This window comes from Megascapheus bottae, chromosome 13, assembly GCF_031878675.1.
Source record: "Megascapheus bottae isolate mThoBot1 chromosome 13, mThoBot2.hap1, whole genome shotgun sequence".
Lineage (NCBI taxonomy): Eukaryota > Metazoa > Chordata > Mammalia > Rodentia > Geomyidae > Megascapheus > Megascapheus bottae.
In genome coordinates this window covers 14,524,137-14,596,225 of record NC_143521.1, presented here as the reverse complement: position 1 = coordinate 14,596,225, position 72,089 = coordinate 14,524,137, and the positions used below count along the sequence as shown (strand labels likewise).

The following is a 72,089-nucleotide window of genomic DNA, read 5'->3' as shown; positions in this document are numbered from 1 at the left end:
AGAGATTTTAAACTAGTCTCATTTTTGAAAATGATGAGCCATTCACTATAAAAAAAACTTGGGGTTATGAAGAAATATTAAATAAATAGGTATCTGCAAACTGTGGCTGTTCTTACGTGCTATGCTCTCAAGTTTGAATTTTGGAATACAGGCAATATGTTGTGCTGCTTATGAAAATATATATTATAACATTACTTAGAGACTAAACAATCTGTCAAGGCAGCATATAAGAGTACCATCTTGCAGATACTATTCATTCCAAATCTGTCTCACTTTTGATACACACAAATAACTATGCAGTAGGCTTTTATTTACACACTTTTATTGTACCTGCATCCAATAAATGGGGAAATTCGTTAGTCTTAATTACATGGAACAAAGCTCTGTCCTGGACTTTTGGAGTTTCAGATGTTTGTAGATTTTTTTTTTTTAGTAAATGATTTAATTTATTGAGCTAGGATGGAAATATCTGAAATTAACATTGTTCCTTGACAGATTACCTAGGGAAATAGAAAATTTTCCTAAACCAGACTCCATCCCTTTAAAACAGACAATTTAGAGGAGAATGAAACAATCTTGAAAATTAATGGCAATTTTGAAATAGAATATTTTGTCAAAATCAAATTCATTTCATTAAATGCTTGAGAAGAATGCAAGGAGTAAATGAGGTATGAATAACTGTAAGATGGGACAATTACCACCTCAGAAACAATATATTTGTAAAGTTAATCCCTCTTGAACATGAACAATCCCCTTACTCTTGACCCCTTTCTATTGCTTCTCCCATGCTTGAACTCTCCTTGAACTTTGAAGATCCATCTTGAGAGTATGATATGGCCATCTCTTTTGCATCTGGTTATTTTAGCTCCAATTTGCAGCCCTAAAATGGCAATTACGGTGATATATTGCTCAAGTCACCCGACATGGATTAGTATCGGGATCAGCACATTTATGCACAGAAGTAGTGAATGGAGACTGCAGCTATGATTTTAAATGACTTGATTAATTCTGAAACAACATTTCAGAGTCCATTAGGTCCAGCAGGTGTTGGGGTGCAGACTGTTTTTTCCCTACGCATCATATTTGATTAAAGTGCCAAAGAATTTTGGATTCATTCATTGCTTTCCCTAGAATAGTTCTTGTTCACTCTGTAAATTCCTGGAACACTCATCGTTTCTGAAAGAGAATCCCTCCTAGTTTTGCTTGCTACCCATTCAGCAGATTCACTTTGTCATTCTTGACTGCCAGCTTTGGAGGGGCAACTTAAACAGTGTGTTCTGTTCTTGCTCAAGAAGTAATTTGCATGACAGAACGCCAAAAACCCCACTGTTAAAAGCTCTGTAACTCAGGTCAAAATAAGGCCAAGTGCACAGTTTATCCTAAGGGCTATTCCATCAGTAAGTTGTGTCAGGGTTAGAAATGTGTCTTGTTACTGCCTTAGTTCATTGCTTTCTTTTACTACTACTACTACTACTACTACTACACACACACACACACACACACACACACACACACACACACGACATTATGCATCTCCCCTCTGCCCTCTATCCCATCTGGATGTCACTATTCTAATAAAAATGTGTAGGGTTAAGTTTTACATTTAAGTTCCTTGGGGCGTTATAAATCCAAGTTTCTTTGTTAATTTTTATGGATTCTAAGGTAACTTCCCATGGAAAAAATATCCTTATAATGGTCATTCATGCTTCATTCCTTCCAGTTCTTTACAATGTAAAGGACATTATAATGAGTCTATAGAAAGATATTTGTAGGGGGAAAACAAGATGAGGGGCAGGGGTGGGAGAAGGGAAATGGGGACCAAGACATGAGAAAGGGTATCAATGTTTGCGAAGTAATACACCTTCTGTCTGGTGAATATAATGTAACCCTTCTATTAATTACAATAAAAATATGAAAAAAATAAAGATATTTGTAGAAGAATCTAAAACTAGTGCTATGAATAATTCTGTTGTCTGTTTCCCTCATGTAATATATTTGTCTCTATTATAGTGCATATCAACATATGTTCTAGTTGTTTATATATTACTATGTCTATTTGCCTTAGGAGCCATATATTTTCTTCTGTCTTATAGATAATGAATGAGTGTCCATGAATCCATTCATCCACTTTTCCATTCACCTATCTAATTTATACATTTATAGCCTTTTATTACTGTTATTTTGATCATGTGTTAGAAGCTCAATATACATTTTCCATTATATGAATCATTATGCTTTTGTAAATTGGGCAAAGAGCATACCATATGGTTTTAGTCACTGCAGTGAATCCTGCCTTTATCAGTACATGATGTAATAGAACATAATAAATGTATAAATATTTGTACAAATAAGAGACAGAGCACTTGAATACAAAAACCATCTTTTTTTAACTATTGGTTGAATATCTTGAAGTTATATAATCTTTATGACTCCTTTTCAGCAATACATGGGTAAAACTATTTTTCCTACCAAAAATATAGAGTTGTTGAAAAGAATCATATAAAACAAAATGAGTGAAAATAATTTGAAAGCCCAAATAAGCATTGAGATGTTGATGAAGAAGAGGAGGGAGGGATAAAAGTATATTTATTATGGTTCAGATGCAATGTGCCTGGGAAAAATAATTGTTTATAGAGAGAGTATCTGTTACAGAAAAGAGAAACTGGCTCAACTAATGTATCTCAAGCTACAAATGATAAATTTATATTGACAATGTACTGATACATCTTTTCTTTGCAAGAAATAGATACATATTTTATCATTTTATAGCTCCAAATCTTTTTCTTTACTGACAAGAACATAGAATAAAATAGAATGAAAACTATTTTGATACTGTAATCTTAGACACTAAATTACTAATACTTTCATGTATTAGTTTTATTTTTTTCCAATTTTTTATTGTGATTAATAAAAGGGTTACATGATATTTGCCATATAGAAGGTGCATTAGTTCACATACATTGATACCCTTTCACATGTCTTGGTACCCTTTACCCTCCCCCCCACCGCCCCCCTCCCCATCTTGGTCATGTATTAGTTTTAAAATTTATAAAACTTTGTGGCTCATATTATAATTCATCAATGCAAGAACTTAAAAAGAGGCTCTGTTCTTTTTGTCTTTTTGAAAGTTTTGAAATAATCCAGTACACATGAACACAATAAATTGCAAATCATCATTACTCCTTGAAATTAGTGACTAACACCTCAGATTTATGTCCAACTAGGGTTTACTAATATAATACCTGCTTTTGATCTTTACTTTCTTCCCAAAATCACAGGCTCTCCTTTACAGTAGTGTGAACTGTGCTAAACTCCCACAGAGGAAAAGAAAACTTGCATCTTGCAGCGAAGACGGGGACATACAAGATGTTGTGCCAAATGTACTCAGTTACTTATCCTAGATTTATTAGTTTTATCAGTCTTGACATGAGAGTAGGGAGTTGAGAGAGGGTTCTGAGTACTACTTCTATATTCAGCTATTTGGAGAAGAGATGGGAATTCTCCTCTAGATATAGCATGAGAAATAGTTATGTCATTAGTCTTATTATTTGTTTCCCATTGGACAAAACTACCACAGCAGAAACTCAGACCATGCTACCGGAGGTAGTGATTTCTACAAACCTCTCTCAGAGATAAGGGCTTGCATTTTAGTGCCTCTCCTATAACCAGTGTTCATGTAGTAAATTATTAGTCACTTGGTAATTTGGAAGTATCAACCAATGCTCAGCTTTGCAGGAAAGGACAGATGCATAGTTTTAGGGCTCAAGAGGGGTGCAGACCCCCTGCTAATGTGTAACTTGACAAAATGAATTTCTCAGTGGGCAGCAAACACTGCTCATGGTTTTTCTTAATATTTAGTAGTACATTGGCACAAAGCACCCTGCAGATTTTATATGACCAAGTATACCTGAGACCTTATAACCCTTGTTGTGGGTCAAAGCTGGAAAGAATATTTCCACATAATTGAGGAAAAAAATTTCTCTGTGGAAACATGTTGAATTCAGGGCTTGATTTATTTAAGTTTTGTGACCGTGTTTTTAGTCATTGCACCAAAATTGTGAGAAAATAAGAAAAGAAAATTGAAGACAATGGAAAAATGAGAAATGGATCCATTTCTCATTCAATTGGAATTGTTCAGGAGTTGAAGTGCAAATACTAATTTGTATTCAGAAATGAATATTTAAAAGATCTTCAAGATACCAGACTTTGATTTGGATTGATTTGTCATTTGAAACTGCAAGTTTATTCAAATTTTAAAAATGTATATAAAAGGATTTCCTAAAAGTCTAATTTCAAGGGAAGAGGGACTACAAAAAGAAAGCGACTGTGTGTTCTGATGCTGTAGGGAAAGTACTTACGTAAAGCGTAGTAGAAGAATTATGTATTTAGTGGATTTTTGGGCAGGAGGAGGGCAGTGGTATAGGGGAGACTGCCTTAAGGTGACCATCTCCCACTAGAAATTCAGAAGTTCACACGTTTGCCAGATAAAATGAGGAACGAGAATGACCTTATGCCCTTCAGAGGATCCCTGTGTTCAAGTCCTATGGAACTCATCTAGGGCTTCCCCACTTTTCATTCCCAAACTCCAGTCCTTGTACGCACTAGTTTGACACTGGTTGTGTCTATAATGAATGAGGAGGAGGGAATACACCACGTACTCCCTCACAGTCATGAAAAGCTCCGTTGAAATCTTTCTTAAGAAGAATTTGACCTCAGGGACACAATCTTCTTTGTTCACATTTCTCTCTCTACTACCCACTGAAGGAGGTGCATGTTAACCCAAGATGCTCACGAAAGATGTACACAGTAGAGCACAGGAATATACAAACCCATATTTTATTATCATTATAAATTCTGCTTCCTCAGAATTTCTGATTTTTCTCTGCCTAGCAACATAAAGACAGTTAAAGAGACTTTTGGTGACATTCCCTTTGTTTAATGAAGCTTGGCGTTATGGGCAAGTGCCTTGAACTGCCGTTATTATCTGCATGAGTGAATAAGGGCCGAGGGTCCAGGTCTGTGCAAAGAGTTTTATTGCAAATAGGCACATTGATCATTCATAATCAGACCTACCAGGTCAGCAGTGCTGCAGTTCCAGCAGGCTCTGAAAAAGCTGACCAAGGGAGCAGGAGTGCTCGTAGATTAACACAATATTCAAGCAGAATAAGGCTTCTCTTTTCTTATATGGTCATCACTTTGCTCTCTTCTGACCAAGTGGGGGTGAAAGCAAAATACATTAGAATTATACATACAAACCAATCAGAGTCATCTCTGTACATATGAAAATTCTCTGTCTCAAGAACCTTACTTTGATATACACGTTTGTGCTTTGTATCTCTCATTGTCATACTGTTTAGAATATTATGAAGCTGCTTCATTGTCAAAATATGATATTGTCTTCATATTTACTAAGTGTCTCACGTCTGGAGCACTGACAAAATGTCACTGTTTGCAAGTTGGGAGTGAATATGAAACCAAATATTTCTTTCTTCATGATATGTCTGCCTAATAAGTTTTTTTTTTTTTTGGTTGGTCATGGGGCTTGAACTCTGGGCCTGGGCAGGCATAGTCCCTGAGCTCTTCAGCTCAAGTTTTGTGCTCTACCACTTGAGCCACAGCCCTGCTTTCTGGTTTTCTGGTACTTAATTGGAAATAAGAGTCTAACAGTCTTTCCTACCAGGTCTGGCTTTGAACCGCCATCCTCAGATCTTAGCCTCCTCAGTGGCTAGGATTGCAGGCATGAGCTACCAGTACTTAGAAGCCTAGCAAGTTTTGAGACATATTTTAATGCATCAATATCATGTTTAAAAAAACACAGCTTTGTGCACATTACTTGTGAAACCTGATGGACATAATCACGCCACTCAGGGAAACGTTTCTTTCTTAGCATTGTCTATGTGGATCATACCATAGCACAAGACCAATGAAAAGTGAGTACTTCTAGGTCATAAATTTGGAAGACTTGTAAATGCATACATTTTTAGATTTATGCTCCCAAATTCTTCCCTCAAGAGCAACAAGATTAAAGAAGTGTTAATCACCAAAATGCACAATAGTAAAATCTGGGAAGAGTATCAAGTCAAAGAAGATCTTGAGATTCAGAGCATATGCCAAGAGCACCAGAAATTTAATTTGATGTCTTATGTTCATACAGAAAAAAATGATGCTAGCCCACAACAAATTGTATGTGCTTTGTGAATTGTTCTTCTATTAGTGATGAATCTGCAATAACATATCCATACATAATTGTTTCTTTGACCTTGTGACCAATGGCCAGCACATGTCAGATTGTTGGCAAGAGTAAGTTTACTGACAGATGATTCCATGAACTTGGCAGGGTGAACCCACAACCAGCTATAATAATAAGCACAGCTAACAACAAGTAGTCAAAAAAGAAAATGTGAGCTCTGTGTTTAGCATTTCTTCAGATACTTGATTCTGGGAATTATTAGAATTCAACTGAAGCTCTGATTCATCTACCGAATGGGGAAATGACAAAAATTCTTATTATAAAAGAATTAAGTATAAATATACACATCTACATGTACTCATGGAAGGAATTTTTATCTTTTCTACATTGTCAAGCTTAAGGTCATCCTAAAAAATGGTAAATGATTTGTGCTTAGCTAAATACTTAATCAGTATTTAAGGTACTGAAGTGAACTATACAACTTGTGGATGGGGACAGGAGAGCAAAACTGAGAGAGAATGAGAGAAGGGATGACATTGGTTAAAAATAAATATACTCATTACCTGACTCATGTAACTGCACCTCTAGGTACATCACCTTTATATAGTAACAATAAAGATTAAAGTTACAGGCTCACGCCTGTAATCCTAGCTACTCAGGAGGCTGAGATCTGAGGATCCTGTTTCAAAGCCAGATAGAGCAGCAAAATCCATGCTGAGACCCTTATCTCCAGTCAAGCACCAACAAAACAAAACAAATCAAATAAAAAGAACAACAACAACAAATGACAAAACCAAAAAACAAATGGAGTCAAATTGTAGGTAGAGCTTTATCCTTTAGTAATCAAGTTCAGAGACAGTGCCCAGTCCCTGAGTTCAAGCCCTAGGAAAAGCATCAAAAAAATTAAATTTCTCAAATATTCGGAAAACTATAATATCCAGTTAGAGGGGGCTTTTAAAACTCCATAAAAATCAGAGAAATGGGCCAGGAGTTTGGCCTAGTGGTAAAGTGCTTGCCTAATATGCACAGAGACCAGGGTTCGAATCCTTGGTACCACATACATAGAAAAAGCCGGAAGTGGTGCTGTGGCACAAGTGGTAGAGCTCTAGCCTTGAGAAAGCCAAAGACTGCACAGGCCCTGAGTTCAAGCCCAGGACTGGCAAAAAAATCAGAAAAAATTGTTTTTTCTTTGTACAACACAATATGTCTTAAAAATAAATTTAGAATACCAAAACAACAGCAACAACATAGGTAGCTGTAAGTGAAAAGTACCAAATCTTGTACATAAGTAAATCCTTTAGGTAATAGCATAGTTCTCAATAGATACACTAAAAGCTTGGAAGTTATATATGGAATAATCTATTTCACGCTCTGAAAGATATGAATATTAACTTGCCTAAATAGATTAATGTATCCTTTGTAATTGAAAGAGAAATAAATATTTCCTATGACAACAAAATTACCAAAAGAATTAGAGGAATCCTACACACAGAGAAGGAAGAAATAGAAAACAATGAACTCTCACTAGAAAAGGAGATAAGCAAAGGAAGTGTAGGGTAGAAGCAAATGTTACAGTAATCAAAATGAAAGAATATACAATATGTCTTTCAATAATTACCTTGAATGTTAATATTCTCCAATTAAGGTACAAACTAGTATGTTGGATTAGGAAAAAGACCCAATCATTAGTTCTCTACAAGAACTAACTCAGTAGTGAAATTCACTAGACATTATGTTGGAAATGAATAACTTGGGTGGAGGCAAGCATGGAAGTCAGGAGGGCAAAAACTGGAAGAGAATGAGGGATGGGGTGACAGGAAATGTACTAATTACCTTACTTACATAACTAACCCTTTTGTACATCACCTTTATAGTAAAATTATTTTAAAAAATGAAGAAGTACAATTCTCTGGCAAGGACAAACACAGGTTATGAATGAAAGGATGGAAAAGATATTCGAAACATATGACTTCCAAAAGCAAGCCAAAGTTGCAAAAGCAAGTAGAAGTCCTACCTAACAAAGCAAACTTCAAGCTTAAATTAGAAAAGACAGAAAGATCACTTCATTTTGATAAAGGCAGCCATGTGTTGAAAGAATACAACATATAAACATAAATTTGAATGCTGATATGCAAATTTAATAAACAAGCCCTACTGGACATATAAGTTCAGATAAATTCCTTATATCACTAATAGGTCATTCAGACCAAAAATACATGGGGAAGTCGAGACTTGTATGACATTAAAGGTGAAATGGACTTAGAAGACACGGACAAAATCTTCAACTTAGGAACATAGAATACATATCTTCTGGTAGCCTGCACAACATTCTCCAACACAGATTCCTACACACTCCCATGTACAGCAACACATTACACCAGAACCAAGCAGTAGAATCAACCTAGGTAACCGTCAACAGGCAATTGATGTACTCAAGAAGAATCAAATTACATCCCTTGCAAGAAAATAAATGGGTGGGCCTGGTAGTGATCATGTTATGGAAAATAAGACTCAGAAAGACAAAAACATTTTTCATCACACATAAGGAATTTAAACATAAGAGAAGGAAAAAATAAAAAAACATGGTTGTAAAAAGGAGAACTGTTTGAGAGGGGTCAAGATGAACATACATGGGACAGGGGACAATGATGGTTAGGGGAACTTGATCAAACGAAATTATATGTATATTTGAAAATAGATGCTAACACTTAAATTTGTAAAAAATAAAAAAGTAAAGATAGAGATGAAATAAGTGAATGTAAAGCTGGAAATGAAATAAAAGTTTATTTAAATTTATTTAGGATAGTGTTGAGATGAAGTGGCAGATTTCTTATCTTGATTTCTTAGCTATATATAGACTGTCTTTTGTCTTTAAACATTCTTCTATAGTTGCTCTTTCTATTCTTTTTCTTTTTTTGCCCGGCTTGAACTCAGGGCCTGGGCACTGTCTTTGTGCTTTCTCAAGGCTAGAGCTCCACCACTTGAGCCATAGCACCACTCCTGGCTTTTTCTGCATACATAGTACCAAGGAATAGAACCCAGAGCTTTGTGCCTGGTAGGCAAGCACTCTACCACTAAGCCACACTTCTTCCTCTTTTCTTTTTCTATATTTACAAAGCCAGCATTCTTGGTTTTATCTGCAGATCTTACTTATCTGCTTACTTGCCTTCACTTTGCATCCCCAGAGCAATAAATAGAGGCCTTTGATGAAGCTGATTAAAAGTCGGTATTTCCTTTGCCATTTTGTCCATGTCTCTTAAATCTATTTCATCTATAATGTCATAAAAGTCTCAACTTCCCTGTGTATTTTTTTGTCTATAACTGTAATGGATGAAGGAGGTGCATTCACTTAAAATTCCTAAATCTAAGCACTCTATCTTGATCTAAATATTACTAAGACTGCATTAAAAGTCATATACATTTCATTTTTCTGCTAGTTGTCTAGGTATTTAATTTTTTATTCCATATTTTATCTTTGTTGTTTTGGAGTAAAATTAAACATTTTCTCCTGAATGCTTTCCTTTTAACATATGATATCTTTAAAATATCTTTTGTTATCATTTTGTTGAATTTCAAAATACTTTTTGAAAAGGATTTTTATGAATTTTGAGTTTTCTTTTTGTTTTCTTTTTTTCCAGTCCTGCGACTTGAGCTCAGAGCCTGAACACTATCCTTGAGCTTTTCTCAATGCTAGTGCTCTACCACTTGACTCACAGCACAACTTCCAGCTTTTCCTGTCTATGTGATATTGAGGATTCAAACCTGGGTCTTTGTGCATGCTAGGAAAGTACTCTGCCACCAGGCTGAACTCCTGGCCTAATTTTGAGTATTTTTATTTGAGTGTGGAATGTCATTTTGATGTGATTCATTGCCTTTTGCTTCAGTAGTTCAAGGAAGTAAACAATTTACTGGTGCAGGGAGTTTGGCCTAATGGTAGAATGCTTGCCTAACATGCATGAAGACTGGGTTCAATTCCTTAGTACTACATACACAGAAAAATCCACAGTGGTGCTGTGGTTCAAGTGGTAGAGCTCTAGCCTTGAGAAATCCCAAGGACAGTGCTCAGGAACTGAGTTCAAGCCCCAGGACTGGCAAAAAAAATAAAAAAACAACAACAACAACACAAAAAATGGCAAACAACAACAAAAAATAATTTACTATGATAACACTTGTAAAAGTGACATAGAAATTTGAGATTACTCATTTTATCACTTGCAGAAATAGGTAAGAGATATATACAAGGAATTACTACCTGTAAAGTATTTTATTTATGAAGTACTAAAGAATATGACTATTAACATGTAATTAAGTAGCTGATTGAATGCTATGTAAACAGTAATCTATTATTTGAATGCTTGCTAAGTGATTAGCATTTGAAATAATTAAATAGAAATAATCCCACTTCATCATTGTTCCCAAATTTATTTGATAGATTTCATTATTACATATTGACTCTTATTATGTTTTAGTCATGGCTGTAAGGCATATTAGTGATTTTTGAAAATCATGTAGTTTCGATCCTTGTTTCAACCTTTTTATTTGATTTGTCAATTCTAGTTATTAATGTAAGAATCTTACACTGAATTTTGATGAATTCATTATTGTTTTGTCACTATTAAACACTTATCATTTATAAATAAATCATTAGGTAAAGTATAGTAATAATTAAAAGAAGGAAAAACAATTTCATGTTTCTTATTGTAGATCACTGTGTTTGGTTCTCTTTCTTGAACATGACTAGTAATATTTAATTTGCATTGACGATTTGAACTGTTCTAGTCAAATGATTTGTTATTTCTCACTTGTGAAAATCCTAGGAAACTGTGCATTTCTAGCCATGGAGTTTTCTTCTTCACGAAAATCATAAAAGTATATTTGTTAAGACTGTGATGAACAAACTCACCTTGCACAAATGGACCTATTGCAGAAAAAAAAAAAACAACCCATAACAGGCTACCCAAAAACAAGTACAAAAATGTGGGCCATAGGTTTAACTTTCTTGTGAGAGACAGAAGAAATTTGGGGATGCTAGATCATTAGTTTTATGCAGTGACAAAAATTTGTTAAAATTATTGTTATAAGGAAATGAAAACAAGAAAATGTGCCTACTACATTTGTAGTTCTCAAAGTAAAGCTTTCCTAGTCCCTTCGTTGGTTTGGGCTGTATTTGGTATGGAGTTACATAACACAAACAAAGTCAGACTATAATCACTATAAAACTTGCAAGTAGGAATAAAAATAAATAACTCTATTTCCTACCAATGTCAAACTACATCATAGGGACTAATCTTTCTTGATTCCCCATAAATACCAGGGCTGAATTCACTAGTCTAGGTGCACAGTCATGTTACAGTATGAGGCTATTTAAATTGTATAGAACTTCTGATTGGACCAAGGTGTAAAAGTTCAACTAAAAGAATGTCATCTTTTAATCTTGTCAAAGGGAAAAGAACAACTCAAGCATGTAGTATTTCTAACCATGTTTCCTAGGTTCAAAATGTCAGTAATTAAGCTGAAAAAATGGTGAAGCAAAGACGGGCAATTTTGAAAAGTAATTAAAAGAAACACTTAATGTAGTATATGATAGTAAAATACAACAGAGTAAAATGTTATCAACATTTTTCCTATAAATTTTATCAGAGTGATAGAAAACCATGTATTGTTGCTACTGAAGACTTGTGGATTCAGATAACTTAGTGGAAAAATCTGATTTATTCTTAATTTACACAAACTCATTCATCCCAAACTCCAAGAAAATCTACAACAGCATCAACATTAAAAAATGTTCTACTTATAATCTTGCTGTATTACATTTGAGGGTATTTTGTGAGAGAGCTGAAGTAATGCTATAATGTTTTTTTATTGCTAATTTTATAAATTATTTACTAAACAAATCGATAGTCTTCTTCTTTTTTTTTTTTTTGCCAGTCCTGGGCTTGAGCTCAGGGCCTGAGCACTGTCCTTGGATTTTCTCAAGGCTAGAGCTCTACCACTTGAGCCTTAGCACCACTTCCGGCTTTTTTCTATGTATGTGGTACCGAGGAATCGAACCCGGGTCTTCATGCATGCTAGGCAAGCACTTTAACCACTAGGCCAAACTCCCGGCCCTCGATAGTCTTCTTAAAGCTGATAAAATAGACGTCTTATATTTTAAATATATATTCATAATAATTATTGCATCATTTGGATGCATTCAATAAATGTGTTCTAAAAATAATGACATACAATATTCTATAAAGATAAATATATACAATATGACATCTTGGTTTTTAGGTGTTATTTGCATGTTTCCTTATTCTGTCTTAAAATTTTTATACAGGAACTCTTATGCCATAACCAGGATTAAATTTTATTTCATAGGTCACACAGAATTAAACTAGCTTGTTTGTTTATTTATTTATTTATTTATTTATTTATTTATTTATTTTTGCCAGAACTGGGCATTGAACTCAGGGCCTGAGCACTGTCCATGGGCTTTCTCAAGGCTAGAGCGGTACCACTTGAGCCAGCCACCAATTCTGGCTTTTTTCTATGTATGTGGTACTGAGGAATCAAATTCTGGTCTTTATGCATGCTAGGCAAGCACTCTACCCCTAGACCAAGCTCCTGGCCCTAAAACTAGTTTTTATCTGGAAATTTAGTTTGCTGATAGTAGAAATCAAGTCTTTGTGACAATTGTGAAAACTGAGAATGAAACATCCCCTTGACTTATTGAAGTAAGGCTAAAGTTAGCCAAGGTTGTATGCAATAACAAATAAAATGTGTTCCTAACAAATTTTTTTACCATGTATTTAATAAGAAATGGTCAGAATTCTAAAATGGTCTGTCTTTGGAATTTCCATTATAAAAAGATTTAAGAAACAATAGCCAAATAAAAGTCTGTTTATTTCATTTCCTTCCTCTTTGCTTACTCTCATTCTTCTCTTTCTATTGTACTTTTTGTTTTCTTTGTCTTCATTTTTCCCCTCATGCTTATGCTTCTTAATAATTAAAAAAAGATAGCATTGGCAAATAAAATGACACTGATCATATAGCCACAAAAGTGAGTCAATAAGTATTTTTCCCTTGAAATTATGGTCATACATGTTCAGACAAAGGCCAGAAACTTGTAAAATTTGAATTTCTCCATAATGAATAAAAGATTTTTCTGTAAATGATGCCAGAGACCTAGTAATGTTAAAACCAAGAAAATGTAGATCAATGATTGAAATTTATGTGTCTGACATTCTTTTATAAACTCACAGATCTGACAATAATCATTATAATTTATAGATTATTAGGAGGCTCCTGGCCTTAATGAAAGCAATAAAAGTGTTATGGTTTCTTTTTGTGCTAACAAGAAACTCTCCAAGTAATAATTAATGAACTCCAAGTCCATTAAAATTTATAAGGCAAGATATCGCCATGTTGATGTGTAGGTGGATAAGAATACAGCCAGGTTTAGGAAAGGTTGGTAGTGTCTTATTAAATTGAACATAGTTAATAAAAATGAGACAGCCTAATGTCTCTCAGATAAGAACATCAACAGAGTCTAGCTTAGATTAGACGTTTACCAAAAGGAAAAGTTGCCAATTGTTAAACCAAAAAAGTGGAATTATTAGCAGTCTGAAAGTAGAAGCAACCAAGTATTCATCAACTGATGAGTGGATAACAAAATGTGAGATACATTATTGAATTAAAATGGAATGGAATTTGAATCGAGTATGATTAAGCCACAGAGTTCATGGTAACACATGAGTACTCACTGAAAATTACACTAAGCAAAAATAGGCAAATATGCAAGTCTATAATCCAGAAAAAGAAGTTTATGGAAATAAGGATTAGATCACTAGCACAACGATGTTCATTGCAGCACTATTTACCATAGCAAAGATATGGAACCAACCCAGATGCTCCTCAGATGATGAGTGGATTGACGAGATGTGGTATTTATACACAATGGAAATCTGTCCTGCCATCAGAAAGAATGACATCACCCCATTTGTAAGGAAATGAAAAGACTTAGAAAAAATTATATTAAGTAAAGTAAGCCAGACCCAAAGGAACATAGGCTCAATGGTTTCCCTCATTTGTCATAATTAGTATAAACCTTGGACTCTCCTAGCAGAGGTTTACAATAGGGCAAAACCTAGATACATAAAGCCATATAGGATGACGCCAAATGAAAGGACCTCCAGGATATAGAAACAAGAGCCATATAATGTGTGATTGTTGTTCTTAATGTACTATGTTGTTTCTAATCTCTTTTGTTGTCCCTTGGTTATCCATATTGTTACAGTATTTTACCTTGTTATCTGATAGATTGTATATATGTTTATTTGTTTATTTGAAATAGGGTAGGGAAGGGGAAAAACAAGATGATGGGAGGGGTGGAGGGAGGGAAATAGGGACAAAAACATGAGAAGGGGGTAGCAATGATTGTTAAGGAATGCACCTTCTATCTAGTGAATAGCCCTTCCATTAATTATAATATAAAATATAAAAAATAAAGAAAAAGAAATATGAAACAAAAAATCAGGATTAGAAATTTATAATTGCCAGGTGCTTTGTAAAGGGCATAATAGGGAGTCAGTGCTAATAGGTGTAGGTATATGCTAAAATTACAAAGTAGTGATGGTAGCATATATATGTGAATATGCTCAAATTAAGTAATTGCTTTAAAAATTACTTTAAAAAGGTAAATTTTGAAGAATGTGAACTATATACACTCAACAAATAAAGGGGAGACAAATGTGAATATTTTCTCTAGAAAATCCTTGAACCAAAATACTGGAATCTCTTTTGATCTCTTGTTCAAATATTCCCAATATCAACTTCCACCATTTAACAGATCACTTTATTATTTTTCCTGTTAAAAGACATCTTGATGAGTTTATTGTAAGACTGGACTACTAAGAAAAAAATCACTGAACTACTAATAAATTTGCTGCTAGTCACAGATGTGAGAATCAGAAATGTCTTGAAAATTTTGACATTAAACACTACTTGAACCAAAATGAGGTGGAGATACTTTATCAATATTCAGAACAAAATTGAGGGCCATTGAAGGACTTAAAAGACAGAAGTACCTTATTCAGGTAGTAATGTGCAAGATGAAGAGGAGTGAAATGCAGTCAACCCAAGTCACAGGTGCACCATCTAGAGACAAAGAACCATTCTGGCTGGTTGTCAATGGCTGGATTAAGATGAGTAGCTTGGATACAGCAGTGAAGAAAACTGGTACTATGAGTACACAGAGAAACTATCTCCGCCCTAGTCATTGTGTTTAAACTACTAAAAAGATATGAGAAAAGACAGGACCACAGAAGAATAGATTGTTTCCATCTCTGTTTTAATCTGACATGGAACAAATGAAAGAGGCAAGTGTTTGTGGAAACTGCAGGCCTGATGGGATGTAAATAGGGACAGTTAAGTCTTGCATGTTAGATAGGATTGAAAGCAAGCATGGCTGGCTAGGGTCCAAGATCGTCTCCACTCCATGTGTGTGGTGCCTCACACTCCTCATCAGCTTCTGTTGGCCTTTCACATTTTCTTAGTTAAATAACTTCCTCAGTATTCTTCATCAGTGTATCTTTTCCTGATCCATGAAATAGCAACACACATGACTCTGTGCTAGTCACAAGGATATTCTAGAGAAGACGTAAGTAAAAACTTGTTTTTGTTTTAGGTCACTAGCTACCAGACCAAGGTACCATTGTTTCTTGTTACAAAATGCTTTATTTGATATGAAACTAACCCACTGAAATATGACAGCATTTTATCTTCTATCATATTAATGAATCTTAAATATTTCTTTTGAATATAACTGATCCATGCTTACATTAAGCACATTGTCAGGAAAATAGTCATGTAAGAGTGTAGGAACCACATATTCTTTCTTATTTAAAGAAATATGTATGTGTATGTGAGTGTGTGTGTGTGTATAAATAAAGTGTAAGTATCTTTGATTAGCTTTATTTTGATAATGATTTAGCCCTGAGTACTCAGATTGCATTATATAAGTAAACAACATTTTCTCAATCATATCTCAATAATGCTGGAAATTTTTAATTTTTCATTAGTATAAATTAGTTGAACAGAGGACGTTCTGCTATATTTGCATGCATGGTCATTTATATACATGGTATGTAAAATGTACTTGACCTAATTCACCCTAATATTCTTTCTTTTCCTCTCTATACCTCTGTTTTGAGTTGATTTCATTATGCTAATTTCATTCATATTAAATACTTCAGTCACATACACCTTCCTGTCACTCACTTGTGTTCCCTCCTTCTCTCCCATTGGTACCCTCCAAATAGTCTTCTTTACAAACATGTAATGCTATTCATTCTCTTTGTATCTATAGTCCATATATGACCAAAAACATGATACATGTCTTTTTGAATTTGACTTAACTTAGTCAGAGGGATAATCCTCAGTTCCATCCACTCTCTTGGAAACAACATAATTTAATTTCTTTTTATTGTTGAATAATACCCTCTTGAGTGTGTGTGCCTCAACCACTGAACAACTAGGATGAGTCCATATTTTTACTATTGTGAATAGTGCTGTAATAAACATTGTGTGCAAACATCTCTACTGTTGGTTGACTTACATTAGCTAAAAAAGTATGCAATGCCACTTTTTCCAAATAAATTCTTTTTATTATGAAAAGGATGTTTTTGTAAGTAAATAAATGGCTATTTGCAAGTAGATGAAGTTGATGCATGTATCATTATGTACACACACACACCCCCACACACACTAGTCCTGGAGCTTGAACTCAAGGCCTGAACACTTGGAATTTCCTCAAGGCTAACATTCTACCACTTGAGCCACAGCACCACTTCTAGCTTTTTCTATGTATGTGGTACTGAGGAATTGAACCCAGGTCTTCGTGCATGCTAGGCAAGCATTCTTACCAGTAGGCCAAACTCCTGGTCCTAGAATCTTTCTAGTTAAAAGCAAAACAATTGTAGGGCACTGGTGGCTCATGACTGTAATCAGGAGGCTGAGATCTGAGGATCGTGGTTTGAAGTCAGCCCAGGCAGAAGCCTCCACAAGATTCTTATCTCTAATTAACTATCCAAAAAACAGAATTGGCACTGTGGCTGAAGTGTTAGAGAGCTAGCCTTGAGCACAAAGAGACTCAGGGACAATGCCTAGGCCTCACAATTGACCAAAAAAGTAAAACAAGTTCTTGTAATTAATAAAAGGGTTACATTATATTCTCTAGATACTTTACTTAACAATCATTGCTATCCCTTCTCATGTTTTTGTCCCTATTTCCTCTGCCATCCCCTCCTCTCATCTTGTTTCCCCCCTTCCCTATCCTATTTCAAATAAACAAATAAACGTACATACAATCTATCAGATAACAAAGTAAGATACTGTAACAATATGAGATAACCTAGGGACAACCAAAGAGACAAGAAATAATACAGTACATTAAGAATAACAATCATACATTATATGGCTCTTGTTTCTATATCCTGGAGGTCCTTTCATTTAGCCTCATCCTATATGGCCTTATGTATCTAGGTTTTGCGCTATTGTAAACCTCTGCTAGGAGAGTCCAAGGTTTATACTAATTATGACAAATGAGGGAAACCATTGGGCCTATATTGCTTTAAAATAAGTTCTAATTTGGAAGGAAATCTCTAGTGTTTCAAGAGAAAAATTGATGGAAAACATTAACCAATGATTGAATAAGAAATATAAATTATTCTTAAATATATGAAAATATAATATAATTCATTCATGCATGGTAAAGGAAATAAAATCAAAGCCATCTTTGGCAGTCTTGTCTTTTGTCTAAGTTGCAGAAGTTCAGATTCCTATTGGGATGACAGACGATAATAATCACCTGCATCAGATTTTATTTTTATACAAACTATGTGGAAGGCAATTTGACAGTATTGAATTTAAAATGCATAAGGTGGTTGTGTGATATATATATATATATATATATATATATATATATATATATATATTGCTGCACAGATTGCTACAGCTTTGACAATTAGACCACGGTCACTTAGTCTGCTCATTGACATGTTATCATTGTTTTGTTGTGGTGTGGGTATGTGACACTACTGCTCCAGTCCTGTAATTAGCCATTTCTCCAAGAAGCTCTGATCTCTATTTTTTTTTTTTTGAGAAAGTTCTGGATGTAAGATGTGTGTTGTGGTGTAGTAACAATTATATTAGGTCTTTAAATGAACATAGTAAATAAATATATATCTATAAACATTTCTGAATGCAATGATTTGTCTCTAAGCAATAAGCCTACCACATTTGTTTATTCTTTCCATCTACTGTGTTCTCAGGACTCTAATTTTGTGAAAATATACTTTGCAAAAACAAAAGGTCCTTTTCATACAACTACTTAATAACCCCACAACTCGTGACCGAAAGCAAGTCAAGTGATTAAGTGAAAATTTTAGACTTTGTATTTCTAGATTTATATATTTAGTACCAGGTCAACAACATCATAAGGAAAACGAGTCAAGCATCTGTAGTGAAGCGCCAAGCTTTCTATGTATCATGAAGCTTTTAATATTTTTTTTCTGTGACAGTGGTCTCCTGGGAGTCATATACTTATGGATTACAAGTGTCTACTCTATTAAACAAAATATTCAATCTTACTGAAACTATCATTCTAGACACCTCTATTTTCTTATCTATATAGTCCTACTTCAACAGTGAGAAACTGGACTCTGACCCTCTGCCATCTGTTGAGTCCTTATTGAGTTTTAGTATACATCTCTATTGCTGTCAGAATTATTAACATGTACACCAGAGAGGCAGTATGTGCCAGCTAGAGTTTGCTTAGGTGTAATTTCTGCTCCGTTTAGTGTGAGACTAAAGACTGCAGTACTATTTTCCAAGATGACATAGATCAGTTAGCCTTCCCCCAGAACCTTCAGCGAGAACATTTATATTCCGTTTTTATTGTTGGGCACACAGTAATTTGAACTCAGTGCCTCATGTTTGCTCAACTGCCACCTATACCTTCACCTTGCATCAAACCAGATTATTTGTTGGTAATTTTAAAGGTGGACTCTTCCAGACTCATTTTTTTGCCTAGTCTGGAGTTGAACCACTCGATCTCACCATTAGAAATAGCTTCTGAATAGCTTGGACTTACAGGTATGAGCCATAGTTGCCCAGTTCCTATTTTTTTTTTTTTTGCTAGTCTTGGGGCTTAAACTCAGGGTCTGAGTACTTCCCTTGGACTTTCTCAAGGTTAGAACTCTACCACTTGAGCCACAGCACCAATTCCAGCTTTTTCTGTGTATGTGGTATGTTTTTGTGCATGCTAGTTGAGCACTCTACCATTAGGTCAAACTCCTGGCCTGGCTTCCTATTCTTATAGTATTGTATTATTATATTATAGTATAGTATTATATAGTAGTCTCATAGTATTGTTGTATTTCTTTTCACATCCTGCATTTATTCTGAAGTTCATTAATCTAAGTTATTTTTTTAATTTGTATGTGCTGAGATTTCTTATTTGTGATATCAAATTCTATTTATTTCCACAAATGCTTAATGTTTTATACCTATCATTATTGTTCCATTATTGTTCTATGTCCTGCATTTATTTGAGGGCATCTCTCTGTTCATTCTCATTTCTCTCCCTTTATAGTTATCCATGGTGGCAACATGAATTCTCTTTCTGGAGTCTAGTCAGCCCCTCAATAGGATGATGGAGATAGTGACAGCCATATTTCACAGCCATTAATGTCATTTGAGATAGATTATCCAAGAAAATAATCCACCCAATAATTTGAAGAAGGAATGACACAAACTATTGGAATGACAGATACTGAGACAAGCCCATTTCTGAGCATTCTGAAGAAGATTTCTATATAAATTAGAAAAAGGGTTGCATTGAATAGATGTATCCCAGGATCAAGATACAACACCTAGCAGTGGAATGGGGCTTCTTTTTTTCTTTTTTGTGTGTGGTGGTTTTGGGGTTTAGGGCTCAGGGCCTGAGCATTGTCCCTGAACACTTTTGATGAAGCTCAAGGTGAGTGCTCTTGCCACTTGCGCCACAGCTCCACTCTGGATTTCTTGGGTTACTTTCGTGAAGATAAGTCTCATGGACTTTTCTGCCTGAGCTGGCATCAAACTGTGATACTTAGATCTCAGGTTTCTGAGTAGCTAAGATGACAGATGGGAGCCACCAGCACCTGTGGCTACACAGAGCTTACTTAGTTGTAGCCATTGTATCTGCAATCTCAGCTAGGTTCTATGGTGCTGTGAGCAGAATACCCTACATATCCCTGCCTGTCAGATGGGAGAAAGGATTGTGAGTTTCATGTAGGGCAAGTGCATAGACCAAGATCCTCGGAACACAGCTTATAATATACTCTAGGACATTCATCCCATGAGAATAAAGTGGGATTACAGGAAAAGATGTGTAACCAATCAGGATTTTGGAAACATGGTCATTAGCAAAAGGTATTGCCTAACGTAAGAGCCATGTAGTTCTAGCAGCACATACAAACAAGTTATGAAATATTGAAGACAGAACCACAAAGTGGAAAGATGGTAGAAAACAAGCATCCAAACAAGACAAGTAAAGTTGATGTCAAACTAAAAGTCTTTTTTTTTAAGACAGACATTTAAGTTGTTAATCCTCTGCACAGGCAGTTTCAGTTCTACTTGAACTCTCATTTGGCTTTCTTAAAAGTATTGTCATTTCCAACTTACTAGAACACTTCCTAAAGCTTCTTTCTCAGTGGGAAGTGGAATGCAAATATTTTTAGATGAGTCACCTCCTTTTATAACTGGTTTCCTAATATTTTGACTTTCTGGTTGGGAGTCTGGCAAAGCAAAGGATGTCTCATAGACTGTCACAAAATTAGGGAGAGGGGGAGGGGGTGTACAGAGGATTTCTTAATTTTATAAGCTGGTCAGACAATCAGCTGTAGCTCAATGTGCCGGAAATTCTGTTATTTCCATAATCTATTTTTAGTTTTATTATGTAAAATCTTTAAATGAAGAAATACTTTTTCCATTTCAACAAAGTATCAATTCATTTTAAAAATAAATGATCCTGGGGTATTTGTTTTACCTTTTCACTGTCAGGACAAATCTCCATTGTTATTGCCACAGTTTATTTCTTCTTTTGAAAGTAGAGGTGCAAAATCCTAGTTTGCTGATATCATATACTTTGTGCATAAATCTTCAAATAGACCGCTGTACAAGCCATCTAGCTTAGAACATCCCAGAGTTGACATATCAGGGGTAACTGCAGCAGGGACATATAATTTTGTAAAAACTGATGCAGTTTTTTTTAATGCAGTTTCCTTAATATTTTTTTTTTGCCAGTCCTGGGCTTGAGCTCAGGGCCTGAGCACTGTCCTTGGACTTTCTCAAGGCTAGAGCTCTACCACTTGAGCCTCAGCACCACTTCCGGCTTTTTTCTATGTATGTGGTACCGAGGAATTGAACCCGGGTCTTCATGCATGCTAGGCAAGCACTTTAACCACTAGGCCAAATTCCCGGCCCCCAGTTTCCTTAATTTTAATTAAAAGCTCATGCCTTTGAAATCGTAGTTTTACATGTTTTATATGTTTTTTCTTTTGCAGCATATCAGAGTTACCTTTAGTATCAACGCTTCATTCCCTCAATCTGCACTGCAATAACATCCATCACCAAGATAACAGCCATTGATCATATACAGAATTTGCATCATTTAGATCTGTCATCTAATCAAATAAGTCAAATTGAAGGACTAAACACACTGATAAAAGTGTGTACTTTAAACTTGTCCTACAGTTTGGTCACAAGAATAGAAGGTTTGTAAGTGATTTTTTCATATAACGCTTGCATAAAGTATGTGATTTCTTTTGTTCTTCAAAGAGTGAACTGAATATTATTACAAGCTTGAAAACTAACTGCAAAAATCTTCACAGAGCCAGGTACTGGTGGTTCATGCTTGTAATCCTAGCTACTCAAGAAGCCCAGATCTTAGAATGGTGGTTCAAAGCCAGCCCAAGCAGAAAAATCCAAGATACTTAACTAGCGAAAAGCTAATTGAAATGAAGATATTGCTCAAATTGTAGAGTACTAGTTTTTTTTTCAGTATGAATTTTTTAATTAAAGAATTTATTAACATTGATTTTTACATAATTTTTTCATGTTTTTATTGTAATTAATAGAAGGGCTATTCACAAGATAGAAGGTGCATTACTTCACAAACATTGATACCCTTTCTCATATCTTGGTCCCCTTTCCCCCCAACCCTCCCCTCATCTTTGTTTTCTCCCCTTCCCTATCAGATTTCAAATAACCAAATAAACATATATACAATATATCAGATAACAAGGTAAAATACTGTAACAATATGAGATAACCAAGAGACAGCAAAAGAAGTGAGAGATAACATAGTGCATTAAGGACAACAGTCACTCATTATATGGCTTTTGATTCTATATCCTGGAGGCCCTTTCATTTAGAGTCATACTATATGGCCTTATGGTATCTAGGTTTTGGTCTATTGTACATCTAGGAGAGCCCAAGGTTTCTACTGATTATGACAAATGAGGGAAACCATTGAGCCTAAGTTCCTTTGAGTCTGGCTTACTTCACTTAATATTTACATCAATTTCAAATGATATGTTTAACAAACAAGTATTCAAAATGGAATCTCTATATACAATCACTGGCACTTAGATTTTAGAACATAATTAAAATTAGGCTGAGAGTTTGTATGTCATAGATAAGTATTAATTTATGTAATAAAACATTTTGTCTATAGAATCAGATTTTTATGTCTATGTAGTTGTGTTTATATTTCCAATACCATGTCCATAGCATTGGTACACAAATATTGAGTCCTCGCTTTTGTAATGTTTGGATCTAATAGCCACATATTAAGGATACCATGTGCCTTTTGTTCCTTTAGTCTTGTCTCACACAACATGATTCCTTATAGATTCATCAACTTCCCTGCAAATGCCATTACTTTCTCTTGTCTGTTGGCTATGTAGAATTCAATTGTATATCTATATCTATATCTATAGATATAGATGTATCACATTTTCTGTATCCATTCATCTGTAGTAGGGCATCTGGATTGGTTCCATTGCCTGGTTATTGTGAATAGTGCAGAGATGAACATAGCTGAGCAGGTGCCCTTATCATATCTTGGGTTATGATGTTCAGGATAGATGCCCAGAAGTGGTATGGTGGAATCGTAGGGAAGGTCAATTTTCAGTTCTTTAAGAAACCTCCACACTGCTTTCCAGAGTGGCTGAACTTGCTTACAATCCCACCAGCAGTACAATAGGGTTCCTTTTTCTCCACAATCCCATCAACAACTGTCATTGTCTGAGATCAAAATCTTGGCCATTCTTGTTGGGGTAAGGTGATATCTTAGGGTTGTTTTTATTTGCATTTCCTTTATGACCATGGATGATGAATATTTTCTCATATGCTTTTCTGCCATTTTAACCGCTTCTTTTGATAAGTCTCTCATTAGTTCCCTTGCCCATTTAGTGATTGGTTTGTTGGGTTTGGGGGGATTTGTTTCTTGAGCTCCCTGTAGATACTGGATATTAAGCATTTGTTTGATGTTTTATTGGTAAATATCTTCCCAGTTGGTTGGCTGTCTTTCTACTTTAGTGACTATGCCTCTATCTGTGGAGAAACTTTATTTTTAGGTAGTCCCATTTATTGAGTCTCTCTCCAATCTGTTGTGACCCTGGGATTCTGTTCAGGAATTTTTTGCCTGTGTCTATGAGTTCCAGTGTCTCTCCAACTCTATCATGTAGCAGTTTCAAGGTTTCCTGTCTGATATTGAGGTCTTTGATCCATTTTGAGTTAATGCTTGTGCATGGCAAGGGGCTAGAGTCAATTTTTAGTTTTCTGCATGTGGCTGCCCAGTTTTGCCAGCACCAATAATTGAATAGGCTGTTTGTTCCACTGTATATCTTTGACTCCTCTGTCAAATACAAGTTGAGTATAGGTATGTGGTTTTATTTTTGGATCTTCTGTTCCATTGATCTTCTGGTCTATTTTTGTGCCAATACCATGCTGTTTTTGTTATTATGGCTCTATAGTAGAGTTTGACATCTGGTATTGTAATACTACCAGCATTGCTCTTTTTGCCTAGAACTGTTTTGGCTATTCTAGATCTTTCCTTGTTCCATATGAACCTTTGGATTATATCTTCTATTTCAGTAAAGAATGTCTTTGGGATTTTGATGGAGATTGCATTGAATTTGTATATCAATTTTGGCAGTACGGCCATTTTCACTATATTGGTTCTCCCTACCCATGAGCATGGGATGTCTTTCCATTTCCTGGTGTCCTCTTTAATTTCTTTCCTTAAAATCGGTGCAGTTTTAACTCTGCTTGAATTATTTTGGTACAAGAGTGATCCCTTAAGAATACAGTTCTCTTTGGCTCATAAATATAATCCTATCTACTCAGAAGTCTGAGATCAGAAGATCACAGTTTGAAAACAGCCAGGGAAGGATAATCCATGAGACTATTTTCTCCAGTTAATCCCAGAAAAAGCCAGAGTGGCACTTTGTCTCAAGTGGTAGTATACTATCCTTGAGCAAAAATGAATTCAGTGACAGGGCCCAAGGCCAGAGTTCAGGACAGTTCCCTTGTATTCCACAACCTGTACATAATCATTTAATAATACATAAGCTGAGTAAATTAATAAATCTGTTTGGCTGCTATGCATTTTTTCCACCACTATGAAAATTACATCTCCTAGGGAGATTTTAACATTAGATTAGATTTTTGCCTGCAACACATAGAAGCAATCTTGTAACTGAAAATACTGCTTAGGATACTCAACCTCTGTACTATATTATGTTGAGAACGTGTTTTGCTATTTACCTACCATCCAATGCAGCATATATGATGTCCAGAAATTTTTAGGTATGCTATAGTCTAAATAAAAAGTGTTATTATTCATCAAATAGGGTCATATTTCAAAATAAGAGGTCACCGATTCTTTGCTCATAGTTTTGAAACTTAATCAGTATTTATCAAACTGTAGCAGAGTGGGCTATCTCCTATTTAAAAGTCATTCACTTGTACCTGCTAAACATATTTTAATGGACATGGCTTGAAACAGTATGAGAAAAATGAAAGATGCACAGCGTGTGAATCTTTGCATTAATTCCTATTTATACACTTAAGTATAAAGAACAAGTCTCTTTACCCAGTACAATTTGTCATTCCTATAAACCTTTAGGATAAGGAGCTATCAGCTAAGGTAAGAGGATTCAGAGGAATATATATCCAGCTCTAATAGTTCTTATGGAAGCTTATAAGTAAGAGCATATGCATTTAAGAAATATATATTCTATATTTTTGAAGCAGGATTCAATTGAATAGAGTGGTAATGAGTACTGAATTAGAAGGAATGATTGGTGAGTTCTAATTCCATGTAAGATTCATTTAGTCTATAGTTTTGAAATGATTATAAATTGTGTCCTATGTTGTACTAACTCTAGTAACCCAGTGAACAAAGTATAGTCTACTCTCAAGCAATGTTGTCATTGCTGATAACCTTCTACATGTAGGTTGCTAGTCTTCAACATTCTCATCCTTGAAACATTACCAGGGCACCATCTTGCCATTAGGCTGAAATAACACTCAATATTCAGCAAAATATGAACTATGCACCAAGCTCAATCTCTACATTACACTTTAGTACCTGAATTATCCAGTGTCCTTGCTTGTGCACCTGCCTTACAAAGTAATGTCAGACTCAACCCCAGGAGCCAGGCTGAGGAAGAGATGTACAATCTATTATCTATTTTTCTCTTTTCTGTCATAGCTAAAAAGACTTCTTCCCACAGATATCTGTCCACACACATATCCTGTGGACTTGTAGCTAAATATTCAACAGCACAGAAGTATTTCCCCTTGTTATCTAGATTGGAATTACAATATACTATGGCAAAAGCCTAGAGTTCACTTACTAGGTTTTGGAGGGCACACACAGAAAAAGCAGCAAGCCCAGACTTTAGTAACTGAGAATGGGGAGCTAGAAGGCTCTCTGAAAGGCAGGCAACAAAGCTGAGAAAAATAGGGGTAAGTGAGAATTACTTAGGCTAATGGAATATGTAAAAGTCTATAAGCAGCTAAAGTAGTGTTTTCCATGGGCTAAGGGTAAGAAAGGACAAATGCATTTGTAAAGTTCCAGTTCTATCCTTCAAAGGTGGATCCAGCAGTCATTTGTAAATCTATCCTCTCACTTCCTACTCATCTATCATATTCCATTTTGCATCTATCACATTAAACCTTCCCATTATAATTACTTCTGAGCATATTTATCTCCCATTACTAAAAGGTAGGCTCATTGTGGGTTCTGCTCAATTGTTTTCACATCCTGCACATTAGTAATCACAATGGCTTGCATATAACAGGTGCTTAATTAAAAACAATATGCTCTAAGTAGCTGAAAGTGCTTGAGATAAGCAGACACATGTTTCATGACCTAAAGGAGTGGCATGGATGATTCAAACACAGGATGGGAAACATACTGCTTCTGCATAATCTCAGCTAATTTAGACTTATCAGAATACTTGTGGAAACAGTCATCAAGACAATCATCCTTTAGTTCTTTACCTCTTAATTCACTAACTTTATGCCAGATTTAATTGTGTGTGTGTATGTGTGTGTGTGTGTGTGTGTGTGTGTGTGTGTGCGCGCGTGTGTTTGTGTTAGGTGATAATATTGGGGCTTGGATTCTAACAGTTGAAGCACATTACCAGCCCATTTTTGCCTTGTGTTAAGTTTTTTTTTTTAAATGAGGTCTCAGATTTTTACCTATCATAGCTTTAGATTGCAATCCTCTTGTCTGTGCTTTCCAAGTAGCTTGGATTGTCGGTCCAAATTACATCTGGCTTGTTGATCAAGATTACTCCTCAGTGGTTTGCTTATACTGGCTTTGAATCCTGATCTTTCAAGAATCACTGGTGCCTGGGATTACAGGCATGCATCAGAGCAGACATTTTTTCATTTTAAAAAATGAAATGATTCATATAAAATACCATGATATATATGTAAGGTTGGTGACTAATAATAATGCCACAAATAATTTTTTGTCTGCCATCCAGTTAAAAAATTTTTGTTATAATTAAATGTTATAATAGTACTCGCACCAAAAAAGGGGAAGCTTCAAAATTGAACTAAAATTATACAAAATTTGTGGAAAACCCAAGTAATACATTATTGTACTGTAGCACATTTCTCATTAGGAAAAAATTCAAATGTTAGTCCATATATTTTATGAGAAAATATAGAAAAACATGACATAAATAAAATAATAACATTTAATATTCCTAATAGAAAGTAAGGATGGTGAAAAGAAATACATAGTACAGAAAATATTTTCAATGATAGTATACTAGGCCCTGAAATAATAGAAATTATAATATACATTCTATATATAAATGATAAATCTGACTGACTAAAATCAGATACACTGATTTGCTTTAAACAACACGTTTGCTACAATAGATCCAATTCTCTATTATAGCCAATGATAATCGGAACTGAAGATGTGAGCTGTACATAGTGGTGTATGCCTGTTGTAATCCCAGAACTCAGGTGACTGAGACATGAGGATTATGAGTTTGATGTCAACCAGGCCTAAATACAAGTCACTTTCTCAAAACACTAAGTAGTAATTAATTTACTAAATAAGTACTTAGGGAAAGAAAAAAAAAGACATGAGAAAGAAAATCATCTTTCTTCTCTATTCACAGGTTCAAACTCATGAGTTCAATCAGCTATGATTGAAAATTCAGTGCAATAGCCATCAAAATCCCAACAACATTCTTCAGTGATACAGAGGAAGCAATCAAAAAATTCATATGAAATAATAGCAAACCCCGAATAGCAATAACATGATTAGCAGAAAGGAACTGCTGGAGGAATATCAATACTAAGCTTGAAACTCGATTTCAAAGCTATAGTAATATAGCTTGCACAAGAATAAGACTGAGTATCAAGAGAATAAGATAGAAAACTCAGAAATGAATCTACAGACCTATAGCCACCTAATCTTAGATAAGCTAGCCAAAAACACAGGGTGGAAGGAGACCGCCTCCTCAACAAATGGTGCTGAAGAAGTGGCTATACATGTGAAAAAACTGAAGCTAGATTCTTATCTATCAACCTGCACCAGAACCAATTCCAAATAGATCAAAGCACTCAATGAAGACCAGATACCCTCCAAATACTATGGGACGGGCCAGCGATGAATCAGATATGGGCCTCATACCTAAAATATATTTAGAACTCAAAAAATTAACCCCCCAAAAGCCTCAAAAAAGCAGCAACCCAGTTAGTAAATGAACTAAAGACTTAAAGACTTCTCAGAAGAAGAAAGAATGGGCAATAGATACACGAAGAGATGTTGAACATCTCTGACTATAAAAGAAATGCAAATGAAAACAACACTGAGATTCCACCTCACCTCATTTAAAACAGCCATTATCAAGAAACCTAACAATAACATGCTGGATAGGACGTGGCCAAATGAGAACACTACTACCCTGCTGGTGGGAATGTAAACTTGTTCAACCACTCTGGAAAGCAGTATGGAGGTTCCTTGAAAGACCCAGCAATCTCACTTCTGGGCATTTATCCATTTGACCACAAAGCAGATCTCATTAAAGCCACCAGCAGGACCATGTTCATTGAAGCATTTTTTAATTTTTTTTCTGTTTTGTTTTTACCATTGCTAAAATATGGAATCAATCCAGATGCTTCTCAAATGGATCAAGAAAGTATGGCAAATATACATAATGTAATTCTTATACCTGAAAGAAAGACATAGCCCCATTTATAAGGAAATGGAAAGACTTGGAAAAAATTATATTGACATAACCCAGGCCCCAAAAACAGGTTTCATAGGTTTCTCCATTTGTAGCCATTAGACTATGCCTATAAATCCAATGGACAGTGAAAGACAAAAAGTTACAAATGGACATAATAAAGAGGACTCTAAATATTCACAGGGGGACACAAAAGGAGGACATTCTTAGGAGAGGATCACAAAGGATCAACAGCTCTGTCCATATGCTCATATAAAATGATGCTTATTGCCAGTGGCTCACACCTGTAATTCTAGCTACTCGGGAGGCTGAGATCTGAGGATAGCAGTTCAACACCAGCCTGGGCACTAAAGTCCATGAAACATGTATCTCCAATTAACCAGCAAAAAACCAGAAGTGGTGCTGTGGCTTAAGTGGTAGAGTACTAGCCTTGAGCTGAAGAGCTCAGGGACAGCACCCGGGCCCAGAGTTCAAGTCCCATGACTGATCAAAAAAAAAAAAAAAAAAAAGATGTCCGTTGAAGTTCAAGAAGTGAAAAACAGGTTTTTCATTTTACTTTTTGCATGACTCCCCCGCCCCAATTTTCCCCTTTTGTCACTGTTTTTGATTTCTGTACATTTTATCTTATGTTTATCTGATTTGAAGTTTATCTGATTTGAGAAGGGGAGGAGGAAGCACAGAAATGATGGGAAAAAGAGAGAAGTAATTCAGCAGTGATACTCAGTAAATACTGTGTTGGAAATGAACCATGCAACTTGGGGGGAAAAACTGGGAGAAAGTTGAGGAAAGGAGGGACATTGTTAAAAAAGAAATGTACTCTATAGCTGACTTACATAACTGCAACCCCTCTGTGCATCACCTTTATGACAAAAATTACCAAAATTACATGTATATGAACAAATATAGAAAAGTATGGAAATCTATGTAAGAAAAATATTTTCCATGTATATGTATATATACACACATTTTTGTCATTTTCTAACAAATATATTCTAGTGACTTCTGACATATTTGCAATGTATTCCGTATCCTATTTCATCTAGAGATGGTGTAAAGCATCTACAGCATAAAGCATGTACAGATACTGTGTCATTTTATTTGAGGGACTTCAGGATCAGTGGATTTGGGCATTCAAGAAGGGGTCTGGAACAAACTGCATATTCAAGAAAGAAACAATAAATTAAGAAGAATATGGACAGGAGCATGGCCTAGTGGTAGAGTGCTTGCCAGGTGGGCATAGAGTCCTGGGTTCGATTTCTTGGTACTACATACACAGAACAATGCAGAAGTGGTGCTGAGGCTCAAGTGGTAGGGCACTAGTCTTGAGAAAGCCCAAGGACAGTGCCCAGGCCCTCAGTTCAAGCCCCAGGACTGGCAACAAAACCCCCAAACAACAATGAAGAGCAGACAACCTACAAAGTCCTATAAAACCCAAGGGGTATAAAGGTATAACAAAATTCAGCATATTAGTTCTCTCTGCCCAGCTTTTTTTTAAAATTGTAATTAGTAAAAGGGTTACATGATATTTGCCAGATAGAAGGTGCATTAATTCACATACATTGATACCCTTTCACATGTCTTGGTACCGATTACGCTCCCCCCCCCACACCCCCCACCCGTCTTGGTTTTCCCCCCTTCCCTATCAAATTTCAAATAACCAAATACAAATAAATTCAATATATCAGATAACAAAGTGAGATACTATAACAATATGAGATAGCCAAGGGACAGCAAAGGAGATGAGAGACAACATAGTACATTAAGGACAACAATCATTCATTATATGGCTTTTGTTTCAATATCCTGGAGGTCCTTTCAATTAGCTTCACATTATATGGCCTTATGTATCAAGATTTTGCTCTATTGCAGATCTCTGCTAGTAGAGCCCAAGGTTTCTACTGATTATGACGAATGAGGGAAACCATTGAGCCTAAGTTCCTTTGAGTCTGGCTTACTTCACTTGATATGATTTTTTCTAAGTCTTTCCATTTCCTAACAAATGGGGCGATGTCATTCTTTCTGACAGCAGCATAGAATTCCATTGTGTACAAATACCACAACTTGTTGATCCACTCATCAACTGAGGGACATCTAGGTTGGTTCCATATCTTTGCTATGGTGAATAGTGCTGCAATGAACATTGTTGTGCTAGTGGGTTTAGTGTGTCCTTGTTTCTGGATGGTTGGGTAAACTGCCCAGCTTTTTGATTACCTTTCCTTCCTTATCCATCTCCTCCAGAGGTAGCCACTACCCTCTGCTGTGCGGATTATTTCTGCATTAGTTTTCTATTAATGTACACATTATTGCCAGCACATTTATCCTCTTTGTGTTTATATATGTATAGGCCTTGTCTTTGTGGTCCACCATATGGAACAGCTGTTTAGCAGACTGCATGTGGGCTCAGAGGATCTGCCCCACATTCTTCATACTTAGAAAAGGATGATGCCACAAGCCAACATGAGAGTGTTCTCTTTGCCAGCTTGAATGCTGAAGTAGGAAGAAATGATACACATGCAGGGTGAGTCTAGGCAAGGGTTGGGAAACACTGTCTTTATAGGCCCATCATTCCACCCTTAGTTGTTGTCAGGCTCCCCGCGTCAGTAACTAGAGCTGTTAAATTTCACGTGAGTGACAGTAGCTTAAACACTAACTCTGCTTTTTGCAGCTGCAGTCAGTGGACAGCTAATAGCATAATTGATGGACGCTGCCAGTTGCTGAGATGGATGGAAATTAATACTTAAATTACCATAGTTAGAGGTCATAACTTTTTCACTTACATCCAAACACAAGGTATTTATGTTGCCTCAGCCAATAAAATGATTTGGGGGTAAACAAACATGCTATTAACACTATGGGTGTGCAATATTGTAAAGAATATAAATTTGTTAATATTATAATATTTATTTGTAAATTAAATGTTAATACATATATCTAGTTCTATCCCATCTTCCAAAATTTTCTTTATGAAAAACACAAAGAAAGGGAACTCCGCTAAATAGATAAATTCTCAAGAAGTAGTATTTGTTCCAGAAATCATTTAAATTTGATCTTGAAATTGTTTTTAAGTATTGATCATATCTGATTAGTTAAAAATGATATATTCCTTTTTTTGAGGGAGATGAGATTGGTTTATTTTTATTTTTTATTTTTTTAGACTGTTCTTTTTTTATTATAATTAGTAAAAGGGTTACATGATATTTGCCAGATAGAAGGTGCATTAATTCACATACATTGATACCCTTTCACATGTCTTGGTACCCAGTACCCTCCCCCCCACACCCCCCACTCGTCTTGGTTTTCCCCCCTTCCCTATCAAATTTCAAATAACCAAATACAAATAAATTCAATATATCAGATAACAAAGTGAGATACTGTAACAATATGAGATAACCAAGAGACAGCAAAGGAGATGAGAGACAACATAGTACATTAAGGACAACAATCGTTCGTTATATGGCTTTTGTTTCAATATCCTGGAGGTCCTTTCAATTAGTTTCATACTATATGGCCTTATGTATCAAGATTTTGCTCTATTGCAGATCTCTGCTAGTAGAGCCCAAGGTTTCTACTGATTATGACGAATGAGGGAAACCATTGAGCCTAAGTTCCTTTGAGTCTGGCTTACTTCACTTGATATGATTTTTTCTAAGCTTTTCCATTTCCTAACAAATGGGGTGATGTCATTCTTTCTGACAGCAGCATAGAATTCCATTGTGTACAAATACCACAACTTGTTGATCCACTCATCAACTGAGGGACATCTAGGTTGGTTCCATATCTTTGCTATGGTGAATAGTGCTTCAATGAACATTGTTGTGCTAGTGGATTTAATATGCCCTTGTTTCTGGATGGTTGGGTAAATGCCAAGTAGTGGAATTGCTGGGTCATAGGGGAGTTCTATGTTTAGCCTTTTGAGACACTGCCACACTGCTTTCCATAGTGGTTGAACGAGTTTGCACTCCCACCAACAGTGTAGTAGTGATCCCTCCTGGCCACATTTCTGACACGGTAGTCCAGTGCTGTATCCCATGTTTATTGTTAACACAGAGATTAAGTCAAATCTGATTGATAGTAGGAAGTCAATGGAATACTTTTCCTTTTGCTTCTATTTTTTTTTGTCTTTCTTTTTTCTCCTTCCATTACATCAGAACTACAGTTTGAACTCAAGGCCTTGTGTTTATCTTGCCCGCTTGGCTAGCACTCTATTACTCGAGCCAAGATTCCAGCCTGCTCTTTTTCTGGTTATCCTGGAATTGAAATATCACAGAGATTTTTTTGCTGGCTTTGGATTATGATTCTTAATATATTGGCCTCTTTAGTAGCTAGGATTGCAGATGTGAGCCACTAGTGCTTGACTTCTTCATAGGCTTTGACCATTTCTATTTTGCTTTCTTTACAGGCTAACAGTCATAAGATTAGTCTTTAATTAACACAATAATTATTGCTAGATTATCCAATCAATTTTTATGTAAATTGTCTAGGAGAATGCTTGGGCATACGTATTTTAACATTGGTTGCAATGTAGGGCCAGAGTTGAGAACCAATAATTCATAAACATCACCTTGGCTAGTCCATTTATGGTTATAACTTGTTGATGATTGTACATGAGTATTATCAGCTCTAATTTTACCTGAATTTTACATTTGAATATACAAATATATGCCTTTTTTTTTCTCTTAATGAATACCTTGTCCAGGTTACTACTGAACTCATCTACCACCAAAACTCGACTTGTTCCTTCTGTTTTCTGCCTTTTGTGCTGTAGTCAATGATTTAACAGTTCTAAGAAGTTATTTTCGAAATATTTCTCAAGTCTTTTCTTTTGTCCCTTCATTGGAATCACCTGTTTAGCTAAAATATTCCCATTCTTGACAGTTTCAACAGATTTTTTTTTGTTCAGACCCTCCTCTCTCCTAGTCTCCCCCACCCATCCCATCTCTCCTGATGATCAATTTGAAACACCAACTTAGCCACACCACTCACAGCCAAAATTCCTTAATTGTTTTCCTTCATTTACTGGATCAAGTCCAAGTTTCCTACCAAAGACAAGGCAATTCCATGACTGGTCAAAGTTTCTTCACTTAATGTCTGGTTCTACATGATTTACATGTTACTGGTGATGATAAGGAATTGCTGTGGTTGGCGCAAAATGGCAACTGTGCTATTTATATTCACATTTCTGTGCCAATTTACCTTTCTTTTACTTAAACAGTCTAACTCCTCTTCATCCCTTACTACTTTACTGAGGTATTTTAGCTCCTATGAAAAGAAACAGGCTTTTTGTGATTTTTTTTTTTGGACTTGGGTAAAGGAATCCTTGGCTTCTCTTCACAGTTGGGGAACCACTTTTAATAGCATTAGATCATTAAACTGAAATAATTTAGCCACTTATCTGCTCCTCCATCAAAATGTAAGACCCGGGAGCTGGGTCTGACCACCTACCTGTCCTCAGCATGTGTCTGGAACTACATCTGGACCCTAGCAGGCTGTCATGAAATGCTTTTTGAATGGAATGATTGTTGCAATTCCTACTAAATAATAATATAACCTTTAGATTCCACGACTCACAATGAAACGGATTGATGATTTATGTATATAATTACTCAAGATAGTTTATAAATCCTCAGGTATCATAAACAAGAGAGCAACGTATTATTTCCCAAGATGTTCCTGTCTATTTGATGGCCCCTTAAAGCATTTCTAGTGATTTTATATATGAAGCTTTCCTTATCTAATGCCCACATTCTGTGCTCTTTGCACAGTCAATCCTTGATTAGCTATGGTCATGGTAGGAAAGGAGAGCATGGATAATCTAAAAATTTTATTTGCATCAACTGCCTCTCTCACCAAATCTTTTGCCAGAGATAGTAATGAGTGTAGCAAAGCTGGTGGAAGTGCAAATGAGCTGTGAAATGGCAAAAACTCACATTGCCAAATAAACAGAAAATGGAAAGCTCTGAATAATGCACATCTGGATAGTCTCAGAAGAACATCGAGTTCACCATATTTTAAAAGCGAGGACTTAGTGTTTATGCTTGGTAATGAAAATGACTGTTCTCTGTTTTGCATCAATATCCATTAAAGCTTATTTTACTCATATACAAGTTTACATATATGTCATATGTTAGATGTCCTTAGTAGATAAATAAGATATCTTATTTGTGATTATGATTTGTATTACATCAATGGCTAATGAATTTGAGTATCTTTCCAAGAACATATTGGCTGTTGGTAAGTCTTCTTCCTTTATTTTTTGCCAGTCATGGGGTCTGAACTCTGGTCCTGAGCACTGATCTTGGACTTTCTCAAGGCTAGAGCTTTAGCACTTGAGCCCCAACACCACCTCCAGCTTTTACTGAGTATGTGGTACCAAGGAATCAAACCCGGGGCTTCTTGCATGCTAGGCAAGTACTCTACCACTAGGCCGAACTCCAAGCCCCAGCTATGTCTTCTTTAAAGAAGTATTTATTCAAATCTTTTGTCTGTTTTAAAATTCCATAGTTGTAGGATAGTTTTGTGTAAGAATTCTTTGCATATTTTGATGTTAAGCCTGTTTTCAGATATATAATTTGCAGGGATTTTTTTGTCACTCTATACAGTGCCCTTATACCTTTTTATAGAGTTTATTAGATTATAAAAGTATTAATGTCAATGAAATATTACTTATTGTTTCTCCTTTTGTTTGTGTACTTTGCGTATCTCAGAGAATTTTATCTAAGTCCCAAATAGAATTTCTTTTAGCTTTTCAATGCTATCCTGAGAAGTATTTTCTTTACATTGTTCAGAATGGTTATTGCTAATCTGTATAATTGATTTCAGTATATTGTACTTTGTATATTTGTATACTGATTTGGTATATTAATTTTGCTGACTGATCATATATCCAGGCATCTTTCTGAACTCCCTGATAATTAGAAAATACTCCCATTCATTCCTTAAAACTTCTCAGGGAGGAAAGGTAGTATGTTGCCAAACTAAAATCCTGGAATGAAGATAATCTGAGTGCAACCTTAAATGTAAGGGTTAAAATACCCACATGACAAAAACCACTTTGCTTAACAACAACTAAAAATCTTAAAATTGTCAAATGTACTACTGGAAAATGGCAGAGATCAGCCTTTTCACATAGAAGAGGAGGAATGGAAGACAGGGACTGTTTAATAATAATGGAAGTACAGCACCCTTTGTGATACCTGAGCCCTAAGAAGAAGGAAAACTACAGAAAGCCCTTGTGATAAAGATGGCTGAAGAATTTCACAGTGTAATAGTGCCTGCTGTATTGTACAAATATCCCTTGATTCTTAGCTAATCTTTTAGGTGACTCCTATAACACCTTTATGTATATGCTCAGCTTAGCAGAAATGATTTTTTTTAATTGCTGTAACTTGTGATCTTTAGAAAATTAATCGGACATGCCGTGCATCTGAAGAACTCTAGTTAATTTGAATATTCAGTGTTTTGTTAATGCATTCCTTTACTGATTTTCAGAGTCCTGGGATATTTTTAAATAAAAACTATACTAAAGAGACAGTCTGACAGAGTATCAATTACCAAAAAAGGAGAAGGTGTACAGGAAGCACTTTTTATAAATCAGTCTATATTAACAATATAAATGGACATGTATAATAGTAGTAGAGTTCTAGCTATGAAACAGGGGCTATTGTTACTTTCTTTATCACTCCATCTACCTGATGAGAAAACTAAAGGTAGGAAAATTTTAAAGTTATGTCGGGTAGTCTAGGTAATAAGTAGTAAAGCAAGGTTATGATATCAAGGTCCTTTCTATTTCTACTACATTGTGCTGCTGCGCAGAATCAGTAGTGTTTTCTCACACAGAGTGAATGCGGTGACTGGTGCCTAGCAAGTTAGCAACAAATTGATCTTGAAAAGGAACAATCTGGTTCTTAAATATGTGAACCAACGAAGTTACTTATCCTTTCTGAGTCTTCTTTTCTACTTTTGTCCAGAGGGGCTCTTTTGTTGCAAAGCAGAAGAGATCATTTGAAAGAGCTTCATAAAAATTATGAAGGCAGATAGAAATAAAAATAGTGATGAGGAGGCAGAATGTGTAGCCATGTCTTAGCATGTCAATGCACCATCATTGCAAAAATCATTTGTCATAATAGGAGAGAGATGTACTGGTGTTAGTGCCTGGAGAGTCCTAGCTAAAAGAATACTGCCTGACAGTTTGCCCTCAGGGCTTTCTGTACAATGAGAGCATTCTGGAGCACAAGTCTGCCCAGCTATATCCAGATTCTGTATTTAAAGGAGGATGATGGGAAGACAGCTGGAGAGGCTGTGCTTGACTGGGAGTCTGGCAAGCTGCTTAGTATCCTCCTGAAGAGGAAGTGAAAAGATCCTGTAACATGTTCTGTCTGAAGTCTCCAGGAGTTGGGAAAGAGTGCACTATTTGTTATATTTATTGGGGATATTATTATTTGTTTTATGCTGTGTGGAAGAAGGGCCAGAGCTATAATCTATTGATCATTTAGTTTTATGAAGTTCTCAAATGGGTGATCTGATATTTTTCTGACAGAGAGGCTATGGTTCCTGAACACCAGTAATAAGGTTGCCATGTCATTTTCTTCTCAGTCTTTTTATTGCTTTTTATCTCTTTGCTGATATTACTTCATTCCATTCTCAGTTCCTTTTCCAACCTTCCTTGCGTCTGACTTCTGATTTTATTCTCGTTTCCCTTCGAGTTGTTTAGGATCAGCTTGATTCATTCCATAGAACCTATCCTATCCTTTTAAGAAATGACTCATCTTTGCATTTCATGTTTCATCCTGTGAAGCAGTCTGCCCACGGCAGGCCCTGTTGTGAAGTCTTTGTAGTAAACACTGGAATTTTACTAGGGGAGAAATAGGTCAGGAAAGTAGAGACCAAATGTTCATTTTGCAGTCACATTGTGAGCAGATGGATTACACAAGGAAAGAGTTGCCTTTGTCAGACTTTGTTTTCTGTGCAACTCTTTCAGGATCTCCTGGACTCATGCTCCTTCAAGATCCCAGAGTAGTTTAGCAGGTGAACATAAATGGATTCTTCCTAAGAAAAGAGGCCACGATTGTTGCTGTTTTGCCTGGTCTGTTGCCATGCAGAGAATTGGTCTGATGAGATAGAACTTCTCTGTCTCTTATTTGCTAAGGAATATGCTAAGGAGAAACGCTGCTGAACATCAGTGCTCTCAACTGGTGACAAATGGGTGGTCAGCAATGGCCTCAAGATGAGTGAAACTGTGTTGTGCCACCATGACAAGGGGCCAGCCAGCTTTCCAGGCAGGGTAGCTCCACATCACGTCAATCATAGACTCCCTATCCCTATGGGTTCAAGAATCATCAAGGGAGGGGAGAGAAGCTGCCAGAAACAAACAAGCAAACAAGAAACAAATTGAGGGTATCTTTGAAGAATGGATTGGAATGTGTGCAAAGACAGCAGAAAGATTAGCAGTGGCAACCAGTGTCTAGGACAGGGAAGAGTTAAGTGCTGAATGACTGTGGGAGGCGGGTGTTACAGCTAGGGAACAACTGCTTAATGTCTTTCAACTGGACTGTTTAGTGAAGCTTCATTATGATCCTAACTGTATGTTCGCACAGGCACACTGCATGCAGGGAACACTCACAGTAAAGGTATGATTGTATTGCCCGCTGCCATGCCAATTACTGGATATTAATGGCAGGATGGCATGCATATGCCGGAGCTGGGAAGCAGAAGGTTAATAGACGAACAGCACCAGAAGAGCCCATTTATCAGTTTCTATTTATCTCTCCTTGGGAGGTGGCAGGTTTACAGTAAATACCTTCTGTCCTCCTAATTTCCTAATGATGGGGATAATGATGGAGAATGGTGAAGTCATTAACTGGGACAGGCTCTGTGCATCACTCTGTCAACCACATCTCCCCAAGACCTGCAATGAGAAGTGATGGGCCCCAGCTGTTCACCAGCGTCAGAGCCCCTCCTCCCATCTCCTCCACCCTAAACTGCAGGCTTGGGCAATGCATTGCTCCCCAAATGAAGAGCAGGGAGGCCTGGGCTGAGTGGAGGAACAAGGTGGATGGGGACTGAGATTCCCCAGGCAGAAGGACAGCCATTACCCTTGTACAGGTTTTGAAGGAAGCAATGCTGACATATGCTAGAGTGCATCTCATGTGATGCCAAAGTTACCAGAAAATAGATGTGGAATTGGATAATGAATCAATAATTGAAGTGACTGGGCTAAGGAAGTGTGGTTTAGGAGGAGTTATCAAACATTTCTTTCAAAAACAGAAATTTAAAATATACATGACCTACTTGCTTATCATACCACAGAAAGATTAGAATTTCTAGAGGAAAATTTGTAGAGGTAAACTTTCTGCTTTTGATATTATAAAGATAAACTAAAACTGCTTAGGTTGGTTTGGATATGCTTTTCATATTAGTAATGACTACATGATGCTTATTTCATCTATGTAGACAACATCTCAACTTTAATTTTGCCCAAAAGCAATGTACAGTTTAAAATACCCTTGAAAACTATAGCTTTATTATTTTTTTAAAAAAAAATCCTTTTACTTGGGGAGCCCATTGGCATTTGTAGTATTTACTTTCTTTTACTGAGACAAACAATTCTTTAATGTATATGTGGTATTCTGCTTGCAAGTAATGGAGAAGCACACACTGCAATAGTGACAAAACAGGAAAGTATGTTCTAATGACATTTGAAATCTCAAGATGTGGAATGAAGTTGGGTCATAATAATAGGTTCGGAAAACTGAAACCGATGAGTACCTCGAAGTGCTAGGGTTTTGATATTTCTGGTCTGCAATTGGAAGAAATACCAAATCAACCCATTTTACTTATCTCTTTTGCTCTTCTGCTTTCTATTCAGGAGGTGAGATTTTTGTCTGTGTCCAGGACACTGACATTAGTTATATAAGTGTGTATGCTGAAAGTATTTGTGCACATGTGAGTGTAGAAAGGGAAATTGTGTTATGATGACCACTTTAGGTACTGATAATATCTAACTCTAGTATAGTGATTTGGTTACCTGGTTCTTAGTGATAGGACAGAAGGGAAGAACATAAGCCCATTTTGACATATCTCTCTAGAAATTACTTGAGTTATAATAATTTTTAACATCAAACCTTGATCAAATCCCTATATTCAAAAATGTTTTTATCTGTGTGATTACTTTCCACCCTTCTATGATTTCAGTTATATAATTAATGATGTTAATGGCCCCTATTTAAATGAAGAATCCTGAGATTAAATCAGATATGATATCTCTGATGTTCTCAATCAGTACCCCAATTGGAGGAAGTGTTAGAATCAGAGTAGTTATTATAAACTTTCAGCTTGATATTGTTCTTTTTTTCAAAGATAAATCAATCATTTGTAGAAAATGTGTGGTAGATTATAATTTCAGAAATGACCATAGCATCATTTTCAAGTCTTTCCTCTATTTGGATTATGGTGACCTCTGATAAGAAGTGGGATATTTCTCTCCTCTTGGATTTATCTTGGCCTTCACAACTGCCTCAATGAACAATGTGGCAAAAGTGATACCAAACGGTGCCAGGTCATCAGATACAATATGGCTCCCAAGCAGGGCCAGAGCCACGGGGCTGGCATCTGTGCAGTCACACAGGGCTCTGCACTCAAAAGGGTTTTATGCTTGATTTAATGCTCTATTGTCATTGCCTTGAAATTCTTAGTAATATATATATATATATATATATATATATATATTAACAAATGGCCCTAAATTTTCAGTTTCCTCTGTGCCTCAAATGATGCTTCTCATCTTAATTCACTGGGTTGTTTTTAAAAATCAACCTGGGGTACATTCAGTACTTTGGTATCTTTAAAGATCAGCTGTCTTTAAGATGTGTGCTGGAGAAACCATGTGGCTGTTTCTGTAGGAAATTCAGAGAGGTAAATCTTTACAAAAACCTACAGGATCAAAAGGAGCCAATATTTAAATACTGGGCAGAGTATCCCTTGAAGAGCCTAGTAGGTTCAAAATCCCATGAGACCAGAAGAGTTTTCACATGTGACTCAGTGTCAAAGATGATGATTAAGGACAATTTTGTAATTGGCGGGAACTTTGGAGATGAAGGCCTAGAAGAACACTATGAAAAGTTGAAGAAACACATTTATTTATGTTTTTAACAACTAAGGCAAAGCTTCCCTACTCTAATTACCTAGCTTTCTTTTTTTGTTGTTCTTGTCTCACCATTTTTACATCAGTAATCCATGATATTATATATTATTTATTAATTCTGACTTTTTAAAACTATTAATTCTGCTGAAAACTAGAGACAATAATACACTCTCGCTAGCAATAAGAAAATGATATTGTACTAATTAAGATGCTTCTGTAAAGGAACAATTTAATTACCATAGCATTTCCTAAGATCCAAGTATACAATATCCTTTGAGAGCTGGTTCATGCATTTCATAGACATACCTATTATCCTCTTGTTCTATGGCCTGCCTGGTTCTTGTCAATAAAAACTTGCTTTCTTGAGATGTTTACAATCTAAAATCTAGACCAAATAAAATACAAGTAAGTAAATTAATAGCAATTGAGTAGTACTTAGTAAAGTCCACAAAGGGTAGATATATGTGCTGAAATGTCTTAAGAGGATAGATGATTTGTGATAAAATAGGGGATTAATTAAATATGAAGCTTCTACTAGATAGGATACTATAGGGCTATAATTTCAGTAAAAATGTTACTATGGATTATGTACTTGGTGGTTTATCCTAGTGATCATGCTTAATCTTAGATTGCCTCACTTCTGGTTCTGAGATATATTTAAGAACACTTAGCAAATGAGGAGTAAAAGGGCAAATCTATTAAATACTATTAGCCAAAGTGAATTATTAAAACTAGTACAAATAACATTTGTTTGATCTTCTGTTTGGAGATTTCGTATGAGAATGGGCCCCGCACAAAATCTAGGAAATACTCAGTTCTTAGTCTTTTACTTGTTTCTGTTTCTTCCTTTGTGGAGATAAAAAGTTGATTAGGTCCAACATTTAGGACATTATAAATATGAATACCACAAAAAGAAGAACCTTCTAAAATGGGCTGAAAAATGTTTGAAATCAAGATGTTGATTTTATGCCCAAATGAAGAGTAACCTCTGACTACTAGACTCTCCAAGACCTGTCAGGTAACGGAAGGATTAAAGACTTCATGTGACTGTTCTCTCTGGCTGGCTTCTGCTTAGATAATGTACCCTAAGTAGTAACAAGGGCATGAGCTCCAACTCTAAGCTGGAGCCTAAGAGGAGAACACAAAATGAAAGGGTGGGGAAGGTAAGACAAGGAAGTTTAATGGGATGTAGATAAAAACGATCTACAGTTTTGTCTCCAGTCAGTGAACTGATCTCTGTAGGACAGCTTTGCACTGTTTTATTATGGGAGGTGGGTAATAAATACCTGTGTAGTATATTAAAGCTGGGTAGATTACTAATCTGCATGAAATCCCTGTTGTTGATCTTGTTCATCATTTTTCTTTTAAGACACAGAACAGTGACTGGTCCACAGGAGATGGTTAACAAATACATAGCTAATTATTGCATATATTATTAAGAACCCAGATGAACAGAACAGAAATGAATTAGAAGTCTGGAAAGTGAGCAAACATTACAGGCTGCAATCATGTGGACAAACTTCATAGCTTGACACAGAAGACTGAGACCCCTGGGAATGTGCAGAAAGTAGGAGAAAGGGTCTAGGTAATGGGGGCAATGAATAGACGAAAGGAAAAGAGAAGATAGGTTTAGTTTTAGTGCTTTTTACTTGGAATAATAGGAGTTGTGTTATTTCTGCTAAGTCAGGTTTTCCAGCGTCTTGGTGCTTAGTCTGTCTCTGGAAGTGGAAATAGTCACTGAAATTTAGGGATTTATAATGATGATGGATGATCCATGTGAGCTACACTAAAGCTGCTCCCTTAGGAGCATGCAAAGGCCAGAGAAGGGTCCGGGAGTCAATGACATTTAGGAGAAGGAAGACTCCTCATTCCCTAATCTTTTGGTTCAATTCTGGCATTTTGGTTGGCCCATCTCTTGCCACTCCTAAATTGAACTTAGTATTTGTTCATATGCTAGAAATACATAACCTTCCATGGAGAATAAATTAGTAAAAAGTTGTGGCGGCATTTTTCATAATGACTATAGGTGAAATGCTTTTGAGATAAGTGTGCTAGGTTAGGAGAAACATTGAAATCTTTTCATTGATAAAGATTTGGGCAATTTCTCTAAGAATCAATCATTCTGAAACTTGATGTTGATATTTGTTTATACATTTTTTCAATATGTAACATTCCTGATATTGGTGGATTTTTTTTAATAAAAGTAAATTGTGCTGGAGTGGGGAAAACATTATTAAATATTATTCATGCATTTCCTGGGAATCTTCATCTTTGAAAACTCTAGAAAGTATTCTAGATTGTAGACTGATTTAAAAGACTATAATTTTGGTTATCTCATATTGTTACAGTATCTTACCTTGTTATCTGATATATTGTATATATGTTTATTTGTTTATTTGAAATAGGATATGGAAGGGGGGAAATAAGATGAGGGAAGTGGGTGGGGGGCGGGAAATGGGGACCAAGACATGCAAAAGGGTAGCAATGTTTGTGAAGTAATGCACCTTCTATCTGAGAATATAATGTAACCCTTCTATTAATTACAATAAAATATATTAAAAACAGAAAAATATAATTTTAAGACTCAGGTAGAAACTGTAAAAGTTGTTTCTTGCTATGGTTCCTTTATAATCCATTGCCACATAGAAGGAAGATGAAGCAATGGAATGGCTTGTCCAGACTGCTCTAGGAACAAAATTAACCATGAATGACTTACAACTGGATGCATTTTGAAGTTGCTTCCTTTTTTTTTTGCCAGTCCTGGGGCTTGAACTCAGGGCCTGAGCACTGTCCTTGAGCTGTCTCAAGGCTAGAACTCTACCACTTGAGCCACAGCACCACTTCCAGCTTTTTCTGTATATGTGGTACCGAGGAATTGAACCCAGGGCTTCATGCATGCTAGATAAGCACTCTACCACTAGGTCACACTCCTGGCCCAGTTGCTTCCTTCTTTTCAAACGTCAAGTATGATATAAATCAAGAGGTACACTAAGGAAGGTGCTATAAAACATCCGTGAATGCTAAATAAGGGAAAATCACATTAGTCATTATGTAAAAAAGCCATATGATAATATCCACAGAGGCAGAAAGTATTCATACAAAGAGCTGAAATTGACTTTTAACCCAAATTTCCCAATGAGAATAATGTATACAAGGAAATAGTTATTAGCTCTTTCTTTCCTGAACATGTAAAGACTATTTGGAAAAGTGAATCAATTTTATTTTTAAGATCCTTTTTGAGAGAAAATGCCCATAATTTCTGGCACATGAACCTCTGAGTGTGTGAGAAATCACATACCAACCTCTGTGCTTTGAAGGATCAGTTGTTTATTTCTTGCAACAAACATCCTCTGAAATTCTTAACTATAGTCTGTTTAAAAGAAAGATAGGCCTAAAACATCCACCAAGGAATTAGGTATTTTTATTTCAGGCAGAGGGTATAAATACATTTTAGAAAATAACATGTTTTAGAAAATAATCTTTGTGTCCAAATAGAAAATGCTCTTAGTTCGTGTTTTTCTGCTAGCAGAACATAATCATGGAAGATGGTTTGATTTCCAACTTCTCATGTACTTCCTTTTCCTTGGAAAATGATAGCTGAGATTATTCCAGTAGTCTTGGAAATTTATGAAACCAGTCTCCTTCCTTTTTCCTTTAAATCTTCACAAACATTGTATCTCAGATTATCATCTTATTTAACCAGTAATTCTTGCTGTTTAGCAAGGAGAATGTTTTCATTATTCTTGGTATATCAGTCGGTTCTTTTCCTTGCCCCAGTTAACAATAAACCCACACAGTCTTCAGCCATTATCATTTTTCTCCTGATAATCCATCTGTGACACAGAGACCTTGAAGCTGGTAGTTCTGGCCACAATGCTCAATAGACTGTGCATATAGCTTTTTCAAAGGTAACCACTGTAAAATATCAGCTCCACTATTATTCCTCTCTCTTTACATTTTTTCCTGTTCCTTTTTATACATGGAATATAATGTGGGCTCACATGAATTCCCTCAGGTATTTTGTTGGACAATAATAATGCCTAAGGCTCTCACTGGGAGTTGTTCTTGCTTCTAATTCTAGTTCCTTTTTGAAGAACTAGGATGAACGTGTTCTTATGTAGAGCTACTTGTTCCTGAGTCATGGATCCTTTACTTAAAGAGTTTTGAGCCATTTTTGCTTTTGGATGGACTATGTCCATCTGAACTGACTTTGAATAATAAGGTGGAAAGAGTCTGATGACAAAGTCTTTGCTCCACCAACTGCTTTCAAAAATAAACCAGACGACATGGCTCACCAGAGTCTACTGGTTTTAACCTTGTGTTCGTGGCATTGAAGTGATATATAGATAATGTCTGAAAATCAGATATAAAGTACGTCTAAAGTAGATGTGTATGTGTGTATTTGCATTAAAAAGATAGTTTCTTTCCAGCTCATACTTTTTTGAAGATTATCTACTTTGTATCTTTTGGTTAGCCCAGACCCCAGAATCTCCCTTTGTCTTAGCTGTTCAAAACCAAAGGCACAGGTTAGTGCACTCCTGGGCTGGCTCCGGATTGAGCGCACCTGCCTCCAGGGTCCCCACACAGAAAAAGACTCACCCATCGCCCACATGTGGTTTTTCTAAGATGGAAGGATCTTCAGAGTTCACAGACTTAGTTTTATTAACTTCCTGTGTACGAATGTGGGGTACTGGCACCTCTGTTTCAAATCTGTCTGTGACCTTGGACTAGCCATGTGACCTTCATCATCTTCTAAATTTTCTCATACCTATAAGCAAAGGTAAACTGTCCAGGGAGGTGCCTATTACTGGTTCATGCTCACATCCATGGTTTTTCTAAATTACCTAAACCCAGGCTTTCTGCACTGTCTTGAAGCTTCAGGGTCTCTGTGCTTTCCTCTACAAAGCTGGGGTAGGAAGTTCCAGCAGTTCTGAGAGTTCCTAACTGCTGAGAAAGTTCAAAGAAGAAATTACACATATGCCATGGTCATGATTGACTACAGTGAGCAAGAAGGAGACTGAAAGACCATAAGGTGTATTCCATTAAGGGGGAATTTTACTCCAGGGGCCCATTATAGTTAAGTTTCTTGGTTAACAGTCTCATAGTCTATTAGTCTCTGACCTTGTACTGTGGATTTGCTGTGTAACCTGCTGCTACTCAAGTGTCCTCTTATTTTACTTGCTTTTGAAAGAAGGAGGATAAACTTATGATAATAATAATTTTCACTAAAATGAAGGTTGAAGTTGGTGTGTGAGTAGTTTTGCCACCCCTTCTGTGACTAATAAACTATTAGGTTTTTTTTTATGATCTTTAAGTAGTTGTACTAAGGAGTTACCATTCAACCAAATTATTTATGCATAGAAAGCGTCCTGATTTGTGTCACCCCTTCCAATATTTTCACCCATCTCTCCCAATCCACTCCTTCCATCACTTTTCTTAATTATGTAATACATACATTGAATTTGGCTGCATTCTCCCTGTCCTCTTCATTTGTCTCTCCTACTCTCCTCACCTGGAATAACTCCTAATACTGTTAAAATTTCACTACACATTTCCAATAAAAAATCTCTGCCTGAAAATGCTTAGATATATTTTCAGTGAAGCCATATCAGTATAGTTTCTGGATTAATCCTTAAAAAATTCTATGATCTACATAATATCTGAATTGTAGAGACAAATCCAAGGATCAGAGCAATTAAATGACCTATCCAGAATCACAAGTAGTAACTGCTGTGGGGAGCATGGCTGGTTTGGGGGGGAATGATATTATCAGTTGCAGACCTTTTGGTTTTCTCTTTGTTTCACCAGCATGTTAAAAACTATCATTTTTACAATGTTAAATACAAGAATAATGAAGTCACAGTTTAATCAGAATAGTAGCATCAATGTTTATTTTTAAGATATTAAAAATCCCTGGTGTGTATTCATGTTGATAATTAAGCTACTGGTCAGGCCAAAAGGTGAGAATATTTAAATGACTGTTTTACTACCACACACTACCAGTTTGGAAAAATCAGTACTAATAGGGGAGCACAGAGCAATGACTGTTAGTTACATGTGAACAGAAAAGGAAATACATCAACCCATGATCATGTAGCTTTCAATTGATGGTGACATTTACTAAACATATTCTGCAATATTTAGCAAAATTAAAAGAAGTTGCATAAGAAAGAGTAATGGGGGATATAATCAAAGCACATTCTATACATGTATGAAAATGTCACAATGAAACCCATTAAAATGTACAAAAATATTTTTGAAAGGGAGGGAAAGAGAGATATTATTCCCCAATTAACTACAGGATCAGAGTGAAGGCAGGGGAAGGATGTGTTGTTCTTTTTTTTTCTCTTTTCTTTCATTTTTTTTTTTAAGAAACAAAATGTTTAAAAAGGTCAAGCTTTGAGTGAGCCAACCTCCACCATTTTATTATTCAGGTTGACTAATGAGCACTTCATTTATCATTCTAATGCATGAATTTATGGAGGGAAGAAAATAAAATACTTTTCCATAATTGTTGTCAATAGCAAGTCCACACAGACAGAAATAATTTCTCAATTTTCCATCTTAATTAAAGAAAACTTATAGTCCCTTAAAAATTGCAGTTGTCATTCAAAATTTGCATTTTGGGGCTGGGAGTTTGGCCTAGTGGTAGAGTGCTTGCCTGGCATGCATGAAGACCCAGGTTCTATTCCTCAGAACCATATACATAGAAAAAGTTGGAAGTGGTGCTGTGGCTCAAGTGGTAGAGCCCTAGCCTTGAGAAAGCCCAAGGACAGTGCTCAGGCCCTGAGCTCAAGCCCAGGGCTGGGGAAAAAAAATGTTTGTGTTTTGTTCATCTAGTGAATGATGAAACAAATTTTTATTGAGCTTCTACTATGAACCAAACCCTATTCTCAACTGAGGAGGAGTGGCATACAAAGACCCTGACTTCATAGATCTGTTATTCTGGGTTATTTTTTTAATAGAATCATGTAGATAGAATGAAAACAGTCCTTTCTGAATCTAATTCTTGTTTTCATGTCTGAAATATTTTCCCCTCTAAACACAGAATTTGAAGTCTGAGGAAGGAATGAAAAGATCTTAGCCAAGCACTATACAAGTGCTGTCTATGTGGAGAAAATGACTAACTGTAAAACTGCTGCTCAAGGTTGTTGCTAGAGTGATGACAATCTTTCCCTTACTTTCTCTTTATACCTTATGATACAAGTTCTTGTCTGAGTATTGCATACATTTTCAAGAATCTAAAATTCAAGCAACATATTATTAGAGAAGGAAAATACAATTTGTGCTTTTCAGTTCTTACTCTTGGGTTGCAAATGAAGTTTAGTTAGAAATAGCAGTGCCTATAAGGATACAGTAGTAATAACTGCCATTTTTCAATAACTTCTATGGAACACTAATATTTCACACTTGGTTTACAAGTTTCATGGTTAAATAAGTTGGGAAACTCAAAATAGAAGCCTTCTTCTAGGACAGTGACTTTCCACATTAATACAATAATGCTTGAACACTGAAATTTATTCATAAATATTTAGGCCAGCATTTTCCCACATTGATCAATGGTCTATTTTCTCTCAAGGTAACAACATTCAAAATGTGGAAGAAATGTTTTTGTTGTTTTCCCCCTTGGTCTTTTGTTGTTGTTGTTGTTGTTGTTCCTGAGGCTTGGATAATTGGCCTGGGCACTGTCCCTGAACTCTTCAGCTCAAAGCTACCACCCTAGCCCTGGGTCTGAGTGTTGTCTGTGAGTTCTTCAGGTCAAAGATACCACCCTATCCCTGGAGCCACAGCACCACTTCCACTTTTCTAGTGGTTAATTGGGCAAGGTCTTTAGTGCCTGGGCTGACAGTGAACCGGTATCCTCAGATTTCAGCCTCATGAGTAGCTAGGATTATAGGCATGAGACACTGTATCCAGCTTGTTGTTGTTTTTTTTTAAATGAAAGATGAACCCTTGATTGCTGCAGAAAGATGAGTCTTTCAATATTTTTCTAGGCTGCTCTCTTATTACATGTTTTAATACCCTGGGAAGTTCATAATAATATTACCTAATATATAAGATTTTAAAAAATGTATCAGATAAGAACCCTTTTTGAAAATCTTCTCCCACTCTGTGAGCTTTACAGACAAGGGCCTCATATCTAAAATATATCTACAGTTAAAAAAGTTGAATCTCTCAACAACAAATCCTCAAAGAAACAACCACCCCACTTAAAGAGAGACTTCTCTGAAGAAGAAATAAGAATAGCCTATAGATACATGAAGAAATCTGGCCATAAAAGAAATGCAAATCAAAACAACTCTAAGATTCCACCTCACTCCAGTTAGAAAGGCCATAATCAAGAAATCTAATAACAACAGATGCTGGAGGGGATGTGGCCAGGAGGGATCACTACTACACTGTTGGTGGGAGTGAAAACTCGTTCACCCACTATGGAAAGCAGTATGGCGGTTCCTCAAATAGTAAACATAGAGCTCCCCTATGACCCGGAAATCCCACTCCTTGGCATTTACCCAAATGTCCAAAACAAGGGCATACTAAAGCTACAAGCACAACCATGTTCATTGCAGCATTATTTACCATAGCTAAGATATGGAATCAACCCAGATGTCCTTTGGTAGATGAAAGGATCAAGAAGATGTGGTACTTTCTGACATCACCCCATTTGAAAGGAAATGGGGTACATATTTGTGTGCTAAGAAATGTCCATCTCACTTTGGCAGTGAAAATTTTCTTCTGTGGAAATAAGTAACGTATATTTAGAAGAGCATTGGAAGCTGGTCTATAAATTTCCTTAGGCACTTAATATTCTTGAAACCAGTAAGCTAATTATATCAAATCAAATCAATTAACTGGCACAATAATAATACTTTCCTCATATTTTCTTTTTTTTTAACTTTTATTTTTGTCAGTTGTGGGGCTTGAACTCTGGGCCTGGGTGCTGTCCCTGAGCTCTGCAGCTCAAGGCTACTGCCCTATCCCTTGGGCACCACTTCTGGTTTTTTTAGTGGTTAATTGGAGATAAAAGTGTGAAGTCATATAGGATGAGACTAAATGAAAGGAACTCCAGAATCTGGAAACAAGAGCTTTATCTTGTGTGACTGTTGTTCTTAATGTACTATGCTATTTCTCTTCTCTTTTTTTGCCCTATGGTAAATCTCATATTGTTACTGTATCTAACCTGGTGTATTGTATATATGTTTATTTACTTGTTTATTTGAAATAGGAAAGGGAAGGGGGGAACACAAGATGATTGGGAGAGAGTGGAGTGAAATGGGGACAAAACCATGAAAAGGGGGTATCAATGTGTGAGAAGTAATACACCGACTACCTGGTAAATGTAAATAACTCCTCTATACATTATCCTGACAATGAAAAATAAAATAGAACTTCACCGTCTTTAGTGCCCTGGCTGACTTTGAACCTCAATTCTCAGATCTCAGCTTCCTAGGTAGAAAGGATTACAAATGTGAGCCACTGATCCTGGCTATTATTTTTTATTTTTTAATTTTTTTTAGAATGAAATTTGTTTATTCTTTCTGACAAACATTTAAGTGCTCATGAAATAAGTAATTAGTTGGCCCCAATTAACAAATGAAATAAGCACAAATGGGAAACAGATCGGTATGTGAATGAAACGGAGAAGTTGAATGTGTGGGATTTTCAGATTTCCTTGGTGTTTACCTCTCTTCTTTTCCCTCCTAACCTAGGGCTCTCCAGGACTTCCAGGACTCACTGGTCCCAAAGGTGTCAGGGTTAGTAATCCAAAGCAGTCTGTTTTGATTACTGAATGAACATCTGTGGTTTAGAAAAATCAACATTCTACCTAAATAGACATATAAATGCCAGAGGAGAGGAGGATATTATGTATGGTTTCACAGATGATGTTCAAAAGCCAATAGAACTGATCTGCACAGTTGAATTCAAAACAGTGGTCCTATTTTGCGGCAGTAGCTGACCTGATGGGCTAAAGCATGAAAGAACCTTCTGGAATACTGGGTACTGCTTCTGTTGGGAGTGGGAAGTGGCAATTCAAATGTTTAGATAAGAATCTGAGATAGTACAGAAGGATCAGATTTTGAAATCTGTCTGGGATACACACATTAAGACCCTGTCTCAAAAAGCCCGAAACCAAACCAAATCTGTATTCTAGAAATGTCAGATTGACAAAGATTTTTGAAACCATTTTGTTTTTTGGTCTATCTTTTTGTTGTTGTTGTTGTTATTCCTTATCATAGTTGCAAAAAGTGAGTACTGCGATGGTAAATAATCTAATTTTTTCATATATTTTTATTGTAATTAGTAGGATTACATTATATTCACCAGATAGAAGGTACATTATTTCACATATATTGATACCCTTTCTCATGTCTTGGTCCCTATTTCCCTTCCCCCCATCCCCACCCCTCATCTTGTTTTCCCCCCTTCCCTATCCATTTTCAAATAACCAAATATGCATTTATCCAATATATCACATAACAAAGTGAAATACTGTAACAATATGAGATAACCAAGGGACAGCAAAAAAGAGAGATAAGATAGTACATTAAGGACAACAATCACTCATTATATGGCTTTTGTTTTTATATCCTGGAGGTCCTTTCATTTATCCCCAGATTTCTCAGCAGAGACCATGCAAGCAAGAAGAGATTGGAAGGATATATGTCATGCCCTGAAGTCAAATAACTACCAACCAAGAATACTGTATCCAGCTAAGCTCTCATTCATAACTGAAGGAACAATAAAAACATTCCATTCCAGGGAAAAGCTGCAACATTACAGAGCAACCAAACCAACATTACAGAAAATTCTCAAAGATGTGCTACACATAGAAAACCAACATAAATGTAATACACAGAAATAAATGACACCTAAAAATCATACCATCTAAGTACCACAAGAACTGTCAAGACACAGGCCCTAATGAAAGTTTTAAAAAATGGCAGGAACTAATAAATATCTCTCAATCCTAACTCTCAGTATCAATGGACTTAACTCTCCAATTAAATGGTATTTTTTATTTTTATTTATTTATTTTTTACTGTTAACTACTCCTTCCTCCCTCCCTTACTGCCTTCCTTTCTTCTTCTCTTCTTACCTTCCTTCTTTCTTTCCCTAATGAATTTGGACTTCTAAAGGTTTACTGCATTGAAAAAACCTTGTAGATAAACTTCCTTTGTACCTTTGTAAAGGAATTTTACATGCCTGAGCCTGGTTTTTCTTTTTGTTGTTGTTTTTATTTGCCAGTGCTGGTGCTTGAACTCAGGGCCTGGAGACTATCCTTGAGCTTTCTCAAAGCCAGAGCTCCACCATTTGAGACACAGCATTATTTCTGCCTTTTTCTGTGTATGTGGTACCAAGGAATCCAACTCAGGGCTTTGTACATGCTAGGAAAGTACTCTACCATTAGGCCACACTCTTGGCCCCTGATCCTGTGTTTTAATTGGTAGACTTGGCAGAACATTTCATCCTCTATAGCTAATATAAGAGATTTCCATTCAGTTTTTTTGTTTCATTTTTTCAGTTGGAGGTATTGTTTACTTTATATCATGCTTTATATATGGGCTATCATGTTTGACAAAATATCAGTTCTGTATCATTTTGTCATTAAAATGACCAAATAAATATTAACAAATTCAGAAGTCTTTCCCTGAGATTATTACAATGACAAGGCAACTAGTCTCCTCTCCACATCTTCTTTTGCAGCACCTTTGTCACCATAATTTCATACATGATTCTTACTTTTGAATTTTGAAACTTAAGGAGTGGTGAAGACTTGATGGGAGGATAGCATATTTTTAGAAGGCTGTGCAAATAGCAAACTGTGATGCTTTGTAAAGCATTGATTGAAAGGATGCTGAGATGTTTGGTAGTTGAGATTGGAACTGGGAATTTCCTAGATGACCTTCAAATTATTTGAGAGAAGTTGCTATTTTAATAGATAAATAATTCCACTCATTTTAAAAACAGACTTGTTATATTTTTAAAAGCTATTTCTACATCTTTTCTCACCAATTAAAAATCTTTTTGTAGATGTGCCTTTAATTTGAAGCAATATGGTATTCTCTTTTTTTTCTTCCCATTCTAGCTAAACAAACTCTGTAAGAATTAGCTTTGAGTTATTCCATCTGTGGACTTTTAATTTTGTCATAAAAACACAGAAGCCTGGCAGGGAACTCTTTCCAACTGGCTACATGTATCATCTTGTCTGAAAGCTGGTTAAGTAAGTATGGCATTTAGAATGAAATAAAAAACTTCATTTATGGAACTAGTTCACACGATGTGTTTGCCCACTTCTTTGACCATCTGTTTATGTTGACAACCACCGCCCCACATTGTGCCAAAGTGCCCCTGGCTATTAAAAACAGTGTTTTGTGTGTGAATAGTGTGTGTGTCCTCACACATGTATGTGTTTTGGGGGGTGCCATTTTCTTGAGAAATGTCTTGTTAAAGGTCGCATATGATCCGTGTGGAGATATTTCAGGTCAGTTACTGTTCAGGAAATATTGCACTAAGAATGCCATAAACCTCCTCCTTTTAAAAGATGCTCCATGAATCCCTGACATATTGAAATTTCTTTAAAGACTATGCATATATTATCAAAGTACCTGTTGCGTTTGGCTACACTGGTAATGATATTACGTGTTGAAGGTGGATCCAAATAGGAATCTAAACATCTTTGACTGAAGAAATACTTGGGGATAGTTCAAGAATCATAAGCTATGGGCAAGAGGAATATCAGAGTTGACATTTCATTCATCATATGATAGGGAACCTCCTCTTTCATATTTAACAGTATATGCCTTTGAGGATGAGACTGCCTCCTGAGAGATGAGCAACTATGGACATATGACTTGTCACTCTGAAAACATCTTCGCGGGTTTTTTTTTTGTTGTTTCTACTTTGATCAACCATTTATTCAAATTTAAAACAACTACTTCTTAATGGCCATTTAGTATATACCAGTATTTCAAGCACACATCTGAAGAAATAATGATGTACTAAAATTGTAAATGTGATGGAGAGGAAGAGACACCCACTAAGGCAAATAAGAGATGGATTTTATTCCAACTTTATTGTTATCGTACAGAGGGGTTATAGTTACATAAGTCAGATACAGAGTACATTTCTCTATGAACAATGTCACTCCTTCCCTTGCTCTCTACCCATTTTTTCCTTCATGTTCACACCCACAACCTTTTATTTCTTTGCTTATCTGTCTTTGGGAGGATAAGGGAGGCATAGAAACAATGAGAAAAATGGTGAACACATATAGCAGTGATACTAGACACTACATTGAGATGGACTTCGTTGATTAAAATTTTCTAGAAGAGTTTCAAGGATGGATTTCGGTAGCAGTGGGCTAGCAAGTGGCCAGCTGGTGAGTATGTCAGCTTCTGTCTATAAGGATTTCACCTCTTCTTTCCTCCAAGTCCCTAAGGTGTCTTCAATTCATTTGCGAGCAACTGCAAAGCTCCTAATTTTCCCTGAGCATGGAAATACATCGAGTACTGGAGGAGCATGAGTACAGTGAGCAACTTGTGATGATAGCAATGACATGACATTTGGAAGAAATTCAATGCATAGTTCTGGGATTAGGGTAATAAACGGTCACAGGTTTCTTTTAGAAAAGGTTGAGTGCATATTCTTTGAGTCGAATCTATCATTATTTTTGTTATCAAATTTTAATCCTCCAAGATTATGATAGTTTTGTCCCTGGTTTAGTTTGTTAGCTTTTCAAATAGGTTTTCTTTTCCTCAAATAATTTCCCATGTTTTACCATACGTCACCTTAGAATGGTTTCTGAGAGTCCAGGTCTAGGCTAAGTAATAGATATCACTTCTGACAGCTCTAAAGTGAGGCTAACAAATGTCCAGATGAGGATGTACCAGGCCACACTCAGCCATCCAGCTGAATTTGCATTGTTAGTGCTAAATAGCTGCATGTCATGGCCCACCGCTGCCCAGAGCTGGAGTCATTTATTTAATAGCTCAGTTGATAGGAATTACAGGGGAACTGCAGTGTCTCATGTTGTTCAAGACAAATAAAAAAACAACCAAAAGATGCTACACAGAAAAGTTACGTTTTGTTGCTCTCTTGGTGGATGCTGTTTAATGCAGCGTGTGTCAGAAAAGCGCTAACAATTTTTGTTAGATTTAGTATTTCTCTACTTATTGGCTGATGACATGCAAGATTTTTTGTTTATTGGAAAGGATTGTAAAGACATGTTAACATTTTTCATCTCTGGCACATGAAGGAGAGACTGTTCAGACCTTTAAGTAAATTGAATTTATTTCTTCTAATACTCTATACTTAGAAGTATTAATGAGCTATTGCAATAACAAAGAACCCTCTTGCTTTAAATATGGGTTGTTTGCTTTCATTTAGAACAAACTGTCTCCTTTCTTTAGACTTGGTTTTCTCCCTTTTTGCTCATCTAAAATATTTAGCCTAATTTTGAATACTACAAAATTACCATTAAAACATCAACATCAAAGTGAAAGAAAAATGATGGAAATGAATTATCTTGAAAGGGAGGTGAAAAGAATGTTAAAACCATGACATTAGAGGGTGACCACAAATATTTTAGTTAAGATAAATAAGTGCTTTGATTTTTCCTGTGGAGATTTTGGATTATATAAAACACATTTATATTGTAAAGGCCTAAGGTAAATTACAAGTTTGGAAAGTAAAATCTTTTAGCCTCCTCCCACCACCAAAAATTCTGTGTAATTGTACCTTGTTTATAAATATCTCTACACTTGTATTTAAAGCTGGTAAATCATATTTTCCTTCTAAGCTAAGAGCATCACAAGGTAAGTCTGTGTATTCGCCATCTTTTTAGTCTCTCACTTGAGGCAGCCCCATAATTGCTGAATAAATGAAAGTGTGTTTTCATATTGTCTTTCATGAAGTACAGATGGGAAGCTTCATACAGTCCTGTGGGCAAGATTCTTCTGTTAGTTAAGAATGCAAGATAGGCCTACAAATAAACTCTAACTATGCAAGGGATAGGGGATTGGATTGTGAACGTCTGGTGGGCATTGGCCATTCACCTGTCTGAAGTGGGTTCCCAGAGGGAATAAGAGACTTGCAGGAATTTGAAGTCATGTATAAAGTCTAGTGGATTCCAGAGGAGATAGAAACACCTACAAACATGTGGTGGTATGAGAAAACATGAAGGATCCATTTAGGAGAATGCCACCTGACTTCGGCAGGAAGCAACAAAGCAGCACAGCTGGGAATCCAAGCAGATAAGTAGAGAATCTGAGGATCTGGAGCAAAAGACAAAGCACTTTATTTGATAGTGAGAACAATGGATAGGAGCGAGTCAAAACCAGACATAGGAAAACGTATTGCTCTATGTTATTACGAAGGTGAATGAGTTACAGACCTAACATGTGGTTTTGAAACCTTTAGAAGGTAGAAATGGTATGGTACAAAGACAAATAGAATATATAATAGGTACAATGGCATACACAAATCACTATTCCCATTAACCGACTAATACAGTTCTTTTGGGAGGCTGGCTTGGAAGCTGAGTGGAATGTGAACCTCGTATAGGAGATGAGGAAGTACAGATAGAGTAAGACAGCGGAACTCTTTGGGACAAGCTGCATTGGAGGTGAGTGCGATGCCATCAGAAATATTTCAGAGTAAATTGGATGGGTGGGTCTAAATTTCAGATGAGAATCCTCAATTTATAGGTATTGGTAGAAGTTTGTTAGGAGCTCAACTGTAGCAAAGCGAGTGGAAGTGCAGAGAGGGAAAAGCTCAGTGAGATGCCTGGGGATGTCATCAAGGGAAAGAGAAAGCCAAGAAGCTTGCTAGGGAAGCAGAGATACTCCAGGAAACTAAAAGGAGGAATACAGACAGTGATCTGAAAATGAGTGAACTCCAAGGTTTTGGAAGAAAGCATGCCAAATGGAGCAGAAATTTAGTAAGTGTAGGGAACAAATGTTGAATGTTTTTACTTTGAGGAAAGTCTAGGAAAGAACAATATTCAAAAGTGGGTAAAAGGTATAGGCCAGATGGCAATGTTCTGAAAAAAAGTTATAAGCAATAAAGAAAAGACACAACAAATTTAAAATCTTTTGGAATGAAAAGGAAAAGGACAGAGCATTAGACAGAAGTGAGACTGTGTGTGGGAGCAGTGACTGCTTCTTTGTGCCCAACAAGTCAAGGCAGATATTGGGGTGTCTGAGACATACCTTCTACCCTCCCCCTGAGAGTTTTCCACAGCTTTAGAGCTTTAGTCACACACTATGGAAGCATTCACTTCATTGATCTTCTCTGTGTCACATTGCCACTTCTTCCCCAGTTTCATGAGGCTGCTTCTCAGATGGAATGGTGTTGACTCTTTAAGCATCTGCTTCTAAGGATGTCAGTCTGAACAGAGCTTGTTGCTAATGAGAAACTAACAGAAGAAGAAAGTCAGTAGGTATAAAAAAGATAAGAAATAATGGATGGAATGAGGACTTCTGAGTTCAGAGAGCAGAACAGAGATCTAGAAAGTCTTGAAGAGATTGGTTGAGGTAGCTATAATTGGGAACAGAAAAGTTTGGAAGACCTGTAGACATAAAGGTTTAGATGATTTAGATACTTGTATTTTATATTGCATAGAAAGAAGATACTCTGTAAATTACGCATAACGTAAATCAAACATCATTTGTTCTAGTGGTATTTTATATTAACAGGAAAAGCTCAATTGCAAACAGAATAGGAACTTGAAAAATATTCTTCTGAATGAACAAAACTAAAGGACACAATCTATTGTGATTGCATGGTTTTTTCATGTTTTTTTTTTGTAGGGATGAGATTTTGCTCAATTATTTTAAAATGAGCTTCTATTTTGTGGCATATATGAAAATAAAGCTAGAATTTGAAGAGACTTTTCAGGTTAAAAATAAAATATCAGGGCCCGGAGTTTGGCCTAGTGGTAGAGTGCTTGCCTAGCATGCATGAAGACCTAGGTTCGATTCCTTGGTACCACATACATAGAAAAAAAAGCCAGGAGTGGTGCTGAGGCTCAAGTGGTAGAGCTCTAGCCTTGAAAAAGTCCAAGGACAGTGCTCAGGCCCTGAGCCCAGGGCTGGCAAAATAAAATAAAAAAATTAAAATATCAAAAAACAAGTGTAGTATGGCAACTTAATTCACCACAACCACATTTTGCTTTTCCTTCTTGGTTATATGCGCGCGCGCTCTCTCTCTCTCTCTCTCTCTCTCTCTCTCTCTCTCTCTCTCTCTCTCTCTCTCTCTCTCTCTCTCTCTCTCTCTGTCTCTCTCTCTTTCTTTCAGCACAGATTAAAATTGTTAGTAATTTAGCTTGATGGACTGATGGAGTAGAAACCAAAGTAAAATGATTGCTTCATTCATTCAGCATTTACTGATACTGTCTTGCTATCTGCTACTGTGCCAGACTTTGAAAATAAATGAAAACCCAGATCTGTCCCTGAATGAAACCTAAATAAAAGTAACTAATAGATAAAGAAACCTCACAAGCTAGTCTGTCGCGTAGGAGCTTGAAATGAAGTGTGTGTATTCCAAGGATAAGCAGGAAAGTTAATAGTGACTCTGTGTATGTAGCCTATGTGCTATTATCTGTTCTCTTTCTCCATGGTTGTTCAATTTATAGATTAGGAATTTATAAGTTGATCCTTCTTAATCACACTCATTTTCTGTTAGTTAAGTTGTGGTAGTCATTGTGCCCCTTGAGACCACTTTTCTCTCCTTTTTAAATTTTTTGGTCAGTGGTGGGGCTTGAAATTAGGGACTGGGTCTGTCCTTGAGCTTTTTCGCTCAAGACTGATGCTCCACCACTTTGAGCCACATGGCTTTCTGGTGGCTAATTAGAGATAAAACTCTTGGGCCTGGAGTTTGGCCTAGTGGTAGAAGTTTGACCTAGTGGTAGAAGTTTGACCTAGTGGTAGAGTGCTTGCCTAGCATGCACGAAGACCCAGGTTCAATTCCTTGGTACCACATACATAGAAAAAAAGCTGTAAGTGGTGTTGTGGCACAAGTGGAAGAGCTCTAGCCTTGAGAAAGTCCAGGGACAGTGCTCAGGCCCTGAGTTCAAGCCCCACAACTGGCACAAAAAAAAAAGAATCCTACTGACTTCCCTGCCCCAACTGGCTTTGAACCCTGATCCTCAGATCTCAGCCACCTGAGTAACTAGGATTACAAGCCTGATTACAAGATTACAAGCCACTGGCATTTGCTCTGCTTTTTATTTTTTATTTTTATTTTGCCAGTCCGGGGGCTTAAACTCAGGGCCTGGGCACTGTCGCCGAACCTCTTTGTGCTAAAGACTAGCTATCATTTCTTGAGCCACAGCATCATCACCTCAGCTTGTTTTGAGTAGTTTATTGGAGATAAGAGTCTTATGGGGACTTTTCTGTCAGCGCTGGCTTTGGACCACTATCCTTAGATTTCAGCCTTCTGAATAGCTAGAATTGCAAGTGTGAGCTACCTGCACCTGGCTGGTTACTTCTTAAATTATATTTTCTATTTATTTTTACATTTTAAATCTCCTTGTTATTTTTCATTCAAGTTAAAGGATGTACTAGTATAGTTGAGGGAAAGCCCTGAGAGTGTAGAAATGTTAAAGAGGGGTGAGCTTTCCTCATGTGTGGTACATTTTCCCCTTTCCAACACTGTCATAAATAAAAAAATTAGTGTCTCTCCTCTATCCATAGATATACCTTTATTTGACCTTCCTCTAACATTTCCCTTCTCTCTATGCTCTGTCCTTTGGAGTTTCTCTTACATAACTTTTAATCTCTTTTCCTACTATTCTGAGTTCCATGACCAAAGTAGGCATGCCCTCACCCCAGACAGGGGTGTGTAGGCTCTGACCTAAATTCCTCCTCAGAGTCCCTGTAACTCTGAGAGAAAACTTATTATGGCATTCTTCTTCATTCACATTGCAAGGATTTCACCTAAGCTTTTGTTTCTGTCGTGAAAAATTTTGGTGTTAATCCCTTCCTACTAAAGTTTAATTGGGTGTACTGTAACCACAGTCAAGGAAATGAGAGTTGAAAGGAACCCTAGGTATTGTCTCAGGACAGCCTAATCATTTCTTGAGAAGCCATTGAAACTGGAGGATTTGCCCAATCTATTCTGGTTAGTGATAGAGCTCAAACTAGTAACAGTTTCCTAGAACGTGCTTTTTTTTGTCCTAATATGTTGGAGCCATGTGGTAAACAAAAAGTTCGTCTCCTCTCAGAATATGCCAGTTCTACTCCATGGCACCTGAAGAGATGTGAGTTTCATTGAGTTACAGTATTGCAAAGGACAATTAAGATTTTAAGTGGAATTAAGGTTATTGGTTATGTAAATATAACTTAGAGATATCCTGGAATATCTGGGTGGACCCAATGTAATCAGCAGGTCTTTCAATTTTGGAAAAGAAAAGCAGATGCGATATGAAAAATGCTTGCTTGGCTCTTCAGCAAAAGCCTTACTGTGGCCCACAAAGTCACTAACAACCCGAGAAAAGTTTGGCATCTCTGATTCCATTTTGAAGTTATCTTTCTCAGCCATTCTATCTGCATTCACTTTGCAACCTAATTTGTTTCCACAAAGACAAGATTGATAAGATGATATCTTTTTTGTGTGTTTGTGGGTTGTTGGAATTGAACTCTTGGCCTGGGCGTTGACCCTGAGCTCTTCAGTTCAAGAATACTACCCTATCTTTTGAGCCACAGCACCACCTCCAGTTTTCTGATGGTTAATTGGAGATAAGAGTCTCAGGGCCTTTAATGCTTGGACTTTGAACTGAGATCCTCAGATCTCAGCCCCCTGAGTAGCTAGGATTACAAGTGTGAACCACCACACACAGCCTTGATAAGATATCTTGATGACAAAGATCATAACTTCAGTTGGTTGGATAGTTATTAAACATTCAGCTGTGCACTGTGGCTCATGCCTGTAATCCTAGCTACACAGGGGCTGAGATCTGAGGATCTCATGTCAAAGCCAGCCTGGGCAAAGGCACTGAGACTCTTATCTCCAATTAACCACCAGAAAACGAAGTGGCGTTGAGGCTCAAGGGGAAGGGCGGTAGCCTTGAGCTGAATAGTTCAGGGACAACACCCAGACCCAGAGTTCAAGCCCCATGACTGATCAATAAGAAACAAAGAAAACATTTATCATATCTCACTTCTGAAATGCAAATTAGGAGATTTTTTTAAGATTATTTTTAAGAGAGCAGAAGCAGCAGAAAAAATTTTATGAATCTCATGGTCCAAGTAAATTACCTGTCTGCCTCATAGGTTAGTTATGTTTTTCTCTTGTACATCAGATAATGCTAAAAAAATCCTGCCTACTTTGGATTGTGCTACCAAAATCCTATTTATTTTGAGGCTAGTTTTTAATGTACAGTTGTTCTTTGAAGTTTAATGGCTCCTGGCTCCATGGATTGTCAAATAAGTCTAAAATATGAAAACCAATACTTAAGAAGAATGAATAGATTATGAGAAGGTCATTACTATTAGGTGCAAGGGTACTTATGAGAGAAACAATTGTTTCATTTCCTCCAGTGTCTGGTCTTAACTCAGGTCTCAGACATCCTAGCCTCCTAACTCTAGTCACTTTTCAAAAGTACACATTTAGCCACATAGGAAAGAAAAGATAGGTTTTTTTCTTTTCAAAGTGAATAGAAACATGTTCAAAATGGTTGTGAATCAGTAATAGTTTAAGAAGATACTACTAAGACATAGTTTGAATTTAATAAGTATAGTGTTATAACTTGTGCTTTTACTACTTAAAAGCTTACGTCTATCATGTTATGTGATGAGCTATGTCCTATCATATATCAAATTTTCAATTTTAATTTTTAGGGGATTTGTTTTTGTTCCTTAAAAGAATTGATATACATATTCCCCAATTCTAAGAAACCTGTAGGGACCATTATATAAAAATGCCATGTAACTCTAGCATAAGCAGAGTGGAAAACATTAATGAAAAGGAATTTGCAAGTGTAACTAACACTATCTCATACTTAAACCATTCATAAATAAATACCATGGCTGGATTTTGATACCAGATGTCAACCCATATAGCAATGCAGATACAGTTGCTTGCCTCCTTGTCACTGGTAGCCAGAAAGAAACAGATGGTTAAAAAGATATGTAGCTGAGACAAGGCATGGAAACAGGAAACCATAGAGCAGAAATTCTGCTATTTAAGTAACAGTAATTTTGTAGTGTGGAAAAACCTGGCTGCTTTATACCTCCACTTATGCACTTAAGCAGTTTAAATGTGAAACAGAGCAAAAATAGTCCAAGCAAGGCTGGCATCTTGCAAATTTTGCAATGCATAATTGCATCTCAAAAGTCTCAGTGGCACAGCAGTAAAAAGTAAACACTTGTATGCAGTTGAACACAATTATGTGATGGTTATTACCTAAGCTCATTACAGCTTCAGAAGAGCTCTATGAACTTGTGCTCTAACTAGTAGGTCAGGCAAATGCAAATAAGGGCTAAATTTAAAAGCAAGTTGCAAAAAAAAAAAAAACCCAGATACGATTTAGACCAGGAATCTATAATTTGCCTTAAAAAAATAAGCCTTAGGAAGAATCATTCTCATTACAATAATGGCTTGTTTATTCTGCACAACTTGTTTGCAATTACTGACCCTCTTTTAAAGCTGATTTAACAGGAAATAAGAGCATGGAAAAGAAGAGCCTTGTGGTTGGTCAGTTATTATAATTAGAGCATATATATATATACATCTATGTAGATGTAATATACACACGTTGCACACGTACACATACCAATTTAGGCCTTTATGCCAAATCGTTTAATTTCAGATTTCTGTCATTGAAATTTAAAGTCTCAGAAAGTCTATTATTCTAAAGAAGTCATTATAATTGAATTTCTAATGAGGGAGTGAGTCTATGGGTCTTTGTTCTTAGTATTTCCATTATAAGGCTGGGGTCCTCTGCATCTATTATGGTCAGGTGACCATGAAATGATGAGCTACAGCTGTTACAGGGCATGTCCCTGCTAGCTAGGGTTTAATTTGGAGCAAATATCCATTTCATTAATGTGTTTCCTCATTGATTTCTTCCAGTATTCATTCACATATCGTGAGGTTCCTAAAACAGGAAGACAACAGCCTGGGTGTGAATTTTGACCTAACACTACCTTGTTGTATGACCTTGGATCTCTGGTACCTCAGTTCTTCCTCTTTAAAATGAGGACGATTTTTAGTAACCCTCTTAAAGATTGTTGTGCTTAAAAAAAGCTCAGAAAATGATGTGACATTGGTAACCGGCTGCCTACTATTATTATTTGCTTGACCTTGGGAATATAGGGGTGAGACGGCCGTATCCTCTTAGGACATATGTTCTGAAGGATCACCCATTATCACCCTAGACTGCCTAATTAACTTTGTGATACATGAAATAGAGAGTAGAAGTATACCCAGGAATTATTAAGGAAACTAGATAGTAGGAGAGTATGTGGACAAGTATTTTGGCTACACAAAATATTCTAGCTTCATAAAACTCACAATTCAAGACTTTGTGTCCAGGAAGAGTTCAGTCCAGCAATGACACTAATAGTTTGATCAACAATTGAGTTTTCTTTTGATCATTTGAAATCCTTTTACCCACTTAACTCATTGTAAAATCCTTGGCTTTTCATTGATGTAGATATTTTTGTTTTCTTAATAGTTCAACACCAAGGTCTGTTTTTTCTTTTTCTTTTTCTTCTTTTTGCCAGTCCTGGGCTTGAGCTCAGGGCCTGAGCACTGTCCTTGGACTTTCTCAAGGCTAGAGCTCCACCACTTGAGCCTCAGCACCACTTCTGGCTTTTTACTTTTTCTTCTTTTTTTTCATGTATTTTTTTATTGTAATTAATACAAGGGTTACATTATTTTCACCAGATAGAAGGTGCATTATTTCACATACATTGATACCCTTTCTCATGTCTTTGGTCCCTAACTTCTGGCTTTTTTCTATGTATGTGATACCGAGGAATCGAACACGGGTCTTTGTGCATGCTAAGCAAGCACTCTACAAGTAGGCCAAACTCCTGGCCCTGTTTTTTCTTTTATAATTCATTTTCAAGGAGGCAACTGAAAGTCAAAAGTCAAATTTTGAAATAGGCATAATCGTAGCTTCTCGGGTTGCTGACATGGTTTGAAGCCGCCTGTGTAGAAAGTCCCCGAGATTCCTTTTTTTTTGGGGGGGGGGCGTCCTGTGGCTCGAACTCTGGGCCTGAGCACTGTCTCTGAGTTTCTTTTGCTCACTGCTTGTGCTCTACCACTTGAGCCTCAGTGCCATTTCAGAGTTTTTTGAGTAGTTTATTGGAGATTGCAATCTCACAGAGAAGTCCTTCAACCTGTCTTTGAACTGTGATCCTCATATCTCATCTTCCTGAATAGCCAGGATTAATGGTGTGAGCCATTTGTGCCCAGTTTAGACTCTCATCTCCAAATAACCAGCAAAATGCCAGAAGTAAAGCTATAGCTTGACTTTACAGTGGCAGATTTCAATGAAAAAGCCAAGAAACAGCATCTTTGTACAAACACACACACACACACACACACATACACACACACCACAAAATAATAAAATTATTCATCTCTAGTTTCCTTACCTTCAAAGGAAAAATAAATCACTTTTTTTTTGTCTTTGTGGGGCTTGATCTCAGGGGCTGGGCACTGGCTCTGAGCCTCTTGGTGATCAAAGTTAGCACTCTGCCATTTAGTCACAGCTCTATTTCCAGGTTTTTGAGTATTTTATTGGAGATGAGTCTCTTGAAGTCTTTTCTACTCAGGCTGGCTTTGAAACATCATTTTCAGATCTTAGCCTTCTGAGTAGCTAAGATTACAGGTGTGAGCCACTGGTGCCTGGGTAAAAGAAAAAAATGTTAAGAGGAACAATTTCTCTAAGACAAAGGTTTTATATGAAATTTATAACTATTTTCCAACATAGCATTATTTTCTGCTATTTTACTTGGGATTTTTTTTGTATGGCTTAAACATAATATTCTAAACTATTTTAAAGTAGTATGCATACTTGTTCCTTAATTTATTTCCCTGCTGACCATTTAGAGTTTTCCCCCAAATTTTAATACTATTAGGTAAAACTCTAGAGTTAGATTCTGAAGAATATAACATGATTGACTCATGGACTGTTCATGTCTTCTTAAGTTTATTATTTTATTTTATTTGTTTATTTAAATTTTATCTTATTTATTTATTTTTCCATATTGTTTTATTGTAATTAATAGAAGGGTTACATTATATTCATCAGATAGAAGGTGCATTACTTCACATACATTGATACCCTTTCTCATGTCTTGGTCCCCATTTCCCTCCCTCCATCCCCACCCCTCATTTTGTTTTCCCCCTTCCCTAACCTATTTGAAATAACCAATTATGCATATATACAATATATCAGATAACCAGGTGAAATACTGTAACAATATGAGATAACCAAGGGACAGTAAAAGAAATGAGATAACATAGTACATTAAGGAAAACAATCACTCATTATATGGCATTTGTTTCTACATCCTGGAGGTCCTTTCATTTAGTGTCATACTATATGGCCTTATGTATCTAGATTTTGTTCTATTGTGAATCTCTGCTAGGAGAGCCCAAGGTTCCTACTGATTATGACAAATGAGGGAGACTATTGGGCCTATGTTCCTTTGAATCTGGCTTACTTCACTTAATATGATTTTTTCTAAGTCTTTACATTTCCTTACAAATGGGGCGAAGTCGTTCTTTCTGACAGCAGCATAGAATTCCATTGTGTATAAATACCACATCCTGTTGATCCACTCATCAACTGAGGGGCATCTGGGTTGGTTCCATATCTTTGCTATGGTAAATAGTGCTTCAATGAACATCATTGTGCTAGTGGCTTTAGTATGTCCTTGTTTTGGGATGATTGTTATTTTTTATCGTTTGTGGGACTTGAACTTTGGGCCTTGGTGTTGGCCCTGAACTCTTCAGCGCACACTCCTTGAGCCACAGTACCACCTCCAGTTTTCTGGTGGTTAATTGGAGATAAGAGTCTCAGGGTCCTAGTGTTGGGGCTGGCTTTGAATCTCGATCCTCAGATCTCAGCTTCCTGAGTAGCTAGGATTATAGGTGTGAGCCACCATGCCTGGCTCCTTATGTTTCTTTATACCCATAACAGAATTGTTTTTCAGAAATGCCACATCAAGTGAATGAGATTGTCTTTTTTAATACTACAAGTACTACTCAACAACATCAAGTACTAATAAAACATGGAAGCTACTCAATAACACCGAGTAGTAATAAAGATAATTAAAATATGGCATCTTGTTTTTATTTACAGTAATTACCAATGCTCGACCAGTTTGTATTTATAGTACTTTCTCCATGAGTTATCTCATTTTATCTTTCACAGGTTGTTTAGTAGGACACAAATCTTTTCACCCTACCTTTTATAGCCTATTTTATGTTAAAAGTTAATAACCCTTTACCTTGCATATAGGTGGAAGAGTTTTGTTTTTAGTTTTTCATTTTCATTTTGGTCTTGCTCATATTGCTGGTATTTGAGAGATTTAAATCTTTGTGTAGTTGAATCTATTGATAATTTAAGTTATATATTTCGTAGTTACACTTTTCCTCACCTGCACTTCTTAATATTCTATATAAATATTCTACAAAAGTTTTCTAATTTTTAAGGTTTTACTCTCCAATTTAGACTCAAATTTCTAGAGATAGAAGAAAGAAAAATGAATACTGAAATCAACCGAGTAGCTATTATTTAGAGAAGTTTTTCAATAAATAATATTGCAGGATCATCAAAATAATAACTCCAGCCTATGGGGCCCTGGAATGTAGCTGCTCTCATCATCTTTTTTTCTTTGCATTGTTATGGTATCTTATTGTTGGGTTAACCTATAGAGGGGTTACAGTTACATTCATCAGGTAATGGGTACATTACTTCATGAACAATTCCACTTCTCATGTTTTTCACCCAATTTCTCTCTCCCTACCCCCTCCCAATCATCTTGTTTTTCCCCTTCCCTTCCCTATTTCAAATAAAGAAACAAACCTATATACAATATACCAGAGTTAATCATGCCTTGATGGACTGTATCTCAGGAGTAGAATGCTTGTCTATCATTTGTTAGGCCCTGGGTTCAATACCTGGCACTGTACAAACAAGAAACAAAGAAACAACAATCACAACAACAAATTCAGTATGCCCTGAGGCATGTAAACTATGTGTACCCTCCTTTGAGTTGAATAGTGTGTGAACCTCAGGTCTTTGGTCTTATTTCAATGTAAAATAGAATTTATCTTCAAAAACTCATTTCATTGGCTATTCTATATACATAACTGGAACTAAGATTATCCAGGATTAAGATTTGAACTAGTAAATAACAGGTTATGCTTTAAAGATCTATGGAAAACTTTCTAGATTTTAAAATGTGGAAGCTTATATGCTGTGTATATTAGTTGTCATATATTTTCATTGCAATGTTGCACTTAAGAAGAGCTCTAAACTAAAGCTCATTCCTATGGATGTTTATATTTTTGTTGAGATCTTAGAACCATCTGGTACAGTATTTAATGTAGCCTTCATATTAGGAAGTTGGCTAACAGGCCTCTATTTAACTTTAATGGATATTTCATGCATATAGAATTTAGATGACCATGTTGAAAACATTGCAAGTGTGAGTTATATGGTAAGTTTATTGTGTGTGAAATATAGTACTATTCTTAAAATATTCTAAAGCTGTACCTAAACATATATTTCCCTCAGGGTGGATTCTTAGTACAATTTGATTTTAGAATTATATTTAGTTGAGTATGTATACTATGAAAAATATCCAGGTCTTAAAAATTACTTCCTCTTGCATTTATTATATCTGTAATCTAATGAAATTATGATCCCATTAGGCTTAGTCATGAATGCATTCTAAACTAAAGTATCTTGCAGTTTTTCTACCCACATGTGTAAATGTACATAGATATGCTATAATTAGCTGAGGAAACTTTTGATGAGTGGAAGTAAATATTATAAACAACTGCCTGGATATAAGGAAATACAGATATTGCATGTCTTCAACTGCTAAATTATACATGTGATTCTATCTTACTTGTCCTCAGAGATGAAAGAAAGAAAAATAAAATGAGTTACAAGATGGATAATAAAATAAAAGAAAAATCATTGTTCTCGATAATCATACTTTTTCTAATATTCCAACTCAAATAAAAGTTTCCCTTTCTTTCTGGAAGTGGACACTACAACTGTCATTTCATCTGTGCCTTTTGACATATAATCTAAAAAGCAGATGTCATACTGGGAGAATCTGGTAGATTAATCTTGAAATATTTAAAAGTTCAGAAAATGGAATACGTAAAATAAAAATCAAATGAACTGGGAAAATACTCAAATATGTATCATAGTCAAAAGGTTGATAGTAGTTTAGTGACAAAAAACCCCCACACTCTAATAGAAAAAGATAAGAGAAATGAAGACAATCACTGAAAGAGAAACAACAAATGGCAAGGAAGAAAAAATAAAACTTTCTTCTCAGAACTATCAGAAATGCAAATTGGAAATCAAATAGAAATTCTTTTTATATCGTCAATTGGCATAAATTAAAAGAATATTTCTCATTTTCTGAGGATTGAGAAAAAGGGCAGTCTTAAGCACAGCTACTGCAAATGTGGGTTGGTATGAAGCTTTTCTCAAAGCCATGTTGGAAATATGCATAAAAGTCTTGATAGTTCAGTTGCTGTATAACATGGTAGTTATGCTAGAAATTTCCTAAGATCTGTACAAACATTTGATAGCTGCTGAAGAAAGTGACAGAAAAATGAAGTTTATGATAAGGAAAGCTCAATTGTAGTTAGTAGCCAATATACATTTTAATCTAGTTAAATCAGAATAACCTAATAAATATCAGAATAACAGTATCTTGATAAATATTCTGATAAGTATTTCTTAATATGGCAAGGTTTTATAATATAAGGATTAGAGAAATTCAAGAAAATCAAGTTATAACATAATTGAGGAAGTATTAGTCTGTATTTATTGCTACTGACTGAATAGTACTTGCTCTCCATATATAGAAACCTTTGCCCTCAGCGTTATTATAGTTGGTGATAAGACCTTTATGAAGGAATTAGTGTTAAATGGGGTTAAAAGTGTGGATTCCTGGGGCCAGGAGTTTGGCCTAGTGGTAGCGTGCTTGCCTAGCATGCCCGAAGACCCGGGTTCGATTCCTCAGTACCACATACATAGAAAAAAGCTGAAAATGGTACTGAGGCTCAAGTGGTAGAGCTCTAGCCTTGAGAAAGTCCAAGGACAGTGCCCAGGCCCTGAGCTTAAGCCCAGGACTGGCAAAAAAAAAATTGTGGATTCCTGACTCTCTGCCACTGATGTCCTTGTAAGGAGAGGAATAGAAAGCAAAGATTCATCTCCTTGTGTGTGAATAGAGAGGAAAAGTCCCCTAGGGATATGCTGAGATGAGAAGGCATCAGCAAACTAGGACAGAGGTCTTTCTAGAAATGAACTCTGCTTTTACTTTGATCCTAGACCTCTAACAAACAGAAGTAGGAGAAAATAAATCTATAGCTTAAGCCATATGGTCTGTAGAATTTGGTTAAGCAAGTTTGAGCAGGCTAATATGTCTAAAATGTTTTTTGTTTTTTGTTTTTCCAGTCCTAGGGCTTGAACCCAGGGCTTGGGCACTGTCCTTGGGCTTTCTCAAAGCTAGCACTCTTCCACTTTAGCCATAGTACCACTTCCAGCTTTAAGTGTGTGTGTGTGTGTGTGTGTGTGTGTGTGTGTGTGCGCGTGCGTTATTGAGGAATCAAACCCAGGGCTTCGTGTCATGCTAGGCAAGCACTCTACCTCTAGGCCATGCTCCCAGCCCACCTAATACGTTTTTGAAATACACTTGTATATTAATAGAAAGTCCTACTACAAAGGCTTCTCGTAGTGGGGCATGGAGCACTCACCTGTAAACTCAGCTACTCAGGAAACAGAGAGCATAACCCCAGTTCCATGGTAACCCAGTAAAATTAGCAGGAGACTATCTCAAAAATAGTTTATAAGTCAGAGGGCTAGGGATGTGGCTCAAGTGGTTAAGTACTTAACTTGATCAGGCTCTTACTTCAATTCCCATTTTTACACACACACACACACACACACACACACACACACACACACACACACACACCAAACAAACAAACAATAAAATTTAAAAGTGGTCAATAGATGGTGAAAATTACAAATGTTTTGAGTCTTCTAATTTTCATTTCACAATATTTTTGCACAGAGAAAAAAGGCTGCTCTCTCCCTCTAAAACAAAATAACCCCAGAATTTTGTTACTGAATGATGTCCTCAATTATTTTTCTAATGCAATTTTGAATTATATTTACCCACTTCTGATAGTATGACTTTGTGTCAACTTCTGAAGCATACTTCTTGTTGTACAAAGTAAAATTGTAACTTGTGAGTACATATATGATTTGAACTTAAATAGTTGGCAAAATCCTCTAAACTGGGGATATTCATGATAGATGATTATTTTGCTTTCATTTAAGGACAGATTATGTTCAAGAAGCAGGTCTAAGTGTTTTTTTTTAATCGTTAGGTTAGTTAGCTTTCTGTCACTCTAACAAATAATTGAGATGATTTTTAAGTATCTTTAAGTGCATAAACTATTCAATGAGTCTGTTTCTGAATACAATGCATGGTTGATGGACAGCACCGCTTTCACCATTCACCCTTATCCCTCCCAGCCATAGTTGTATAACTTACTATTTAAACCCTCAGTAATAGCCATGTCTGTATAGGATTATGCAAATTTTGTAAGGGGCTTTTTTGGATGTATACAGTAATACCTCCTTATGGAGAATCTTTTTTAGATTCTGAGACTTGATAAAGGAATCAGCCATAAAAATCATAATCTTAGTTTTACTTATTAATAACAATAATCCTCCCCAAATCAAGAGATTAGTAAATTGTCAGTTACCTTGAAAAGTCACCTATATAAGTATTGTAACTATCCTTTGATTCTATAACATCGTTTTCAAGCTTGCATATTTCTTCTAATAATGTACTTACTATACTTGCTTTCAGGATTATGTACTAAGCTTACTGCTTTAATGCCTAAATTTGTTTAAAAAAAAAACTGTAGGAGAGCAGGCTGGCAAGAAGTTTATGGGTGGAACCATTTTTTGAAAATATTGGTTAAAAGACATCTTCTGAGATATAATTCTCAACCCTTAATAGCACCAAGTGGCCTAAATGAGTTAAGATCAGTCCCTAAACCCTTAAATTAATATCAGGAAGCAATTTGGGCATGAAGGAGACTTGCACTCAATGTGTTAGTGAGATGAATAATTGAAGCATTTGAAGTGGGCGATAGATCTTACTAAGTGATTACTTCCTTATAAATTCTAAACAAGAAGTCTTCATTGAGAAATGGGCTGGGATTGCTGCCATTTGTCACTTGGCCTATGCATGCCTAATCACCTGCATTTCCAGGACACTAAAGGAGCATTCATTTGTGGTGTATTGTGGTGGTCTAAATAGTTAATACACCCACTGAATACCCAATGCAATTCCCCAGGGTGAGTGGCATAACTACTGGGAGGGAAAGAATTATTTGTATTCTTGGACAATCAGCTCCTATTGTCCTGATACATTTCAATAAAAGTTAATATATCCCAAGGAAAACAAAGAATTTTTTTTACCATTTTATTGTTTACTTATTGGGATTATTAAAAATTAAGTTAAAACTTTATTATAACTAAACTCAGAACAACTCAGTTTGGATTATAATTTTTAGGGAAGTTGCTCATCACGACTGAACTTTATCACCTATTTATAGGAAAGGAATCTCTCTAAGCCTCACTTTCTTTATCTGTGAAATGGCTTCAGTGCTGACATTAACCACAGAGGGGCTAGGTAAGGATTAAGTGACACAG

At 36.2% G+C, this 72,089-nt stretch overlaps 1 long non-coding RNA gene across 1 annotated transcript; it reads left to right on the top strand.

Annotated features, from left to right (window-relative positions):
* Window positions 1-21,870: 21,870 nt before the first annotated feature.
* LOC150055556 (uncharacterized) lies at window positions 21,871-52,084 on the top strand. Its single transcript, XR_016537445.1, has 3 exons — window positions 21,871-21,987; window positions 50,854-50,898; window positions 51,740-52,084. It is a non-coding gene; the product is annotated as an uncharacterized LOC150055556 (long non-coding RNA).
* The last annotated feature ends 20,005 nt before the right edge of the window (window positions 52,085-72,089 follow it).